This window comes from Pogoniulus pusillus, chromosome 11 (genome assembly GCF_015220805.1).
Source record: "Pogoniulus pusillus isolate bPogPus1 chromosome 11, bPogPus1.pri, whole genome shotgun sequence".
NCBI classification, from domain to species: Eukaryota; Metazoa; Chordata; class Aves; order Piciformes; family Lybiidae; genus Pogoniulus; species Pogoniulus pusillus.
Window position 1 is genome coordinate 26,540,103 of NC_087274.1, and position 71,494 is coordinate 26,611,596.

General features: G+C 47.8%; 1 protein-coding gene across 2 annotated transcripts; it reads right to left on the minus strand.

Moving 5' to 3' along the window:
- Window positions 1-8,837: 8,837 nt before the first annotated feature.
- On the minus strand, window positions 8,838-47,455 carry MXD4 (MAX dimerization protein 4). 2 transcript variants are annotated; one of them, XM_064151570.1, is made up of 6 exons: window positions 46,448-47,455; window positions 45,649-45,745; window positions 35,532-35,561; window positions 16,367-16,481; window positions 11,200-11,359; window positions 8,838-9,423 (listed from the first exon to the last, which is right to left on the minus strand). In XM_064151570.1, exons 1-6 carry the CDS (start codon window positions 46,509-46,511, stop codon window positions 9,275-9,277), a joined length of 615 nt encoding a protein of 204 aa, XP_064007640.1. In that variant the 5' UTR covers window positions 46,512-47,455; the 3' UTR covers window positions 8,838-9,274. The 2 variants fall into 2 exon arrangements, with proteins under 2 accessions (XP_064007640.1, XP_064007639.1); XM_064151569.1 differs by having other exon boundaries at window positions 45,649-45,748; window positions 46,448-47,453.
- Window positions 47,456-71,494: the final 24,039 nt, after the last annotated feature.

Here is a 71,494-nt window from a genome sequence, read left to right on the forward strand (position 1 = left end):
AACTTAAAGGTTGGCCCAGATGAATCTTTGGGGTCCCTCCCAACCTGGTATTCCATGACTGAACTAAACAGAGCTATTGAGGTGCTGTGTGGAGTTTTATGACAACAGAGTCAGGAGACAGACATTTGGCTTCCTCTCACCAGCACATCTATCTTGTCTCTAGAGGAACAGCAGATTTCATTCTGAGCTCTCATATTCCCAGAAAAGCAGGTGAAAGTGATCTGTTTTCTTCAGCTTTGTTGGATTCAATGCCGTAGATGTAACAGAGGCACCTAAACGTTTGGGTTAAGTACTCATGCATCAAGGCACATGGTGGAAAAAGCACTTTTTGTGCCAGGAAACTGTTTGCTTACTCTTCTGGCCCTGTTCTGGAACAGCTACACACAACAACAACAAAAAAAAAACCAAAACCCAAAACCCACCAAATGAAGAAGTTAAAAGAACTGAAAACCACAACAAAAAGGTATCAGAAGTTGTGTTTATATTATGAGGAGATGGTGCTGCAACACAGTACTGCTCCAGTACTGTGAGAAATACTCCCAGGAGGTCTCTTCTCAACATGAGGAGAAACGTCTTTGGTATGAGGCTGCCAGAGCCCTGGAGCAGGCTGACCAGAGAGGCTATGGAGTCATCACCTCTGGAGACTTTGAAAATCCACCTGGATGTGTCCCTGTGTGACCTGCAGTAGGTGATCCTGCTTTAGCAGGGGTGTTGGACTGGATGATCTCCAGAGGTTACTTCCAACTCCCCACGCTCTCTGTGTGCCACAGAATGCAGCAGGCACAGCGTGCACGTGTAGAAAGGAATCTGCACAGCATAATGCACCTCACAGGCTGTTCCTCTGGCCCTGACACCCAGTGGCTCTGACACAGAACCCCTTCACTGACACCTTCAGCTAACACTTTGCCCAGCAAGCAGCAGAAGGCTCCCTGTAAGTGCCTCATGTGCACACCCAAATTCCATCAAAGTCCATGTTGCACAGACCCTTTCAGTGACATCAGTCATCTGCAACTGCATTTTATGGCTGCGTTTCAGTTTGCCTTTCTGATTCATAGTCCAAGGTCATGGCAGGAGGAAAGCCAGATGTAACTGATGAGGATGAGCAGCACAACTCCTAACTAAGGGAACTGCTACCCAGAAATGACTTCAAAGTTACACAATTCCTTCTGTGCAAAGACTTCCTGCTGACTAATATCCATGAATGATTCCTAAGAGGAGCCTGATTTGCTCCAGGCGATCTTGCTCCAGCAGGAGTGCTTGGACTGGATGATCTTCAGAGGTCTCTTTCAACCCCTACCATTGCGACATTCTGTGAGCAAATGGAAGGTAGAAGCTCTGAGAGTACAGCATCTGGACTCTGCTATGCCAGCAGGCAAGTCTTTCTCTGCATGTGTTTCCCCAGGAAGCCTTTGCTGGGGTTAAATCACAGCTCTTTGGGTAAAGACAGCAGCCAAGGTGACCAAATGGTTTCTGCTCCACTCTAGTTCTTGCATCCCCTGCATTTTCATTCCAGGTGCCCATGTGACACACTTAGGGGTTTCTTTTGCAGCTACCAATGAACAGCAGTGCATTTACTCAGTCCCTGAAGGAACTTCAGGCTCATTTCATGGCTGGCAAAATTTAATTGCTGATGTGTTTGCCACATTGGTATTTGTAGGAAGCACAGCTCCCCCTTTTAGAGCATCTAAAGGGATTCACAGAGTCCTTGAATCACAGAATCCCTAAAGAGCATCTGGATAGATTCACAGAATCCTTGAATCACAGAATCCCTAAAGAGCATCTAGATAGATTCACAGAATCCTTGAATCACAGAATCCCTAAAGAGCATCTAGATAGATTCACAGAATCCTTGAATCACAGAATCTCTAAAGAGCATCTGGATAGATTCACAGAATCCTTGAATCACAGAATCCCTTAAGAGCATCTAGGTAGATTCACAGAATCCTTGAATCACAGAATTCCTAAAGAGCATCTGGATAGATTCACAGAATCCTTGAATCACAGAATCCCTTAAGAGCATCTAGGTAGATTCACAGAATCCTTGAATCACAGAATCCCTAAAGAGCATCTGGATAGATTCACAGAATCCTTGAATCACAGAATCCCTAAAGAGCATCTAGATAGATTCACAGAATCCTTGAATCACAGAATCTCTAAAGAGCATCTGGATAGATTCACAGAATCCTTGAATCACAGAATCCCTTAAGAGCATCTAGGTAGATTCACAGAATCCTTGAATCACAGAATTCCTAAAGAGCATCTGGATAGATTCACAGAATCCTTGAATCACAGAATCCCTTAAGAGCATCTAGGTAGATTCACAGAATCCTTGAATCACAGAATCCCTAAAGAGCATCTGGATAGATTCACAGAATCCTTGAATCACAGAATCTCTAAAGAGCATCTGGATAGATTCACAGAATCCTTGAATCACAGAATCTCTAAAGAACATCTAGATAGATTCACAGAATCCCTGAATCCCAGCTGGTGGACCTTTGGATATTAACCAGTCCAACCCCCTCTGCTTCAGCAGGGTCATCCACAGCAGACTGCCCAGGAGCAAAGTGTCCAGGTGGGTTTGGAATCTCCAGAGAAGGAGACTCCACAACCTCTCTGGGCAGCCTGCTCCAGGGCTCAATTGTCTTTCCATTCTGGGAAGTGAAAGTTAGTGGATTAAATATCAGCACTGTGACTGACTCTAACCACACACAACCAATGGCCTCTGCTAGTGAAGAAAGGAAGGAGAGAAAAAAGAAAGCGGGAAAGAAAGTGAGAGAAAGAAAGCAAGAAAGCGAGAAAGAAAGAGAGAGAGAAAGAAAGAGAGAAAGAGAGAGAGAGAAAGAAAGAGAAAGAAAGAGAAAGAGGAGAAAGAGGAGAAAGAGGAGGAAGGAAGGAAGGAAGGAAGGAAGGAAGGAAGGAAGGAAGGAAGGAAGGAAGGAAGGAAGGAAGGAAGGAAGGAAGGAAGGAAGGAAGGAAGGAAGGAAGGGAAGGAAGGAAGGAAGGAAGGAAGGAAGGAAGGAAGGAAGGAAGGAAGGAAGGAAGGAAGGAAGGAAGGAAGGAAGGAAGGAAGGAAGGGAGGGAAGGGAAGGGAAGGAAGGACGGGAGGGAAGGACGGCAGAAAGAGAGAAAGAGAAAGAGAGGAAGGAAGGAAGGAAGGAAGGAAGGAAGGAAGGAAGGAAGGAAGGAAGGAAGGAAGGAAGGAAGGAAGGAAGGAAGGAAGGAAGGAAGGAAGGAAGGGGAGGGAAGGGAAGGAAGGAAGGAAGGAAGGAAGGAAGGAAGGAAGGAAGGAAGGAAGGAAGGAAGGAAGGAAGGAAGGAAGGAAGGAAGGAAGGAAGGAAGGAAGGAAGGGAAGGAAGGAAGGAAGGGAAGGAAGGAAGGAAGGGAAGGAAGGAAGGTGGAAGGGAAGGGAAGGAAGGAAGGTTGTGCAGACATTCTTTTATCAACACCATCAGCAAATGAAGTCATGACATTAGTATGACTCGATTAAAAGCTGATGTGGTTCCTTTCCAAACCGTGTTTCTTTTCCAAAGGGCTCATTTGCAAGGATGAAAAATGTCACTGCTAATTACCAGTCTGTCAGAAAGTTGGTAACACGGTGAAATAATCACTTGTCCAAGAAAAGCAGAGGAACATCCTGCAGCTAAACACACCCCGGGGCTTGGAACGGGAGCAGGTCTGCAGGCGGAGCTCAGGCACACGCAGCTTCACCTCTTCCTGTTTCCCATTGCTGCTGGCATCGCCGTTGATCCTCTGGAAGGGGTTATGCAGAGTGCACAGCCAGGTGCTCAGAATGCTGCCGGTTCTCAGAGTCCTGTTTTTAATGCAGATCAACAGAATTCACTTTTTTGGGGGCACATAATCATTTCAGGCTGTGTGTGGTGCGCCTGAACCCACACCCAGCTGTGCCAGGGGCAGGATTCTGACCGTTTGAGGACAGAAAAAAGTCTGCAAGTTAGCTGCCTGCTGTATTTGATTTGAGGGGGTTATTTTCCACTGCAGGTCTTACACCAAGACTATAAACAGCAGATAAAAGCCTGTTTTCGTGGATTTGGGGAAGCCTTTTTATTTTTGCTTTAATCTAGTAGGACTCACTCTGAACTGAGTTTGCTTTTGCACAAGACCACGCAGGAACTAGGCTCTGGGTAGCAAAGTGTTGGAGAGTTTCTGCTGGCTCTTTTCAGAAGATAAATAAATCAGCTGCTGGGCCTGGAGGTGCTGGTCGGGCACAGAGAGGATGGGTGCGGGGAGGAGCCCAAATGCGGTGCAGAATGTGCAGGAACAGCTGGCAGCTTTAGGCTGTTTATTTCTGCTTCTCCCCGGTGGTGACAGTGCACTCATGGAGCTGAGGAAGAGCTCCCCCAGGAGCAGCGCAGACGCCTGTGTCCTCTCAGCACCTGTCTGCTGCAAGGGAAAGTCCTTCCTCTCTTCTCCCACCAGGAAACAGGCCAGACCTCTACATCTCCATAAAAAGAACTTCTCGATGACTTCATCTCTCCAGAGCCTTTTCCACAGAGGAAAGGACCTGGCAGCCCTGTCATTTTGTCCCTACTTCTTCTCTTTCTATGTGGTAATTGCAGAAAAAATAGCCTGAGAGCAGCAGCACCTCCTCAGCCGCTAAAAGCATGGGCATGACAAAGCTGGCACAGCTGCCAGGCACTGGCAGGATTTCATCTCACAGCAGGCAGGATGCTCTTTGCAGCCACCTGGTCATGATGGACAGATGTGCAGACAGATGCAGGGATGGAGCACACTCTCGTGGAGCATGCACACACAGGGCACACAGACGTGAAGCACACTTGCACACAGCACACACCCATAGAGAACACATGGTGGAACACACAGACGTGGGGCACAGCTGTGGAGCATGCACACACAGAGCACACAGATGTGGAGCACACTTGCACACAGAGCACACACCCATAGAGAACACATGGTGGAACACACAGATGTGGGGCACAGCCGTGGAGCATGCACACACAGGGCACACAGACGTGGAGCACACTTGCACAGAGAGCACACACCCATAGAGAACACATGGTGGAACACACAGATGTGGGGCACAGCCGTGGAGCATGCACACACAGGGCACACAGATGTGGAGCACACTTGCACACAGAGCACACACCCATAGAGAACACATGGTGGAACACACAGATGTGGGGCACAGCCGTGGAGCATGCACACACAGGGCACACAGATGTGGAGCACACTTGCACACAGAGCACACACCCATAGAGAACACATGGTGGAACACACAGATGTGGGGCACAGCTGTGGAGCATGCACACACAGGGCACACAGACGTGGAGCACACTTGCACAGAGAGCACACACCCATAGAGAACACATGGTGGAACACACAGACGTGGGGCACAGCCGTGGAGCATGCACACACAGGGCACACAGACGTGGAGCACACAGGCTTGGAGCACACTTGGACACAGAGCATGCACCCAGAGCGCGCACACAGTGAAACACAGACACAGAGCACAGCCATGGAGCATACCCAGTGGAACACAGAGACATGGAACACGAACACATGGAGCACACTCACCAGGATCTAGCTTTTAAAAACAGAGCACTGAGCCATAGATCAGAAAATCCTGGAATAGTTTGGGTTGGAAGGACCTTTAAGATTATCTAGTTCCAATCTCCTGCCATGGGCAGGGACACCTTCCACTAGACCAGCTTGCTCAAGGCCTCGTCCAACCTGGCCTTGAACACCTCCAGAGAAGGGACATCCACAGCTTTCCTGGGCAACCTGTTCCAGTGCTTGCATCCTGAGGTGTCATGGCCATAAGCTGTGGTTCATTGCCTGTCAAATCCCACAGAATCCTAGACTCACAGAATGGTTTTGGTTGGAAAAGCCCTTTCAGATCACCCAGTCCAACCATTCTCTAACTCTTGCAAGGCTAGGGCTAAACCATGTCCCTCAGCACATCTGTCTCCCTTTGAAACAGATCCAGGGATGGGGATTCAACCACCTCCCTGGGCAGCCTGCTCCAGTCTTTGAGAACCCTTTCAGGGAAGAACTACTAATGTCCCACTAAACCCCCCCTGGGGCAACTCAAGGCCGTTTCCTCTCATCGAGGTTACAAGGGAGTAGAAATCAACTCCTGCCTGGCTCCAACCTCACCCAACTCATCAAAACTGAGGCTTGGAACAGTTGTGCTGCCTTCAACTGGGCTGCTCCTGCCCCAGCTGTGCAACAGGGGCTGCGTCTAAAACCCCACCTCCAGGTGGAGCTGCAGTCGATGGAGGCCATAGAATAACAGAACAATTTTGGCTCAAGGTAATTTGTGACATAATACTCCCTCAGGCTGCAAGAACTGCAAAAGCAACAACAAATGAACCCTTCTGATTTCCACTCAAGATTATTCGAGTAATTTTTATTGAAAATATAAGATCTACAAAGCCATGGATACCCAGCGTGGAAGAACTCATTAAGTTAGCACATTCATCTTTCAAAGGAAAATTTCAGGTCGACCTAAGGTACAAGAATGTTCAACTTCAAATCTTGGTTTGGTTTTGGTTTTTCTTCCTGTAAATTTCAAATCTCTTTTCATTAGGAGGTTCTGTGCAAGAGCTGCTTGTCATGAAAGGAAACACTTTTGACAATTCACGAACGTGTTCATTAGAGAATAAATGAACAACAAGATACAAAGCCTGGGTTTGTGTGTCTGGTTTGTTGTTGTTGTTGTTTTCCTGTTAACAGTCATGTGTTAAAGTAAACTCTTCAGTTTTGTGTTCTCTTTTGTTTTCCATGATTTGGAAATTAGTTACATATGCACCAAAGGAGCGAGTAATTTCTGCTGCTTGTCAGCTACACACAAGGAGTATATTGCTGTGTGCTTTCCCCAACAATGAGGAGTTTAGTAAATGCAAGGTGTACAGAACGTAATACCAAAACCTGCATCACAGAAACAAAACAAACAGACAAAAAAAAAAAAGTTAATTCGATGGTTTCTTATTCAGCTGCCAGAGTTTATAACCTTGGGCCCCTCCCCAGAGCCAAAGCAGGGGTGGCCATCCGCTAGGTTATGTAAATTAAATGTCTACGTTCTCCTTGTTGGCAAATTCCAAGCGGTAAGCGAGAGTGCAAACAAGGATCTGTAAGCTGCCACAAAATGGATTCATGTTTCTACTCCGTCTTGTAAAAGCCAAAGGGAGGACACAAATGTCAGATGTTGAAAGAACAACTGAACCTTTGTTTTTGATCGTCATGGTCAGTCTGTCATGAGGTCTTGTAGCCGAATGCTAAAAATGGCACCGCACTTGGACATCCCTTAGCCTTACACAGCACGTTTGTGTTTCCCTAGCCACTGAGCGCTGGTCTCACAGAGACCCTGACTTGATAAGCTAACAAAATAGAGATTTGGGTGCTGAAGAATCCAAGAGAGGGTTTGTGCAGAGACAATTCACCCTCACACCGAAACCTAATCGTATGCTGTGGCTTAAAACCACATTGACTCAGCTGTGAGAGGGTGAAGGTACAGATGCACCTCTCTGCTTCATCCCTAAGGAGGTGGACAACTGACCATGCCAACAGAGGGTCTAGAAACAAAGCTTAGCTGTCCTTTAAACAATGGAAAGGAGAGGCATACATAAATGGTCACCAAGGCACAATATGACAAAGGTGAAGAGTCCCTGAGACTCTGGTCTGGGTCTGTACCATTCCCCTCCCTATACAAGTAAATGAGAACATTTAGGAAAATATAATACAAAATCTCTTACAGGAAATATAGACTACACTTGCTAAAATCACTTCCCTAAAAGTGTTTAGAGCTTTTTTTTTGCCTTTTTTTTTTTCAGTTTTCCTTTTTTTTTTCTCTTTTTTTTTTCTTTTTTTTTTTTTCATTTTTTTTTTGTTGCGTTTTTTTTTTTTGTTTTTTTTTTTTTTTTTTTGTTTTTTTTTTTTTTTTTTGTTTTTTTTTTTTTTCCTTTCTTTTTTTTTTTTTTCCTTTTTTAAGACCTTCTTTAAACAGAGAATGCAAAGAACTGGTCCAATTGTTTTTCTTACCCGGCAAGCCAAGCTCTAATGACTTCAACTAAGCAGAAGTTGTATTAAAATACATCTTCAGAGTATTGCTACAATTTGGGTAAATATGTTCTGAACAGCTTGATGAGTACTAAATAAACTTTGCTGTTTTACAGCTTACATTTCTCTTTTTTTTCTTTTTTTCCTCTTTTTTTTTTTTTTTGCACTTTAAGAATAGAAAAATGCAATTATAGTGTGCAAAAGAAAACAAAATTAATTCTCTCCTAGCTGAATACTGTACTTGTAAGCCATGCCCTCCACAAAAAAAATATGTATTGATGTGTGTGAATAGAAGAAAAGGGAAAAAAAAACCCCAAAATACAAGCAAACAGAGATTTCAGTTCCTTGCAAGGAAAGATTAGCTATCACCAAGTTGAGCACTTGAGTTTCTGTGTTCTTCAGCCAAAGAAATGAAAGAAACAACCCCCAAAAAAGCCACTGAAATGCTTCAGATGTCATCAGTTCCACGGTAACAGGTTAAACTTGCAGTGCTGCTCCCGTTAGCATGGAGAAGATGATTAGCTGCTGGTTGGATACTGAATACAAAAAAGCAAAAGACAGTTGAGATCATCCCACATGAAGTCATTACTAGAGCTGGCTTTTCCCCCGTGTTGAAGTACAGCAGTGACTTGTAAATATGACCTTTGCTGAAAGATCAGCTGAGATTTGAAGACTGATCTGCCTGCTTCACCCAAACAACAACTGCTGAAAGGATTTACTCTGTGGAGCCCTCGACACGGCGTTCTAAACGTTTGGGTTGTTTTGTTTTCATGAAAAAAAAAGAAAACAGAAAAAAAAAGTAGTTTTAGGGTTGGTTTTTTTTGTATCTCTGAATCACTAACACACTGTAGATTCCATTTATCCTTCCATGGCTGAAAATGGATTCTGCAAAAATCAAAATAACTGTCAAACTCCCCTTACACCACACTTCCAACAGGTTGAATTTAATACTTCTTGAATGGAATGACATCATTATTTTTTTTTCTTTTAATTTGCAGTATGGCTACATCAAGCTAGCTTTAAGTCACAACTGTACCTAACCACAGTTCTCTGCAGCAGACCCAGGATTTACAAGATCTAATATCGTGGTTACAGTGCAGGGAACCGTGGGTAAGAAACCTCCAGGTCAGAGGACTGTGGTTGGGGTTTCCCGGAAGAGTGGCAGTTGACACCTCTGGAATATTCATGTTTAAGTGCTTCAGTCAGATGGTCCTGAGCTGGGTGGGTACCTCAGGCACTAGGAGAGCCTGGCGTTCAGTCTGCGGGAATGTGTGTACCCTCCGTCGCTCGAGCCGCTTTGCAAACTGTAGTGGTCTTCAGCATCGCTGGCGCTCCCAACACTGTCCATTTCCCCTGGGGTGAACTCCATCCCTTCAATGTCTACTTCTACAGCAAAGACAAGAAGGCAGCTTTCAGAAAGGCAGCAATGCCAGCAAGGAGCGCTGGGCCATGCTCAAGCACTCCTCAGCTGACACCTGAATACTAGCTTCTTTTCAATCACAGAATGACTAAGGTTGGAAGGGACCTCCGAGTCCATCAACTCCATCCTCCCTGCCATGGGCAGGGATGCCTCTCAACTAGACTCAGCTGCTCAAGGCCTCATCCAATCTGAACCTGGACACCCTCAGGGAGGAGGAATCCACAGCCTCCCTCCGCAAACTATTCCGGAGTCTCAGCACACTCACACTGGAGAACTTCCTAAGCTCCAGTCTAACCCTGCTCTCCCTCAGCTTCAAACCATTTCCCCCTGTCCTATTATTAGACACCTTTATGAAAAGCACCTCTGCAGCCTTCCTGTAGGATCCCTTCAGGTACTGGAAGGCAGCTCTAAGGTCCCCCTGGACTCTTCTCTAGGCTGAACAAGCCCAGCACCCACAGCCTACCCTCATTTTATGTAATTAAAACCCAAGAACTGGCACAGTAGCTTCTGAGGAAAGGATCATCTTGTCCACCTGAGAATTCAAATCCCTTCTGTCCTCATCCACATAAATATACTGCATGACATCAGTACCAAATGTTGACCCAGAACTGTTCCAACCTGCTCACAGACACCAATTGTAAAAATCCTCCAGCCCTCCAAGGCTGCAGGACAGCTCCTGGTAATTCCAGCCCATATGGGTGTCGGCTGGTGGCCACCATGGCGTGACCATCTGTCCCCCAGAAACTGCTGACCACCAGGTCAGCTCCCCCAGGCTCTTACAGGGGCAGCCTGTGCCAGTAATTACACTAAAAATGCAGAACATGAAATGATGATAGTTTAAAACAGAGGCAAACCCACGGGCACTATAAATAGCTTTAAAAACACCTGCAGCATCAATGGCGTCCAAAGCTGATTAGGTAAAAGAACCTTTCTCCCATAGTGCCAAAGATGCAGTTGGGAGTTTTTGTCCTGCAAATCACAAAATAGAACAATTCTCACAGTCACAGAACACTGGAGGTTGGAAGGGACCTCTAGAGATCACTGAATCCAACTCCCTTGCCAAAGCAGGGTCACCTAGGTCAGGTCACACAGGAACGCATCCAGGTGGGGCTTGAAAGTCTCCAGGCAAGGAGACTCCAAAACCCAGGACAGCCTGCTCCTGGGCTCCTGCACCCTCACAGCAAAGCTTTTCCTGATGCTGAATCACAGAACTGTAGAATCATAGAATGGTTTAGATTGGAAGTGACCTCAAAGATCATCCATTTCCAACCCCCCTGCCATAGGCAGGGACACCTCGCACTAGAACAAATTGCTCAAGGCCTCATCTAAACTGCCCTTGAACACCTCCAGGGAGGGAGCAGCCACAACCTCCCTGGGCAACCTGTGCCAGTGTCTCACCACCCTCACTGCAAAGAACTTCTTCCTAACATCCAGTTTAAATCTCCTCTCTTCCAATTTAAACCCATTACCCCTCGTCCTGTCATTACAAGACCTTGATGTGGAACTTCCTGCATTCCATTTGTGTCCATTACCCCTGATCCTATCACAGGACACCACTGAAAAGAGCCTGGCCCTTTCTTCTTGTCCCCCAGTCTTCAGATACTGATCAGCATTGATAAGTTCCCTTTCAGGTTTCTTTTCCAAACTAGCCAGCCCCAGGTCTCTACATTCTGCAGAAAGCCTGATTTTAGCCCCCCATCACGGGTGTGCTGTTGCTCCCCTGCGGGTGCAGCTGCCGTTACCTTGCTCAGAGTCAGTGGATATTGTTGATCCCATGCTGTCGGTGCGGATCCGCTCCATGCCCTGCACGGAGAGCTGCTCCAGCCGCCGCTTGAGGTAGCGGTGCTCCCGCTGCAATTGTTCTTTAATGTTCAGAGCTTTCCGGTCCTGCTCTTCCAATTTCTTAAAGGAGACAGACAGAGAGTTAGCTGGCAGGCCCTCCTCACCTTAGAACATGTGATTTAGGAACCTGGCACAGAATCATACAAGTGTTTCTGCTGGAAAAGACCTCTAAGATCATCGAGTCCAACCATCAAGACACCACCATGTCCAGGTGCCATGTTCACATGATTCTTGAACACCTCCAGGGATGGTGACTCCATCACCTCTCTGGGCAGCCTTGTTCCAATGCCTTGTCATTGTAATGCACTTAAAATATTTTCATTTTGTAGAATTAAATCTGAAATAAATTGGATTTGTGGTTTGTTGGCTTACAAGCAAACTTTTACTGTCTTTCTCACCTCTTCAGTTGCGGAGGTCATAGAATCATAGAACAGTAGGGGCTGGAAGGGACTTCTGGAGGCCAGGTCAGCACAGTTTGAGCAGCCAAGGCCAGAGCTCTCACTGGTAGCCATTAAAAAGTATTGACTTGATAATTAGAGAAGACAGTGTTAGAAATATGGTGAGATAAGAGGCAGGAAGGACACACAAATCCAAAGACCTTACATCAGTTTATATACTACATTATTTTACGTATTATGAGCCAGAATGTGTCCAAGTAGCCAAGAAGGCCAACAGCATACTGGCCTGGATCAGCAATAGTGTGATCATCAGGACCAGGGCAATGATTGACTCTGTGTCCAGCACTAGTCAGGCCAGACCTTGAGTACTGGGTTCAGTCTTGGACCCCTTACTACAAGAAGGAGTGTGTCCAGAGAAAGGCAGTGAAGCTAGCTAAGGGTCTGGAGAACAGGGCTGCTGAGGAGCAGCTCAGGGAGCTGGGTTTGTTTAGTATGGAGAAAAGAAGGCTGAGGGGAGATCTTCTGTTTCTCTACAACTCCATGAAAGGAGAGGGTTGTCTCCTCTTCCTAGTATCAGATGATACAGCAAGAGGAAATTGCCTCAAGTTGCCCCAGCGCAGGCTTCGGTTGGACATTAGAAGAAACTTCTTCCCTGAAAGGGTTCTCAAAGACTGGAACAGGCTGCCCAGGGAGATGGTTGAATCCCCATGCCTGGAGGTGTTAAAAAGAGGCAGAGATGTGGTGTACCAGACTTGGCAGAGTTAGAGAATGGTTGGACTGAATGTCCTTAAAGGTCTTTTCCAACCAAAACAATTCTATGACTTACAAGCCCCTAAGTGATGCAGTAAATTACAGGCTGCAGCAGTAAAAGCTCTGATAAGCAAGGGCAGATTTCACTGTTTACACCACCACCAAGACTCAGGAGACGTGCAGGAGTCAGCACAGCTGCTGACCCTTCCCCTCTGCCATCTGAGAGAACCTAAGCTGGATTCTCTGAGGAGAGCTGCCTGGAGCAGCACAGAACAAACCAGGAGCCAAATCATTTGAGGGATTTTGCTGTTCAGTGCAAGCCTGAGAGCAGAAGTTTTCTCTCTCTTTGATACAGGAATGGACACTGTGAACAGAGCAGTTTTCCAGTTGGAGGAAAGTGAGCTTCTGCAGCTTCATGTCCAAGCAGCACACCACAGACATGCACTTCACAGGTGGATACCTGGTGGTGTAACTGGGCAAAGGATTTAGTACATCCATGTACACAACAGACCAAAATGTGCCCAATTGATCAGATTTCCTTTTCCTCTCTTTTCCTGGCTACAGTCTCTTAACTATTTTAGGAATGAACTCGGTGATTCATAACCAGGAGACTCAAAACCATCCAATCTTCCCAGGGCAAGCTTCAATATGTAGAATCTTAGAATCAAGGAATGGTTTGGATTGGAAGGGACCTTCAAGATCACTTTGTTCCAACCACAGGCCATTGGCAGGGACACCTCCTACTAGACCAGTTTCCTCAAAGCCCCATCCAGCCTAGCTTGGTTGAATTGGAGTAAAGGTGCTCAGACTAGCTGAGGATGCTTACAAATATCTGAGGGGTGGGTGCCAGGAATCACAGAACCTTAGAGGTTGGAAGGGACCTCCAGAGGTCATCAAGTCTACCCCCTCTGCCAAGCAGGATCCCCTAGGGTAGTTCACACAGGAATGCATCCAGGTGGGTTTTGAAAGTCTCCAGAGAAGGAGCCTCCACAGCCTCTCTGGGCAAAGATGGAAGAGGAGGCCAGACTCTTTCTGGTGGTCCCCAGTGACAGGACAAGAGGTAACAAGCAAAAACTTGAACATGGGAAGTTCCATCTAAACATTGGAAGGAACTTCTTTACTTTGATGGTGACAGAGCCCTGGAGCAGACAGCCCAGAGAGGTTGTGGAGTCTCCATTTCTAGAGACTTGCCAGAGCCATCTGGATGCATTCCTGTGACCTGCCCTAGGTGATCTTGCTCTGGCAGGGGGTTGAACCTGGCAATCTCTGAAGGCCCCTTCCAACCCCTAACATTCTGTGACCTTGTGAAAGTAGCTTGGTAAAGTTGTCCACAGAATACTTCTGCTTCAACTCTTCTCTAATTTTTGCTGTGAACTACAGCCATTTCTGCCAGCACAGTGAATCTGGGACCTGCACGACAGCAGGCTGCTTTCCAAAACATTCCAAGATTATTGGCAACATTCAGCCTATCCTGACACCTTTCTTGACCTGTTTCCTTACAACACTGAAAAAAATGCCAGAGGAGTGACTGCACTCCTGGACACAGCAGCAGAAACCTGCACACAGGAGTATCTGCTTGTCTGATTCTGTGTCTAATCCCGAAAATACAGCAGTGAAATGGGAGTGAAGGTCTCTTTGGAGAGAGGAGGCCTGAGGGAGTCATTACCTGAACAGGTAATTACCTGTGCAAATCACAGGATGTTAGGGGTTGGAAGGGACCCCTGGACATCATTCAGTCCAACTCCCCTGCCAGAGCAGGACCGTAATCTAGTGCAGGTCTCACAGGAATGCATCCAGGCAGGTTTTGAAAGTCTCCAGAGAAGGAGACTCCACAACCTCTCTGGGCAGCCTCCTCTAGAGCTCCAACACAGTAAAGTTTCTCCTCATGTTGAGGTGGACATTTCTGTGTGGCTGACACAGCAGAAGGCTGTGCTGCCAGTCAGCAAGACTTGGACAGGCTGAGGGTTGGGTAGGGTGGAATTTAATTAAATTCAAAAAGGGCAAGTGCAGAGTCTTGCACCTGGGAAAGAACAACCCCAGGGATCAAGGATAGGTTGGGGACTGACCTACTGAAAGGCAGCAAAGAGGAAAAGGAATTGGGGCTGCTAGCTGATGGGAGGTTGACCATGAGCCAGCAATGTGCTCTTGTGGCCAGGAGGGCCAATGCCATTACGGGGTGTATTAAAAGGGCTGTGGTTAGTAGGTCAACAGAGGTTCTCCTGCACCTCTACGCTGCCCTGGTGAGGCCACATCTGGGACAATGTGTCCAGTTCTGGGTCCCTGAGTTCAAGAGGGACACAGAACTGCTTGAGTCCAGCACAGAGCCACAAAGACGATTAAGTGATTGGAACATCTCTCCTACAAGGAGAGCCTGAGGGAGCTGGGGCTCTTTAGCTTGGAGAGGAGGCTGAGAGGTGACTTCATCAATGTTTATAAATATGTAAAGGGTGAGTGCCAGGAGGCTGGAGCCAGGCTCTGCTGGGTGATGCCCAATGACAGGACAAGGGACAATGGGTGGAAGCTGAGGCATAGGAAGTTTCATGTAAACATGAGGAGGAATTTTGTAAACTGTGAGGGTGACAGAGCCCTGGAACAGGCTGCCCAGGGGAGTTGTGGAGTCTCCCTCTCTGGGCACATTCAAAACCCATCTGGACGTGTTCCTATGTGATCTGGTATAGGTGATCCTGCTCTGGCAGGGGGGGTTGGACTGGATGAGCTTTCGAGGTCTCTTCCAGCCCCTGACGTTGTTCCTTGTTCTATCACTGGGCAGCACTGCAAAGAGCCTGGCAACTTTGTCCTGACACCCGCCCCGAAGGTATTTACAGACACTGATAACATCCCCTCTCAGCCTTCTCTTCTTGAGGCTAAACAGCCCCAGGTCTCTTAGTCTCTCTTCATAGCTGAGATGTTCAAGTCTTTCCATCAACTCTGTGCAAAGGTACAAGCTGCACTGCTGTCTGACTGCAGGTTAGCGTTTGGGCTGGTTTGTGCTTTCAGCTTGCTCCATCCATGACACACATGCAGCGAGCAGCAATTAACAGGAGGTGGCACTTTATCTGAGGTCAGTGCTTCGGGGTCTGCTCATTAAGATGTGGGATAGGCTTGCTGATAGCTGTAATCCCTTTGACTCCATCAGGGAGTAGGGAATCAGGAATAGATCTGATAAAGATCATGAATGGATCTCCTTTTTTCTGATCATAAATGGATCTGATTTTTTGCTTTGAAATCAAGGCAGATTACCAGGGAGACCTTAGAGTTGCATTTCAGTATCTGAAGAGGACCTACAGGAAGGCTAGGGAGGGATGACTTAGAAGGGTCTGTAGTGATAGGAAGAGGGCAGGTGGTTTTAAACTGGAGCAGGGTGGGTTTAGGTGGGGCATTAGAAAGAAGTTCTTTACTATGAGAGTGGGGAAACATTGGAACAGGTTGCCTGGGGAGGTGGTGGAGGCCCTCTTCCTGGAGACATTCAAGATCAGACTTGATGTAGCCTGCTCTAGTTGGAGATGTCCTTGTAGGGAGGTTGGACAAGATGACCTTTCAGAGTTCCTTGTAATCTGATGCAATCTGTGAATCAGTACAATGCTACTTTGCTCAGTCTTTATATATATATATACACACACATATATATATTAATCCAAGAATAGCTTTGATATATATATATATATGTATTTAAGTCCAATATAAACCATGAGTAACTAAGCAGAAATCACAAAATCACCATTTTATGTTTCTGACACTTCAGGATAAATTGGAAACCACAAAACCTTGACACTGTGACTGAAATCCTTGCAACTAATAAAGGTCAACAAATGCAGAAGGTTGGATATATGGACTTTGTGTGAGAACTTGTTTCCTCTCTCTGGACACACATTCTGGAAGATTCTGCTTTAAAAAGAAATAAAACCAGGGGTGTTTTTACCTTGATGTGCATCTTGGCTCTTTTCAACAGACTTAGAGTGGTGTGCCTGGTGCTGTCTGGCCCGAGAGGCACGAGCTGCTTGAGCTGTTCCAAATATAGCCGGAGTTTAGCCCGCCTGAAAGAGTCCAAACCAAAAGCCTTGTAGTAAAGTTGCACCCCAGCAGCACATCCTCTATGCAAATACCATCTGTCTGCAGGATCTCTCTGCAAAACTCCATTCAATGGTGGCTTCCTTTCCCCTCCCTTTGGCAAGGTTTCAGACCCAAAGGTCACTTGAAATGCAGTAAGGCTGCTTGGCACATCCAGGCAGTCGGCGCACACCGATATTCCACAGCAGCCTGTTCAGCCTGGTGACTGCCATCTTAACCAAGGGGGGGGAATCTGAGGAATCTAGGCAGGGCTGCACACAGGCTCCATGGCTGCCTAAGGAAGAAAAACTGGGACTTCAACCCACTGATTTCTGCAAGCAAAGAGGGAGCTGTGGGAGGGAGCAGGGCTACAGGCCCCAGCTCCCCTCTCCTGCCTTAGCCTTGCCTGATAGGGTAGGACATGCTCCTGCTATACAAGGCAAGGGCAGGCCTGCAGCCCTGCACTGCTCAGAGCAACTTCCAGCCAGGGTTTATCAATATATTCTAACAGGGAGGTCCTGATGCTCCCTCTCCTCTCATCTACTGTCTCACAGACCCCCAACCAAGAAGGATATACTCCTCCTTTCTACTGTACAGCCAGGACAACCTGTATAAACAAAGACAAGAGAAAATCCTTCCAGCCATACTGGGTCCTGCTTTCTCTGTTACTCCTTTGCAACTATCACTACTACAGCTCTCCACATTCTCTGCTGTACCAACACGATTAAATCTGCCAGTAAAAAGATACACAAAGTAGCATTTCTACAATGATTTGGTTTCCAAACTTTGTCTTTGAGAAAGAAGCTGGCAATACAATAGTCCAGGGAATGGTTGCTTCAGTTACTAGACACAAGGGCTGATACGGCAAGAAACAATGTTTGAGTGTGTTTCAGTAGCTAAACCAAAAAACCTCTCCTGGATTTAATGCAGAGTAACTGAGCAGGAATCCATCTAGTTAGCAGTAAGACAGAAATGGCTGTAGAAGCCCTCATGTGAGCAGCACCTCTAATACTTTCCTTTCTGTCAAGCTGTTACAGACTGAACAAAGCCACAACCTGGAGCATGCCAAGATCCCCCACGCAGCAGCAATATGAAGCAAAGCGGATCCCTAGTGCAAGATGAATAATCATCTTCTCCAGATCTGCTCCATACTGCATGAAGAAGACAAGCTTTGCAGGAAGCATAACACTTCTGGTCAACTGAACCATCAGTTAAGAAGCAGAATTCAGCATCAGCTTAAGAGAATTTGCTGTACACCAAAAGACAAATCACAACGTGTGCAATCAGAAGCATTAGTGTCATATGAAAACAGCCTGAGACATGGGGAAGAAAACCCACACTGAGGCAAAATAAAGACACAGTACAATGACTGCACACTCACACATTTAGCTCTGGCTGCCATCAGCAGTGTCAGGCAGCAAATCAAAGAGCATTCCTACGAAATGATTATTTTTTTTCTTCAAGCCACTCAGGGAAAAACAATTCTTGGCGACAGTGTGATCTGCAAGAGAAAACTGATGCCAGGTTGTTGCTGTTGTCTAGGCCAGGGGGTTGTTTTTAAACATAAGGTTGTAAACTTCATTACCTAAATTATGTCATTTAAACAACAGCAGCAAAGGCTGGGGTGAATATTCACAGAAAGAGCCAGATCAGACCATAGAGTGCCCCTACAGTGGGACACTGATCTCTGAAGGAGTGAAATCCTGGAACTAGGGACTGCTGGTATTTAGAGAGACAATCTTCATCAGGTGGATTTTTGTTTCTGTGTCTGTCTCCTCTAACAACTACCTGGCTGGGGGGGGGTGGTTAAATTTATAAACCCAAACTTGATTCAGGGCTTACATTCAAAACATTTTGTTTTTGGAATGGCCTCTAAACACACACACAACCATCTGCATCACCCAGCACAACTTGGAGACAACTCTATTTAGACAGCTGACAAGAAAGGCACTGAAGAGAAAGGGGGATGTGGCAGGGAAGAGGACAAGAATAGCATCCAAGTAGTAAACAGAGAGTTAATACATTGAAATGGAATGATCAATGCACTTGGAGTAATTAAAAGTATGATAAGGAACAGAGGAGTCCAGAGTCCGGAGGAGGGCCAGGAAGATGGTCAGAGGGCTGCAGCAGCTCTGCTATGAGGACAGGCCATGAGAGTTGGGGCTCTGCAGCCTGCAGAAGAGGAGGCTTCAAGAAGAACTTACAGTAGCCTTCCAGTATCTGAAGGGGACTACGGGAGGGCTAGGGAGGGACTACTGACAAAGTCTTGTAATGACAGGACAAGGGGTAATGGGTTTAAACTGGCAGAGGGGAGATTCAAACTGGATGTTAGGAAAGGGTTCTTTGCAGTGAGGGTGGTGAGACACTGGCACAGGTTGCCCAGGGAGGTTGTGGCTGCTCCCTCCCTGGAGGTGTTCAAGGCCAGGCTGGATGAGGCCTTGAGCAAGCTGGGCTAGTGGGAGGTGTCCCTGCCTAAGGCAGGGGGTTGGAACTGGATGATCTTTGAGGTCCCTTCCAACCTGAATCATTCCATGATTCCATGATTCTGTGAAACAGAACCACTGATCTGAAAGCTACTTAACACCAATCCTGCAAAGTGTTCATGAAACCCACCTGCACACTGGATGACTCCCCTTGGAATGGGCTGCCCAGGGAGGTGGTGGAGGCACCATCCCTGGAGGTGTTCAAGAAAAGACTGGGTGAGGCAATTAGTGCCATGGTCTGGTTGACTGAATAGGGCTGGGGGATAGGTTGGACTGGATGATCTTGGAGGTCTCTTCCAACCTGGTTGATTCTATGATTCTATGACTCTGCTGCTTGGCTACTTGAAGGAAGTCTGCTGACCATAGGGAGAGACTGAAGATTTAGTGCACTGCCTTACCATCAGCTGGGGAGCTCACAGAAACATAGCTCAGATCCAGAGGGTCTTTAAAAATCACTAATTCTTTTATGTCATCTGGCAGTCAGGTAAAGCAAGACTTTGCAGAGGCACTGAGAAGAGCACAGGGCTGAAGAACACAGGGCTTCACACAAGAGCTGTGAAGAGCACAGGGCTTTACACAAAAGCTGTGAAGAGGATGGGGCAGAAGCTAAGAAGAGTAATTCAGCTGAACAATCAGAAGAATTTCATAGTAAAAAAAATGCTTAAAGGCATTCTCAGCACTAACAATTGTAATAAAAACACTTATTAAAGAACTTGCTTTAAGTTTACCTTTTGGGATTTCTTCAAGGGAGGTTTTTTTCTTTCATTTAGTTATTCAGCAGTTAGAAATCTATTACAGATTTTAAAGCATAAGCTTTATGTAGATTGTTACAGAAATGCTGATGTGTTTATGTGGCTTATTCATATAACACAACTGCATAATCCATGGCATAGACTGTGAAGGTAAGAAATCCAGCCCAGCACAGTTCCTGTGCCACTGGAGTAAATATCCCCACGTCTTTCACTTTACACACCCGAGCAAAAGAAACTCTCTAAGAATGCAAGGAAACATCTCAGGCATGTTATGGTAACAGATCACACCAGCAGGAACAAGGGACTCCAACTTCTCAGCAGAGAAGCTGTCACGTACAGACTCTGCCAGCACTAATTTCTCTCATTTTCTGCAGGGACCTGACAGCTTTCGCTTCTCCTCGGCTGACTGTGACACTGGAGGAGGGAAAGGCACTCACAGAGGTGATCACAGCCAGAGCTGGTTTCTGTTTTGCAGTTCACACTGTAAATTCCACCTAGAAAATAAGCAAATAAAATAGAAAAGCAAACAGCCTGGTCTGAGAGTAAGTGGGTAAGGATCTCCAGAGAGTAAGTGGGTAAGGATCTCCATATATGAACTGTGGTGGAAGCTGGGTTTAAATCTGCTCTGCTCCAGCTTCCAAACTCAGCTGTGACACCCTCGCCCACATAAAGCTTGGTGTCAGGCCAGGACACTGCTGCCTACAGATAGGGACATTTCTCTCACCTCGTGTGGAAGCAAAGAAACAACCCTCTCATCTCTGATGCTGAATTTATCAGGGAAGGTAAGAGTCTAAAATAAAAACCATCCAAAATCTGAGTCCTCACACCTCCAGCTCTGCATTTGGGGTACAGCCCTATGCATGGAGAGAGGAGCATGGGTGACATATCTCTGATTACCACATTCTCCTTTGCGCCAGATGATAATAGGGCTCCAGATCTTACAAGACTCCAATGTTTCTCCACAAGCAAGCTCACAACAAATCTGCATTATGGGTCTTCTAAAAGGTCACAGACTTGGTCAGTGGCCCTCTCAGTAGCTGTATCTAGGAGCAGTCTGGTGGCTCATGATGTGCACACAAATAGGAGAAAGCACCTAGCTGACAGCTAACACAATGGCAGCCAGTTGGAATTGCCCTGAACTGGTCTGGAATCTATCCAAGCCACGATGGGCAACAGTGGCAGATCTTTCAGAGCCCACAGCAAAATGAACCCTGGAGGGACAAAGCAGCAAAATGGTGCTCTTAAGAACTTCCTTGTAACGTGAGGACATCCACCAGAAGCTCACTTGACGATTGCTCACTGAGTGCATTCCTCAGAAGCTCTGCTGCTCAGCTATGAAAAGGCAGGAGCAATGCTGGCCAGAGGAGCTAGAGTTCACTCGAGGGACCTCTCACACCACACTGCGTCACTGAACCATCTGTGGGCATGAACCAGTGCTTGCCTCACGAGAAGGTCCTAGCTCTGCTTCTGCAAGATGTTTTAATGCTATAAATGCTTGTGTGGCTGAACATGTGCCTCTATTGCAGAGGTCCCAAATTTAGTCTACTGAACCAGCTCTGTGGACAGGAGGCTGACATGCTCTCAACTCAGCTGCTAAATATACTTGCTTGTTGGTGTTCTGGAAAGAAAAGGACACTACAGATCAAACAGCACTGCAAATGGAATCACCAAATGCCACAGGAGTGAGAATAACAGAGAAATGGATGCAAAGCTTAAAGATTCCAGATTTCCTGTATGCTAACCCTTTCAGTCCAAACCCCAGACAGCCTCAGACTATCACAAGGCAAATTCAGTACAAATGGCACACAAACAGAACACCTACCTCAAGGGACATAAACCTCCAGAAGACATTACAAAATGGAACATTTCAGATTCCTTCTCTCAGATTTCACCTTTTTTTTTCCCACATTCAAACCTAGTCTGGTCCTGGTGCTGTGCAATCAATTTAATACACAAAGGTTTAAATATAGAGCAGTTGCTGAATTTTTCATTGTTGCATAATGACCATGTAATCTGGCTTCATAATGTACATAGAATGAAGTCAGAGAACATTTCCTGCAGCAGAAACTCACTTCTGGAGTCACATGTTCTCCAGGTAGATGGTGAACCAAAGTGCTGAGCCCACCACTCTGGGTCAGAGATCTAAAGGTTGTCTTTTCTCCCTGAAGAAAGGTGATTGATCTCCCCACCAGCCATGAAATTCAGCACACAGCACTGCAGAGAGCTCACTGCAGTTATCAAACACTGATGGTTTCACAGGAAGACTCTTCACAGTTTACTTATGAGATGCAAACACTTGCACACAGGGAGCACTCCAGTTTTAAACAGAATCAGCAGCCCAGGATCCCTGAGTGACATGCACTGCTCAGGACAAATCACAGAGTAATAGGATGGCCTGGTTGGAAGACACCTTCAAAGGTCATCTAGTCCAACCCTCCTGCAGTCAGCAGGAACACTCTCCACTAGACCAGCCTGCTCAGAGCCTTGTTGAGGGGCCTCAACTACTTCCCTGGGCAATCTACTGCAGTGTTCCACCAGTCTCATGGTGCAGAACTTGTTCCTCACATTCAATCTAATTCTGCTCTTCTCTCTTCAAGGGACAAACCATTGTCCCTTGTCCTATCACCGCAGGCTTTTGGAAACAGTCCCTCTGCAGCCTTTTTGTAACTCACTGCAGGCACTGGAAGGCTGCTCTAAGGTCTCCCTGGAGCCTTCTCTTCTCCAGGCTGAACAACCCCAGGTCTCTCAGTCTGTCCCCACAGGAGAGGAAGACAGACAGCAGTAAAATCTTCCTTGTTGCAGCTTCAGGATTCACCTGCCACTGAGGTGAAAGCAGAGAGAATTATCTCTGCCTGCCTGACTCCAGCATTCAACTCTTTCTTTGCAGAGCTTGCCACAGCAAGTCAAGATCTCTTAAGGACTCCAGCTCCTTTTGCTATGTGCACAGTCACACATGAGCATTGACACACTTTGCTGAAAATTACCTTAATGGTACTGAAAACTCGATGCCTTCAGATTGTTTTGTGTATTCCTGGCTATCAATGCCATACAGATAAAGTAGGTAAAGATGTAATTGTCCCAAACCAGGACACCCACTCTGCTCACTCGAAGTTGGTCCTCAAACATATCTGCCTCACTCCTCCTTAAGAGAACACCTTTTTGTGTCAGCAGTGATCTACCTACAGCTGCACAATACTTTTTGTAAGCTCTCAAAGAAGATTCTGTACTCCTTAAAACACACTTGCTTAAAAGGGCATTTTAAAAGACTGTGCATTATTCCATCTTCAAAAATCACAGAAATTCAGCCATGTACAAATGGTTCTAGAGAAACCTGTTTATGAATGGTCCAGACAGAATTGAGAGACCTTCAGCAGAATGCTAAATACAACAGAAGGTAACAACAACCCTCTGCTGAAGTATTAAATCCTGTCCTTTCCCTATTTCTTTCAGTGAGAAACACTTTCAATACTGGCTGCTCTATGAAGGACACCTCAAATAGATTTTCTTTCCCAAAGAGTAGCTCTAGCTCATCCATGAATGGCACAACCTATTTCAGCTACACCACAGATTCACTACAGTGAAAAGGCAAGAAAACCTTTTAGTATGAAAGCACTGTACCATAGCAAGGCACACAGTGTGCTGATTGCTATGAGATGTGTGAAATGCATGCTCACAGCTGAGTGCCTCAGAGCCAAAGCCACAACATTCAGGAGCACCCTTACAAGGAACCTCTTGGCTTTTCATTGGCAAACAATCATAGAATGGCTCAGGTTGGAAGGGACCTCAGAGATCACACACTCCAACCTCCCCACCATGGGCAGAGATGCCTCTCAACTAGACTTGGCCTTGAACACCCCCCCCCAGAGAAGAGGCATCCACAACCTCCCTGGGCAACCTGTTCCTTCAAAGGCAATGTCAGACATACACAAATTCTTACACCTAGAGAACAAGTCTCATGAGAAGCAGCTGAGGGAACTGGGGTTGTTTAGTCTGGAGAAGAGGAGGCTGAGGGGAAACCTCATTGCTCTCTACAGCTCCCTGAAAGGAGTTTGCATTGAGGTGGGGGTTGGTGTCTTCTCCCTAGTATCAGGCGATAGGATGACAGGAAATGGCCTGAAATTGTGCCAGAGGAGGTTTGAGCTGGAAATTTATTAACTGCAAGAGTGGTCAGGCATTGGAACAGGCTGCCCAGGGTGGTGGTGGAGTTACCATTGCTGGAGATGTTCAAGAAACCTGTGGACATGGCACTTGGGGACATGGGTTTATGGCCATGGTGGTGTTAGGTCAATGGTTGAACTCAATAATCTCAGAGGTCTTTTCCAACCAAAACAATCCCATGATTCTGTGAAGAAGGAATTTGTTTCAGATGTCTTCCAGTTTTAGTCCTCTTACCTACTGATTGTCTTTGAATGTTCACCTCTCAAATGTTTTTAAGCAACAGCAAGAGAGGTAGCTCAGGAGCACACAGTACCCACTAGCACAGGGAGATGAACAGTCCTTTCTGGGGAAGTACCTGAGTGATGGAACCACCCTTGGACACGTTTGAAACTTATTTGACCCTTCATTCATCCAGCCTACCACCCATTTGTTTCACACATTAAAATGTAGACACTGCAACTTAGTAGTCCTCCTAAATGATACCTCTCAAACCCATCTGTCTCACTGGTACTCAAGTTTCTTAGATTAGACTTAAGGCTTTAAGTTTGTCTGTTGGCTTAGAATGGTGTCAGACCCAGTTAGATAAGGAAAGTGCCACTGCAAGATGACACTGTCCCAACACCAAGCAGTCTTAATTCCCACTTGAGTTAGATGGGTGTAGACATGTGCTTGTACACTGCCCCCTGAAAGCCACGGAGCCCTGCCTGCTGAGATGGGTGCAGTAAAGCTCTGGCCCTTGCTGGTGGTGGAACACTGCAAAACAAATTGGCACAGCAAATCCAAAGCCACACCACCAGTCTGCAGTTCTGCAATCAGTGTTTTCCTTCACCACCTTTCCCGATACTTCTGCAAGTAGTTGGCTGAGGACTGCAGGGCAAAGAGAAGTGCATTTAGCCAAACAAAGAAAAGCTGCCTCATGACAACAGGTTTGTGCTGCAGAAGGGACCAGGGCTGGAGAACCTCTGCTGTGAGGACAGACTAATGGAGCCAGCTGTTTGTTTGGCCTAGAGAAGAGTCTGGGGGGACCTCAGAGCTGCCATCCAGTATCTGAAGGGAGCCTACAAGAAGGCTGTGGGGGGTATGTAAGGGTGTCTAGAGACAGGACAAGGGGGAATAGTTTGAAACCGAGGGACAGTAAGGTTAGACTGGATTTTAGGAAGTTCTTCAGTCCAGGGTGGTGAGATTCTGGAACAGGCTGCCCAGGGAGACTGTGGCTGCCTCCTCCCTTGAGGTGTTCAGGGTCAAGTCAGATGGGGCTGCGAGCAAACAAGTCTGGTTGAGAAGTGTCTCTGCCCACAGTAGAGGGGTTGAAGTGGACAATCTCTAAGGTCTTTTCCAGCCTCAACCATTCAGGATTCTATGATTTTCCACAATTTAACCATTCCCCCAAAGGTGGTTGAAAAGGATGTAGTCAGCCTGCCCCACAAGTAGCTCCAGGGAGCACAGATGTCCCTCTCACATGGTGCTTCAGGCACAAGGTGCAGCAGGGCTCTGCACACACACACACACACACACACTCTCCACATTTATTGGCTGACAACATCCCAGAGCAAGCCACTGCTCACAAACCAGCCCAGGGCTTGAAACTAGCTCTAATTATCAGACTGTTTCCCCACATCAAAATGCTAAGCAAGAACATCGTGTCTCAGGACAGCTGCCAACAGGAAGGATCTTTAAAAAAAAGGGGAGGGGGGAAGGAAGACTACAATGCTTAGAGAAGCCTAGAGAGGTGCTGTAGCACAGCACTGAGAGAAGAGAGCATGGCACAAGCCTAGTGAGTTTTTCCTGCCTAATTTGAAACCTCTCTCCAGCCCCAGCAACTTTATACATCTGTCAGATGAGGGGTGAAGTGGGTTCAAGATGTTTGTTGTTTGTTTGTTTGTTTTTCACACCAGTGTATGATATCAAATTAAAGGAGAGGCAAGTCAAGCTGAATTATTTTAGCTGAATTAAAGCCATGCATTGCTGTTCACATGGAGTGCGACGGCAGGCGGCTGGAATGCAGCAGCCTCTTCCTGCAGCAGGTTAAACGAGGAGTGTGAGCTATGAATAGCTGCAACACTGGGGAGCTGGCACTGAGGGTTTACTGCCTGCTGTACCCCTGCATCCAAATGACAAATAAATGCCAAGCATCAAGATGATCAGAGGGCTGGAGCACCTCTCTTATGAGGACAGGCTGAGAGAGTTGAGGCTGTTCAGCCTCTGAGGACACCTTAGAGCAGCCTTCCGGTACCTGAAGGGGCCTGCAAGAAAGCTGGGAAGGGGCTTTTGACAAGGGCTTGTAGTGACAGGACAAGAGGAAATGAATTGAAACTCGAGGAGGGGAGATTTAGATTGGAGATTAGGAAGAAGTTCTTCCCAGTAAGGGTGATGAGACATTTGAACAGGCTGCCCAAGGAGGTCATGGATGCCTCCTCCTTGGTGGTGTTCAAGGCCAGTCTGGACAAGGCCTTGAACAACCTGGCAGGAGGGGTGAAACTAGACGATCTTTAAGGTCCCTTCCAACCTCTATGAATGACATTTATCCAGCCTGACAAATGCTGAAGGGACTCCATGTTCCCAGGAGCATTTAGGTTTTAAAACCTAATCAGAGTTAAAACAACTCTGTCTCCAGTTCCGCACCTTACAATCCCTTTCTCATTCTCAGAGGCTGGAAGTTGCAAGCTCTGACTGGGCACTCAGGCATCAGAGAGGGATGTTTAGTGCTAAATATTACTTCTGGCTTTGCTTCTGCTAATACTTCCTCAGCACCTGCACCTATTGAGCCTTTGTGGTCATCTTAGAGGGAGTAGCTAATGGTAGCAGGTTGAGCATACAGCAATGAAGTTAGCTGGCTTTGAGGGCAAGGAGGTGATAAGTGCTGCTGGTTTTCACCACTGTAGATGCTTGGGATGTTCTCCATCAGGACAGCTGGGGTATCCTGGCATGAGAGCAGGGTGCCTGCTCCAGCTAACCAAAATCTGTTTTGAATCACAAGTGAGAACACGAAAGAGAAGAAGAAAAGAAATCACCCTGAAGCAATTAAGAACCCGTGTCCCCAAATGTCTTGTTCTATGTCTAACTCCAGCACTGAAACCTTGTAATTAGAGGTGCATAAAAAAGACTGAGTGAGGTGTATATATAAACAAATTTAGGGACAGGATTGAATGCACTGAATGTAATTATAGATGGTCTCTTCCAAGGCTAGAATGACTACTCTTACTTTCTCATAAATTCAAAGCTAAGCAACACTTGTGTGATATTCTGCCTCAAACAGTAACATAGCCTGGCATCAAAGCCTGGCATCAGGGGACAGTAGAGGGCTGCAGATACCTGCAGAGTCCTGCCTCCAAGTTTAGGTTTAGCTTGCCACAGCACAGATAGTGCCATGTTTATCATTTCATTTCATTTCTGTCCTGTTTCCCTTTCCACTGAGCAGTATGAAGCTGGGTGTCTCTGTGCCAGACAGGGAGCAGTTGAGCAGAATCTGCAAATGATCCATTTGGGGACCATAAGGTATGGAACAGCTTTTTAAAGCTCTCCTCCTCTTTTTCTTCTTTCTTCCCTACAACCCACATTTCTTAAGTGCAGTGTCCTGAGGTTATCTAGCAATGGAAGGAAGAGCTAGAAGTTTGGACCCACTTGCCATGTGAGTATGTAAAGTCAGGCAGTGGGAACCAAGACACCTGACAGCCTCTTTCAAATACCTGTTAGCACATAGCCCATATAACTGCTTCTAGCCAAACACATACAACAAGCTCCCAGATTTCCCTAGCAGAAATTATTTACTCCACCCATGCTGTTCATTTCAGCAGGCAGCACCACAGCACTTCCCAAAGGGGATTAAGTTAGCTTTCTTGGGGGAATTACAGGGTTTGCTACCTTTATGTTTTCTAAATGCCAGCTAATATGCTCTGTGAGGCACAGGGTGTCTGTGCAGCCCACATTTGCAAACTCTGAGGAGGCTCCCAACTTCAATAGGAGCTGCTGACTTGTGGCAGCAATTAGATGCCAAGTAGACCCCTTATTTAGCACCTCATAGCTTCATTTAGTTACCTAAATTGAAACATCAATGAAAGAAAGGCAGATAAATTTGTTAGGCATTAATCCCAAGGTGGCAGTTGGGAGAAGAAGACTCCTGAGTACTTCTCCACCTTTTTAGAGATGTTTTACCACATTCAGATGGGAACTTTGTTCCCCAATTTTCTACTGCCTTGCTATAAGGTGGAAACTAAAACAGGCTTTCTTAATGTAGGGTGTGTAGCCTGCAACTAGTTACTAGTTTTCAAGTTAGAAGCATTGCAACAGATGACCCCATGCACAAGCAGCCTAGCCCACACCTCTCTGTGCTGGCTCTGCCAACCTCCAAGCACTACACAATTAGTTACACTAAATGGTAGAGAAAAAAAAATCATCATCATCATAAACTAGAGTCAAACACCTGTATTAGCTACTTGACATCCTCTGATCCTCTGACAAGCCTAGAGAGAGAAGGCTTCAGGGAGACCTTAGGGCAGCCCTCCAGTACCTGAAAGGGGCTACAAGAAGGCTGCAGAGGGACTGTTTGCAAAGGCCTGCAGTGACAGGATAAGAGGCAATGGTTTGAAATGGGAGAAGAGCAGATTTAGATTGGATGTGAGGAACAAGTTCTGCACCATGAGGCTGGTGGAACACTGCAACAGGTTACCTAGGGAGGTAGTTGAGGCCCCATCCCCTGAAGATATCCTAGGTCATCTTCAACAGGGCTCTGAGCAACCTGATCTAGCAGAGGATGTCCCTGCTCACTGCAGAGGGGTTGGACTAAATAACCTTTGGAGGTCCCTTCCAACCCAAACTCTTCTGCGATTCTATTCTAAGTCCTGTCACTCTGGTCTGTCCTAGCAGGATGTGTACATAGCTCGGCAGAGGTATTTCAATTTCCATCTCACATCTCATCACTATCCAGCCTCATAACAACCTACTACTTCCCAAAATAGGGAAAGGATTATCTTATCCATTCTAGTTCTTTAGGACACCTCCATTTTGCACAAAACTAGCTCAATATTCTGTCATGGTGGATAAGAATTGGCCATTTCAGTTAGCAGATCCTGAGAACATAAACCACCTTTCACAGAGTCCATTAGAGACCAACATACAATGGACTTATGTTTGGAGAGAGGGATGAACACATCCAAGTGGAAAAAAATGCAGGCAGTTGGGCTTGTGCCCATCCGCTCTCTGCTGGCTGCTCAGCTGGCCAGCAAGCACATGGCTTTCTGCAGCCCAGACCCAAGACTGCACTTAGGTCCTGCACTTCAAAGCAGATCTCAGCAGGAAAAAGGACAGCACAACTTAGTCAAGGCTGTACTTTAGTCTATTTTTCATTGCTGAATAAGAGCTCTGTCCAAAGCATGGGGATGTGTACAGCTCTAACACCTGCAATTTAACCTCCTGAGCAGATCAGTTTCCCAGCTTTATCTGCTGAGTACAGCCCTGCTCTCCATGCTAGCAATCTAGGTGGGAACGAGTGTGTGGCCAGGTGAGATGCTGTGAGCACTCAGAAGACAGTAAATCAGTGCAGGGACACTTAGAGTAGCTACTGCAGCAGGCAGAAGATGACAAGCCACAAGTCCAGACCCCTGCTGACTGCCTGGAGGTGGGAAAAAGATAAGTGAATGATCCAAGGGCTAAAGCACCTCTGCTGTGAGGACAAGCTGAGGGAGCTGGGGTTGTTCAGCCTAGAGAAGGACTCTGGGGGGCAACTCTTAGAGCTGCCTTCAAGTATCTAAAGGGATCCTACAGGAAGGCTGCAGAGGGACTTTGCATGAGGGAGTCTAGAGAAAAGACAAGGAGGAACTGTTGAAGCTGAGGGAGAGCAGGGTTAGACTGGATCTTAGGGAGAAATGCTTTGTCACAAAGGTAGTAAGCCTCTGGAACAGGTTGTCCAAGGAGGTTGTGGCTGCCTTCTCCCTGCGGGTGCTCAAGGCCAGGCTGCACGAGGCCTTGAGCAGCTGAGTCTGGTTGAGAGGTGTCTCTGCCCATGGATGGGAGTTTGGAGTAGGTGATCTCTCAGGTCCCTTCCAACCTGAGTCATTCTAGGATTCACAGATTGCATTGGGTTGGAAGGGACCCTCAAAGACCATCTTCTCCAACCCCACCACTCTCAGCAGGGAAACCTCCAACCAAAGAAGCCTGCCCAGGGCCACATAGAGTCTGATTTGAATGTCTTGAGGGAGGGAGCCTCAACCATAGCCCTGGGCAGCCTGTTCAGTGTTCCATCACTCTCACTGCGAGGAACTCACTGCTGATGTCCAACCTAAATATACCCTGCTCCAGTTTCAAACCATTGCTCCCTGTCCTATCACTACAGGCCCTTCCAAACAGTCCCTCCCCAGCCTTCCTGTAGGGCCCCTTCCAATACTGAATTGCAGCTCTAAGGTCTCCTTGCAGCCTTCTCCTCTCCAGGATGAACAGCCCAAACTCTTTCAGCCTGTCTTCACAGCAGAGGTGCCCCAGTCCCCTGATCATCTTTGTGGCTCTCCTCTGGACCTGCTCCAACAGGTCCATATCTTTCTTGTGCCAGGGGACCCAGCGCTGGACACAGCACTCCAGGTGAAGTCTCACCTGAGCAGAGCAGAATCACCTCCCTGTGCAGCTGCTGCCCACCTCCCACAGGGGCTGTCCACCTCCTATGGTAGCTGTCAGCTCACAAAACCAGGTCAGCTTCTTAAGACATTCCATTGCTTAAGCAGTGCAAAGGTGTGTTTATTGCAAGTCACTTGGATGCAATAAACCACTTCACACCAAGCAGCTGGTGTAAAAGGTTCCTTACTTGATGAGAGAACCAGAAGCAGCAGATGTAACACGAAGTTTAGGTTCTGCTAGCAGGATGAGGTGGTTCCCATGTTCCCAGCCACCTTATCTTGGTGTTTTCTGTCTTATCTGGACACATGCTGGAAATGGCAGCAGTTCTTAAAGACTCATCATAACAACGAGATCTGTACTAGGTCAGTAAGGTCTATCCTCTGGCAGCAGCAGCCAGAACTGGATGCTTAGGAGGAAAATTAAACTGACAGAAGAATGAACTGTACTGCTCTATATGGGAAATTAATACTGACACAGAAGTGATCCCATCCTCTCCCTGTACCTGGGACAGTGAGCTAGGTCAGGAAAAGAAAGTGGCTGGAGATACAAGCTTTTCCCCTCCCTCCTGTGCCAGCAGGAAGCAGGACCCAGCAGCATGCAGGCAGGCTGAGGTACACTCCTGACAGAAGCACAGCAGCGAGACACACATTGGGTCATCCTTCCCTGGGAGTATTCCACCTCCAGCACCAGTCATGGGGTTTCCTCAGCTCCTGGTGGCACTGTAGCCATTCAGATCACTGCATTTAGGTCCTTCTGCTGCACCACAGTGCTAACTGCAATGGAAATATGTCACTGTGAAAAGGCAGCCCGGAATCAAAACAAACATCCTGCATTGTTTTGGTACCTTGTTATTTCCATGACCTTTCAGTTCTCTTTCAAAATTCCCAAGTTTATCAGCAGCTGGCAGTTACCTGCTCTCCATGAACCCTGCAATTTACCAACATCAAGAATCAGAGTGAGGATTTCAAGGCATCCACCAGGGCACTGTCTCAGCTTGCATAAACTTTAAACTCCACTTAAGTCTGATAGGGGAAATTAATGTACCAATGAATGGGAATATGCTGCTGGCACCTGCCCTTCCCTTGGGAGAAAACTATCTGTGAGTAGTTAACCTGCTCAATTTACTTCATCAGTTAATCTTGTACATCATAATGCTTCCATCAGAAGATCTATTTTTCATCAGAATCTACATTTCTCTGCAGATACCCACTTCATACACATGATGATGCAATTTAGCAGCCTTTTCCTGGCAAGATTATAGGTTTTGGGACTACCCAAAGCACTACCCAAACCTCAGGGCAGCACTACAGAACCACAGAAAGGTGGGAGTTGGAAGTGACCTCTGGAGATCATCAAGTCCAATCCCCGTGCCAAAGCAGGGTCATCTAGAGAGGGTCAGGCAGGAACACGTGCAGGTGAGTTTCTCCAGAGGTGGAGACTTCACCACCTCCCTGGGCAGCCTGCATTTCTTCTCATGTTTAGATGGAACTTCTTATATTCACATTTGTACCCATTGGCCCTTGTGCAGTCACTGGGCATCAGTGAAAAAAGACTGGTCCCATCCTCCTGACACCCACTCTTTAAGTACTGATCAACGTTGATGAGATCCTCCCTCAGTCTAGAGGGAGAACTGGTCACTCCTCCAGACTAGAAAGTCCCAATTCTCTCAACCTTTCCTCCTAAGAGAGATGTTCCAGCCTCCTTAGCATAGAATCACAAAACTGCTGAAGTTGGAAGAGAGCTTTGAGATCAAGTCCAACCACTCACCTAGAGCTCACAATCCCACCACTGCTGCCAAGCCACTACCACTATACCAGATCCCTCAGCACAACATCCACGCATCTTTTAAATGTGACTCCACCACCTCCCTGAGCAGCCTGTTTCAATGCCTGAGAACCCTTCCTATGAAGTAATTTTTCCTAATATCCAACCTCAACCTTCATTCCATGAAGATCTATGTCTGTATTTGCCACTAGAAACTATTTACATCTTAGTGCTGTTCTGCTTAACCTGGCTGTAATTATTCAAGTATCTTCTAGCAGCTCATCTGTCCTTAGGACAGAAAATTCCCTGCTTTCCTGCTTTTTGTTTCTTTAGGGGCTTTACTGTTTCATGGCTCTGAGATGAGAACCTTAATCAGACAGGCCCATAGCAGGGCTGCCATTAGAGGCACGAGTCCTTACAGAGTTTGACTGTAATGAACAGGCACTGCAATTCTGAGCATGGTATTCTGGGGAGACTTAAAAAAGCAGAGAAAAAAAGGAATTTTCTATATGAATTGCTGACAAACACTTCATCACAACTGTAGGCTAGATTCTCTCATGTAACAGAAGGGTTTGCTGGAACTACGTCTCTGCTTCTGTTTGTGTCCCTCTGAGCATCCCCTCAAGAGCACACAGAAGAGAGCCCCCAGCAGAACATGCCAATTAAAGTGGTGGTGCCAAAGAGCTGAGTCTGCACACCCAGAGAGACCAAGCACTGCTATTCCAACTCATGTCAAAGCCACGGAGAAAAACTCTGCTATGCAGCACCAATGCTGCACCTGAAACAGTCTCAAGTATGTAACTCCCCTGACTTTCTGCTTAGTAGCAGCTCTGGCCACCCTCATCCAGAACACAGAGGTCCTGCAAATGAGGAAGCAACTTCCCTGCCCTCCAGTGCTCAGATCAGCCTACAGACACCACGTGAGGGACCGGGCAAGGAGAAGGATGTGAGCAGCCATCTCCTCTCTTCCTCCTTAAGGAGCTCCTGTGAGATAACCAAGTGTGCCTCAGCCAGAAGCATCACGGCAGTGGTGAGTCAAAGGGACTAGTCCTGGAAAGGATACACCTCCAAAATCAACATCCAGTGCTTCACAGCTGGCAGGGCAGGGCTGCCGCGGGGACAGGCTCTGCTGCAAGGACCAGCTGCCAAAGGGACACTACCGTCTATCTCCCATGAAACTCTGCAAGGTGCTCGATGGATTCTACTGCAATTTTAGTATCACAGAATGAAAATCAGAAGCATGGGTTTTACCAGCTCACCCACCCACACTGCTGGAGAAGGGGGTTGCTGAAAGCAAATTAAAATGACAAGAGTCCTTTGCACCAATGCATCAGCTAAGCAGAACTGTAAACACCTCACCTAGCTTCTGTGAGCACCCATGTGCACATGCAAGGATTCTGCACCAATCTGCAGGTTCTTGCCAGGATTAATAAAACCCTCGGCAGGGTTAATAAAAAAACTGTAGGAGGTAGAGCGAGAAGCAGCAGCTACAAGCACTAGTTGCATAACAAGATATACCTTGCAGTTTACCTATGTTGACCTTGAGATGACAGAGAGAAAAGGTAGCAAGGCAAATACTGTGTGGTCCAGCCACTACAGAGATACAATACAGAACTGAAAGTGCAAACGGAGATTGAACACTTCACAGACCCTTCTTCTGCCCCCGCATCTGCTGCAAGCACTGCTGTGCCTCCTCTACTGTAATGCTTAAACATGTGAAGGCAGAGCAGAGGGAGGAAGGGGCAACTCCATGCTTAGGCTGTAAAAATGACTGTAAGGAAATAATTAAAAAGGAATATACAGTTTGGGTGTCAACAAATCAACAGTGATGGAGTAGGGGAAAATGAAGAAATGGAATAGAGTATCTAGAAAGAGGATTGGAAAAAATGAGAGTGAGAAAGAAACACAACTGGGGCCAAATATTCTTTTTTTTTTCCTTTGAAAGAAGTGTGACTGAAGGACAGAATGTTCATGAATTTATTTTCCTGAACACTCTGCCTTAGCCAGTGCACCATGTTCTGCCCAGTTTGTGAGCTTGAGCCCTCCTCAGTTCCTCTCTTCTCTAGGATGACCACGTGGCTATTGAGGCAGGGCTCTAATTTACTCATATTACAATTAAGCTGCAGGGAAGCATGTAGGCATGCAAGGGAAGTGATGGTCTAGCTGCTACACAACTGCAGCCACAAAACAACACACAAGATAACACCCCAGAGAGTTCAATCATCTGCCATCAACCACGTTTCATGTATTGAGGAGCACGCAAATACATTTAACCCACGTTCACACACAACCCCGTTGCTCTCTTTGGGTGCATGAAACCCCAAAGACCACAAGCTACACAAAAAGAACAAAAAAAACTACCCAAAAGAGAGTTTGTCTTGCTGCCTAAATGGTGAGGGGAAGGTGGTGGTCTTGCAGTGAGAGTGTCATGGCTCTGTTCAGCTAAACAAAAGCCAGAGTGAGGACAGGCACCTTCTGCCCTCGGAGCAGGGTACCCCAGGAGACTGCCTACACAGAAAAACCCATCTGCAAACAAACTCTGATAAGGTAGAACAGAGGCTAAACACTGCCTCCAAAACTGTCCAAGCAGGGATTCTTCCAAAACTCAAGTCTTCAGCCTCCCATCAATGTCCCTGCTAAGAAAGCAGAGCTTTTTCACAGCACTGGACACACAGAACCTGCAGCTCATGAGGTGCTGATTTCTAGCCCACACACAGCTCATTGGACAGGACAAGTACCAGCAAGGAAGCACATGGAGGGGAAAAATGGATCCGTAGGTACTTACATGCAAGATGAAAATTAACTGCACTTTAGGCATACTTTAAAAACAAACAAACATAGAATAACCCTGTGTGACACATTGCTCCCCAAAAATCATCCACCTTAACCCCAAAATGCCCATGCAAAGACATGCCTGCTGAGTGCAGGGGTTTGGACTAGCTGACCTTTCAAGTTGCCCTCCAACCCAAAGCATCCTATGCATTCCATATGCTTCCAGCAAACTGCAGTCAGTCTTAGTGACACTATGGCTACAAGATTAATCAACCCAAAGCTCATTACCAGAGGTGTTTCAAAAACAGCATACCAAACAACAGGGGGAAAAAAAAAGGCCAAATAATGTTATACCTGTTAGATCTGAGTTGATAAATCCCCCCCTCTACTTAATCAACCAATCAGTGCAGAAGCAAATTAACTGGGACAAAATACTGTTCAATAAGCATGGGTAATTCTAATGGCAGGCACACATCTTCTCACTTGCTTGTCTCTCAAGACTTACCTATGCTTTTCTAGTTCGTTGTGTGATGACCTATTAAAAAAAAAGAGAGGGAGAAAATAAATATTAAAGGAAAAATAAACCAAGATTTTAGAATATTTAAAAGCCATTTTTGCCTAAGTTGCAAAAGAGCTCTCTGAAACATGTATTTATAAGGATTATGAAACAGCTTCACTGTTAAATTAGTTCACTTTTACATCCCTTAGATACTTCAAGGTATCAACTTAATTTCCATGAGTAAACTGTGGGTTTGGGGGAGAATTATAATAAATTTGCATTTATTAGCATTCAATAGATTCAGAGACAGAATTGGACATTAAAAGACTGAGCAGGTTAGTAATAAAAACAGCCCACAGGATTTTTATCTGTGAAGAAAAATTATGAGGGGGCAGACAGTGTTAGAAGATCCAAACGGTAACAGGTAAAAGTAAGAAGCACCCCAAAAAACAGCTTTTGAGCCCACGGAGAAGCAGAAAGAAAACCCAGCAGCCAACCACTGCTGGCACTGTTGACATCTTAATGGCAAAAAAAGAGAGGAATCCTCTTAATTCTTGAGTCTACATGCAGCAAAAACATAAATCACAGCCCCTGAGCTGACCACATCAGTATATGACTGTCTTCCAACCTTTTTTTTTCCTCTCCCCAAGTGATGCCTCAGGGTTTTTTTTGCCATTCGAAGGCAGCCCCAACTTCTTGGTGGATATTTTTTTGGTTTTAATGATTCAGCTGGAAATATTAATTTTATTTATTTATACAGCTGAGATTAAAAACATTCCTAAAATGGGAGTTATTGTCACCACTTCAAAACCAGCAATTTCCCGGACTTTTAGTTTTATCCCCCTGAAAACATGCCCAGTACATAAGGATCAAAAGACACAAAGGCGGAGGCAGCTTTTACAACCGGCAGATTACGTCAAAGCAGCTCTGCTCCGACGTGCTGTAACCCCTGCCTGCATCTGGGCATGACGTGCTGGCCCAGGTGGCCTTCTGGAGCTGTCAGTGCACAGAGAGAGCAGAGACATCACAGGGTGAGAAAGTCTCCTGCACAAACGCAGGCCCTGCCTGGTGGCAAAGCCTCCTGCCTCTCCCCGCACACATGGCTGGATGCTGCAGCATACCTAGGTGTTGCTGCTGCTGAAAAGTATCCCTCCAGCCACAGAGAGGGCAGAAGGGAAACAAAGCTCATGCAGAGAAAGATGATGTGGATCTGTAAGGAGATGCAACCTGAGAATCCAATCAACGAACCCACAAACAACTGATTTCAGGCTGGTGCAGCTCCTGATCCTGCATGGTTCAGTGACAGGACAAAAGGCGATGGCTTCGAACTGGAAGAAGCTCAATTGAGATGAAACATGAGGAAGAAATTCTTCCCTGAGGGTAGTGAGGTGCTGGGAGAGGTTGCCCAGAGAAGTTATGGAGGGTCCAAGCCTGGCAGTGTTCAAAGGCAGGCTGGATGGGGTCTCGAGCAAGCTGGTCTAGTAGGAGGTGGCCTATGGCAGGGGGGTTGGAACTAGATGACCTTGAAGGCCCCTTCCAACTCTAGGATCCTGTAATTCTATGAATTAAGCAAAGCACCCATCTGCAAGTAGAGGAAAACTCAAATGCTGACAAGGTTCAGCACTGATGCTTTAGCCACTTGCACCAGAAAGCATCACAGTGTTGTGACCAAAACATCAACTGTGTCAACCATCACCTCACATTTGTTTCTGCAGAGCCTAAGAATTCTTCCTTTATCTGTTTGCTAAACTTCTTGTAACAACTGAACTCAAATCTGTACTCCTACAGTGCCACATCAGTGCTCCTGACCAGTGCAGCAGGTGGGCTGAGTTTGCTGTCATTTACTGCCTTTTGCACCATTTGACCTTAATCAGAGGATATTTGTTTTCTACTCCTACACATGGAGAAAGAGACCAAACATTTTCTCCACAAACACTTCTCCACACCAATATTCACACAAAATGACAAACACTATGCCAAGTCCACCGATATTTATAAAAGCAAACAGAAAGCAAGTTCAGGAGGGAACCATTCTCCCCAGACTCTCCCTGTGGGCCTCTCCAAGGCATAAAGCCACTCTGTAAGAAAGGAAACAATGGCTGCTCTGGATTCAGCCCTACCTGAACACCTCCTGGAATTTTTTGGCAATTAGGTGATTGCTGTAAGTAGTCAATTCTGAGCTGCCTGCTGCAGTAGAGCTCACAGCAGCTCTAGTAAGCATACATGGTGACTATGGTGCTGTGATCATGGCATGAGCAGCAGAAGCACTGGCCAAGCAACTCAGCCTGCACACAGCATTTCGCTGGGTTAAAAGAGGATGCAGTGAGCAGCTGGAAGTCCTTCTCCACCCAGCACACCTACAAGCAGCTCTGGTTCATGGAGGTAATTGTGAGGTATGTTCTGCCAGACCATGTCTGGAGGGGCAGAGCTGCCTGCTTTGCCTAAGCCAGCTACCAAATGGAGCAGCAGCAAACCTGTGCCGCTTTACAGAGTCCCTCATGCCACAAAAGCCTGATTGACACCTGCAGTGTGCAAACACGGGCATCAGCCACGCATTTCGAGAGCTGCAAGGAGGCTGAGCAATGCCCCAACCCTCAGGCCTTAACCAGGAACCAAAATGGGAAGTTTTGCTGTTGTCCTGAGCATTACTTCAGCTACAGAGCAAACTAAATGCACTACTACTAGCACAACAGCTTTTTTGCTGGGTTTGCTTTCAGAAGAGATGGACCTCTTTCTAAATATTGTTTAGTCTCTCCTTCACCACCTACAGCACAGGATATTGTAAGAATGTTCATCTCCTTCTGCTCTTCACACAACGTGAACATAAAAATCACCAGCACTGGTCTGCACACACAGCCCAGTATGCTTCAAAATGGAGTCTTTTATTACTTCAAGGACAGATATAACTAAGAGGACAGAATCCTACATCATACTTCAGAGGTCATCTACTCCAACCTTCCTGCTATGGGCAGAGACACTTCTTAATTAGACTCAGCTGCTCAAGGCCTCTTCCAACCTGGACTTCAACACTCCCAAGGAGCAGACATACACAACCCCCTCCAGGCAACCTGTTCTAGAGTCTCACCACCCTCATACTGAAGAACTTCTTCCTAAGATCCTGTCTAACCATTCAAATCATTCCCCCTTGCCCTCTTGCTAGACACTCTCTCCAGCCTTCCTGTAGGATCCCTTCAGGTACTGGAAAGCAGCTGGGAGGTCCCCCCCAGAGTCTTCTCTTCTCCAGGCTGAACAGCCTCAGCTCCTTCAGCCTATTCTCATAGCAGAGGTGCTCCAGCCATTCGATCATCCTTGTGGCCCTCCTCCAGACTCATTCCAGCAGCTTTGTGTCCTTCTTAGTGGTGGAGACACCAGAATTGGACACAGTATTCGAGGTGGGGTCTTGTAAGAGCAGAGTAAAGGGGAAGAATTACCTCTCCTGACCTGCTGGGTGCAGCTATGTATTGATATAAAAAAGAGAGATGTACAACTGTGATTTGCAGACCAATGGCCAGTGGAACCCTTCTAAGGCAGCCTGCAAGAGAAGCAAGACTTAAGTGTTTAGCTTCACTTCACTATATTTGGTTCTGTATCTCCAGTAAAATTTAGCAAACTCGGGGGTAGCAGTCATGAAAGAAAGGTATCATTAAAAAGGTTCAGATAAAAATAAAGGGGGGAAAGCCAACAATACAGAAATTATTAGCAAAATCATAGATTCAGGAGATCAGGAATGTTTCTGCTTAGACTACACTGTTGACCTGAGACAGCCCTAATATCCCTTTAGCAAATGTTGAGCAGTTCACCAGCTACCAAGGAACAGTTGGGTTTCCTTTGTGAATATATTGTCAGAAGACAACTTGAAAAAAGGGGTAGAAGGCAAGCAAATGTCTGTGCTGGTTTGCAACATGCTGTACTGCTTCCAACAGCACGTCCCCATAGCTGTCCCCTTCCACCACCCTCCCTGCCCTAAGCAAGAATTCTAGCTATTGGATTGAGAGAGCATTTGGCAGATGTGACATTCAGCAGACACAACAAAGCAATCAGGATGGGTGCTAATTGAGATGGTAAGGCTAGCAGAGAAGACATGTCCCTTCTAAGCCAGTTTTCTACCAGTTTATATGAGGGAGTCAGCAGGAAGTGCCCACAATCATTTCCTAACCTCCAGCAGATCAGTGCTCCCTCCCTGCCTGCTGTCATCTGCAAACTCACTGAGGGTGCCCCAATCCCTTAGTCCAGATCACTGATAATGATTAAAAAGTTCCCAGCACTGAGCCCTGGGGAACACCACTTGAGACTGGCTGCCAGCTGGATTTAACTCCAACCCCCACCACTTCTGGGCCCAGTCATCAGCCATTTTTTTACCCACTGGAGTGTTCACCCATCCAAGCCATGAGCAGCCAGTTTCTCATGTGGGACACAGTGTCAAATGCTTGATTAAAACCCAGGTAAACACACTCACAGTCTTCCCCTCATTTACTAACCAAGGTCAGCTTGCTATAAGCAACTTGCCCTTGCAAGGCTTGCTGGCGCAGGCAAGGCTGGCAAGGTGCTGTACAACCCACATGCAGAGGACAAAACTCCACCTAAGGCTGCACAGCACTTGGAGGGCCACCTGCAAACTACACTGCCTGCACTTCACCTTTTGGCCAGACTGAAAGAACGAACAGAGCAAGACGTTTTACAGGGTGCTAAAGGTTGAGTGTCTGCATCCAGTTGCCATTCTCCAGTGTGTCAGCGTGCAAGAGAGGCAGCTCACACCCCCACAGCCTGGCCTGGATGTGGCTGCTGCACAGCTTTCACCTGGAAGGATGCTGATTTGCTTCCAGGGAATTCCCTCTCCAGATCTATAATCTGTTGTGGGATGCATGTGAAAATATTATGGCCCACTACCTGAATCACCAGAATGGTGCAACATGAAACCTGAAGGTAAACACATGTCCTGCCCAGTATTCCCTGCTCCTGGGTGGAAAAATGGCAAGAAAAGGCTTGGATGGAATTAATCCACTAGAAATTACTTTTGCATTTTCCTTATAGCAGAACTGAAGCAGCCCTGCAGATTCAGCTGGGATCTGGGAATCAGGCATCCTGGCACAGCCTCGATGGCAGAGCTCTGGCTTCCAGTTACCTCGTTCAAGTTTGAGCTGCCACATGTTTGCGGTAGTGAGGTCCAGACATGCTTCTAACACGGTGGCAAGTTGTTTTCCTGAATTGCATGAGCACTGCAGCTCCCAGGCAGTGCAGACCTACTGCAGTTCCTCAGGAGTGACAGACTCAGCTGGCAAGATCTGTTATACCGGGACTAAAATGCATCAGTTTTAAAAACAAGGGTGGTGGCATCGGTTGCTTTAGGAAAGCAAGCCCAGAGGAATCAGAAAGTCAGGCAGAAAAGCAGAGGAGCCACGTCTGTCTGCACACTCTGGTGTGCAATGTTTTAGTCTCGGCCTCCCCCAAGCAAAACAAAACAAAAGAAGGCAAAAATAAAACAAAAATTAGGTCCCGATCCCTAAGATGCTTTGTGAGGGCACAAAACAACATCTGCAGAGAGCAAGGGGCTCTTTCTGCAGGCCACAGGGTGACCCTCACCATGAGCCAACATTAACAGAGCAACTCGGACATTAAGCTCTGTTTTCATTTGAAACACCAGACGCAGCTTTCATCTTTTTCTAGCTAGAACCTTTTGTCAGAGCATGGCACAAAGTACAAGTCTATTTATGTAACATATGAGCAAAAATAAAAATATCCATTAATAGATAAAGAAGCCATGTTTTCAAACTGGCATTTATTTTGCTCCCCCTCCTTCCACAAACAGCTCCTAAATGATCAAACCGAACGCACGGCACCACTACCATCCAGTTCCCTTCTCCGCAAGGAAATTTAAACATGACCTCAGGAGACTGGCATCTAACAACAACATTTTGCTTTTTGGTTTACCTTATTTCTGACCCTTTCGTGGCAAAGCAGCTGCCTGAGCTCCCCCGTGGACGAGCACAAAATGCACCTCGCTCTCCAAGCACAGCTCGAGCTACCCCACACCCGGGGAAGGCCAGAAGCAAGCCCAGCTCTCTGCAGGCTAGCTGTGTTCCTGCCAAGGCACCCTGCCTCATGAGCAAACGTCACCCAGCTCCAGGTCTGGGTCGTATTGCTCCTCAGCACATCACACATGGTGTCGCCTGTCCATTGCCTCGCATCAAACAGCAAGCTCGGGGGGCACTTTTCACTGTTTGTTAGTAACGTGTCCAAGGCACAACTGCACTAAATCCGGCTGGTTTATGTCTTTAATTCCAGCTGTGTAGTAGCATGTATTATCTAGACTACAACCACTAGTCTGTCAGAAGAGACATTTATAATACTGTGGTCAAGTGCCCAATCATAACAAGAAGATATGACCTAGGTTTACCTCCCCCTCAAAAGATAATCTTGTGCCTTTCTCTCGTCTCCTGTTGTCTTCACAAAGTAAGAATCCAGTTTCATCGAAGGATTTTGGTCAAAACTACCAGAGGGGAACAAGTCTGAATCTCAGCTGAGGAACTGGCACAAGTGGCAAGACAGAAAGAGAGAAAACAAAGCAGTTTGGTTTGTGTGACACAGGAAAGGGCACGTCATAGGACGCTGAGTGAAAACTCCTCAAATCAAGCCATTCTGAAGTAGAAGTGAAAAAGAAATACCTAAAAATCTTGTCAGACTGCTACTAATAACCTCAAGAATACTGTTTAGCAGCAAACTGCTAATGACCACTTCTAATTCTGATCCATAGCTATCAGTGGACAAAGCAAAAGCACAAAAATTCTTGTGGCAGATTGAAGATTTCTAGATTTCAGTTAATTAAATTAAATTCTGCTGGTGTTTTTCCCTGAATGAGCCCAAATCTGTCAAAATTACTTCTCACTTAACCGCAGTCAAGAAACCAGCAAGCTTTTAGCCCAGGCCTGAGTATCCTGGCCAAAGTGTGGGCAGCCTTCCACTGCCGCCTTCTCCTGTGGGTCTGGGCCTCTTCAATGAGAAAAGATGGAGGTCCCGAGATGCCATCTCTTACACAAACATCATCACAGCAGAGCAAGGAGGTGTTCATCAGTGCCCACGCTGAACAGTCGGGCAGCTGTAATCCACCCCTGCCCGGTCCTCCAGCCTGCAGTGGCCAGTCAGCACACCTGTGCTGGGTATACTGGGACATACTCATCCCCTTCACCAGGCAGGCTACACTGGGGAGAGAATACAGAACAAAGAAGAAGGGTACAGCACACCAGGCTTCCTCACATATGACAGGTTTTCTCCTCCCCTCTTTCCTGATTTTCCAAGAAAGAGAAAGATGATTTTTCATGCTTTTCTGTATCTATAGCTCATAAAGCATGAATAAACACCACCCAACATACATATATGTATCACTTTTTAACCTGATCAGATGCTGCAAGCAGCAGGATACCAAAATAGATAACGAAAACAACAACAAAGCCACTGCAGTTCTGAAACGTGCAGTTATCTGCTCCTTTCCTACTCCTCCATCCTTAAGTACCTATTTTTATATATAAGAAAAAAGAAGCCAATAATAAGGTGCACAATTCAGACACGGATGCAATCACCCCTGCCTGCATCCAGTGCTCCAATCCCAGCATGTCTGGAAAATGGTTGGAGTGGAACAATATGGACAAACACTCTGCCCGGTGGTTCACATTACCCACGACCACTCCAGATCCTCTGAACTTTGGCCAGTCGTCTCCCTCTGTTAATCTTTGAGTTGCTCAGGGAGATTTAACTGTGTTATCAAAAATTCAGAGTCTGGTCTGGGGCTCGGACTGTAGAGCCTATAAGCGCTGAATAACAACAAAAGAGCACTGCCAATGCACCTCCTGCACTTCAGACTGGGTTTTCAAACGTAAGGAGAATTTCTTCTCCTCAAATCTAAGCTCACAGGCAGACCTGAGCAGCAATGGGTACACGCAGGTTGTAGTTGGTAGGTACCACGCAGAGGTGCCCACAGGGCCCTGCTGCACCTCTGTCCCCATGAAAGAGCAGGGTGCTGCATTAGAGCAGTGTGCCTGTTTCCCACCCCAGCCAGCAAACCCAGGGTCCCCGCTGAAGCAGGCAAACCATTGTCCTGGTGGTGGTCACGGCCACCTAAGAAACCATTTCTTTGCAAGCATTATCCTGTCCCAAAACACAAAGGACTCATCTCTAACCTAATCACTGCAGCTAGAGGAAAAGAAAGTGTGAGTAAAGGTATAAACTGCCTGCTGCAGGATGGCAGTTTGGGAGGTTTCTGCTGCTACAGAGTAGGAATCAGAGGACACAACTGAGCAGGTAAACATAAATTCAGGCGGAAGCAGAGCAGCACAGTAACTGCAGAGCAGACCTGTATGTCTCAGCTTTAATAATGCCAGCAAATCTGTAACCAGAAATCTTTTAATTCTGCTATATTTGATAGATTACAAATCCTCTCCTCAAAAGTCCCAAAAGCAGCTTACAGTTCAGACAAATAACTATTTTGCAGTGGATGACAAGAGACCTAAGAATGGAAATGATGGAATAATAGCTCTGTAACTAACACGGATTTCTTGAATGAAAGAGACAGGAAAGAAGAAATCCGTAGGATTCCATGAGCAGTTTACAGCTGGAAATCCTCTGAGTCCTGCTTAGGTTCACTGTGGATCTTTTTAAAAGGCCACAAGCATACTTCATAAAAAAGCCACTAAAAAGCTTCAGGACCAAAGTGTCTCAGGAAACAAAACATACCCCCTGCTTTTGATGACTTGCCTTTTAAAAACAAACTGATGTCTTCTCTATGCTCTGAGTTGAGACAAAGCATTCAACTGAAGCCCCCAAAGCGTAGCACTACTGCAATTAACACACACGCACCCCTCCCAAAATGGTTGCTCTGCCTGGAGCAGGGCCACAGGGGAACAATTCATTCCCCCTCGGTTACCTCCAAGACGCACCACTCGGCCATGTAGGCATGAGCAGGGTGCTCACGTTTTTCTCAAGGAGCTCAGCAGCTTTCGATTTCAGTTTGCACCTGTACTGCCCCACGAGCAGCACACTGTCCCACACCTCCGCAGTTCCAGCAGCCCCAGCTGCCAGCTGAAGAAGCGAGAGCAGAGACTCCCTGCTCCCTTGCAAAACAAGTCACGTGCAAGCCGAGTTCATTTTAGGCTATTCTACAGAAGCCACCATCCAGCACCACCATGCAGAGCATCGCTGCTCCGGGCAGACGCAGGCCCAGCCGGGCACGATCCCTGCCTCCTCTCTCAAGCAGCCCTGGAAGAGCAAAGCAGAGCAGAGGACTGGAGGAGTTCCCAGGCAGGGGCCGGCACTGTCCCTGTAAGACAGCCTCCTGCACGTACACAGCCGCTGCCCCAGCAGCAAACAAAGCTGCAGAGAGTCTGCGCACAGCAGCTCCGCTCATGCCATCGCTGCACAGGTAGCGGCTGCGGGAAAAACAACCAAACCACCGCCAGAAACAGGCGAGTGATGATCGCGATAAATAACAACCGAGTCATGCACTTGGATGGAGCTGCATGCGGCGTGCGGGCGAACGGACGGGCTGGCTAGCAACACAGCGGCGCAGCAGAAGCCCCAGAGAGGTCAAGTTCACTCCGACACCTTCTCACTTAATACCTTCAGGAGAAGTTCAAGTGCTCGGGTGGGTCTCCCCCCACCACCCCACATGCTTCCCCTCACAGAGCCCAGCGCCTGGCTGCAACCGGAGGCTGCATCTGCTGGGGCTGCGATGGGGGAGGCGGGCAGATCGCTGCCTGCGGTTTATAAATAAATGCTGGGGTGAGGGGGGGGGGAGTGGAAATTAGTGCCATGCAAAGAGAAGTCTGAGTGGCGATGATGGTGTTGAGATCTGCGGGAGAAGCCGCCGTCGGTGAGCGCCGAGCAGAGGGAGCGATGAGGGCGGATGGTTTAGAAGTGCAGTGAGTACTAAGGAGATGGTGTACGCGTGGCAGTGTTTATGTGAGAGATCAAAACAGAGCCAAGCCCATCCAGGGGAAAAAAATGGCGACTACCGGGATGGAGGAAACTAAGAGACTGGATTAGTTATTATTTTTAATAAATGTATGCACTGCACATAAGCTAGACAGGCTGGAAAAGCTGCCGATTCATTCTGAAAAAGCGGTGCGTCTATTACCTGTTATTCTGGGATTTTCTGGCCATGGTGCCTGCCTTTGTTTTCTTTCTGGAATAGTCACTATCGAAGGGTAACACTGATGCATAGCCATGTTCTGCTTCTAGGGACAAAGTCAGCATTAGTGGCAATATATTTTTTTTTCCATGCATTTTTTTTTCCTCCTTTGCAGGAACGCTAGGGTAAAGAACAGAATTCTTTTTTTTCCGGTTGATTTGTTTGGATTTCATTCTGGCATCTCTTTAAAAGAAGCGAGACCAAACCCGAAATAGCACAACTTGATAAACCGAAAGAAAAAAAAAATAATTAAAAAAAAAAAAAGGGAAAAAAGTGCCGAAATTAGGAGGATTATTTTAGTGCACATTAAAAAAACGAGGCGGATCATGCAAACCCTTGTCACGCTGCACTGGGGGGAGGGAGGGGAAGAGAAGGGGAGGCACTGCCATACAATTAGCGACAGCCACACACAGAGAAGTGTGAGGTACCCTGAGCGCTGCCACATACACACACCATCCCCAGACACAGCTTGACAGAAAAAACAACCCATTACGGGGCATTTCTTATCAAAAACAGGCCAAGAGATGAGCACTGTTCCTCCCCCAGCGCGGTGCCTCTGGAGAAGGCCGGGTGAATCCCGCACTGCCCGGGCAGGTAGGCGAGGGGCTCAGGGCTGGTCCCCTCCGGCCCAGCCTGGGCCGCCCACCGCTGCCGCCGCCGCCGCCGCCGCCTCCACACAACAAAGGCCGAGAGCGGCTGGGAGCGCCTGCGGGTGACTGAGTGACTGCCCGCCTGCGCCCAGTACCTCGGTCTCTTCTCTCCAAGTACTCGGCCGCTTCCAGGAGGATTAACAGAGAGTTCAATTCCATGGCTGCCTGTGCAGAGCCGAGCCCTCAGCCCCCCGTCGCCCTACGTCGCGCACCGCGCCGAGTTCACGCGCGGGGGACTTCCAAGCCCCTGGTTATAAGGCACCTCGCTCTCAACCTACATTTGACACACAGGAGACGGGCAGCCGGCCCCACCAATAGGGAATCGCCATTCGGCGCGGGGGCGGGACGCAGAGAGGCAGTCGGGCCAATCGCCAGTCAGAGCACACCCCGCACACCCCCCTTTTCCTCTGGCTGGGGCAGGGAATGTTGACAGATCCGCATCGCCGCCTCCGATTGGCTGGCCACTATAGTAACAATTTAGAAGCCGAAGCTTAGCAACAGCACGTGGTGGCCCGTCCCCCGCGCTCGCTGACTGGTCGGATTCTTGCATGTTAAACAGGGACCGGCTGGCGATTGGTTCAGCTGGCGGTATGCAAATGAGGGCGGGGAAGGGACCAATGTGCTAGGAGGCGCGTGCCGGGCGGCAGGGGGCGGGACAGCAGGGAGGTGGGGGCCAATGGGCGGGCGCAGACGAGGCGTTGCCGTGAGGGAGAGGCAGGCGGAGGGGCGGGGCGGGCCGGAGCTCCGCCCCTACATGCTGCCGTGCGGGACACGCTGCAGGGTCCAGCGCCACGGCGGCTGGGGCCGCCGGTACCGAACTTAACAGCAAACCGCGGGCTAACGAACTGTGAAATAAAGAGGAAAAGCAACCCAACGACAAAAGGAAAAAGGCGGCGGGGGGTGGTGTGGTGGGGGAGCCGCATAGCCAGGCCTGGGGAGCAAGGACTCCCGGGGAGAAAAGCAGCTTCCGCCATAACGGCGCCTTCTCAGCGCAGCTGCAGGCTCCAGCCCAAACACTGCTGCATCCCTGCCCGGCCTGCGGCGTCTCCGGGCGCAGGACGCTGCTCTCCAGACCACCCTTCGCCGGGCACGTGTGCTTGCAGCGGTTCCCTCCCGGGGCACAACCCCCTGGACCGGCCAGATATCCCGCCTCTACCGGGCGGGCCGCACATGCGCGGTGCCGCGGGGGCGGTGTGAGCCGCCCGGACTGGCGCACGGCTGGGTAGGGAGCGCGGCTAGGGCTCACCGGAAGACACGCTTTCGGCGGGCTGCTGGCTATGAGGTGGTTGTGGCACGGCCGCGCCGCCCCTCGCTCCGTCTATCCGGGAGCTGCCTTGAGCCGCGTCTGCTGCGCCCTCATCGCCGGGCAGTTGGCTCCTGACTGGGAGCATGCTGCGCAGTGCAGACCACAGGGAGGGAGGCGGTGCTCGGGGTCCCGGGTAGCCCCAGCAGGCATCAGGGCAGCAAAGGTTTCTCATACATCATAAAGTAGTTTTTGTTGGAAAACATATTTAAGATCATCCAGTCCAACCTTTCTCTCTACAAAGTCCGGTGCTAAACCATGTCCCTGAGACCTCTTCTCTGCTTGCTGAACACCTCCAGGAAGAGTGACCATCACCTCCCTGGGAAAGCAGCCACCACCTCCCCGGATAGCCTGTTGCAATGACTGACCACTCTTGAAGCAACAAAGCTTTTCCTGATACGCAGCCTGCACCTCCCTTACTGCAGCTTGGCAGCTGTTCTTGTCCTGTCACTTGTCCCTTCAGAGGACAGACCAACCCCCACCTGCTTCCAGCCTGCTTTCGAGAAGTTGTACAGTGTGAGAAGGTCTCCCCTCAGCCTCCTCCACACTAAACACCCCCAGTTCACCAGCTTGTCACCGGACTTGTTCTCCAGGCCCTTCACCACCTCCATTGCCCTTCTGGACCCACTTAAGCACCTCAGAGTCTCTCTTGTAGTGAAGGTCCCAAAACTGAACCTGATTCTCAAAGTGTGACTTTGACAGCATCCAGAGTGCTTGGCATGCATCAAGGGGGAAAAAAAAAGGCCAACCTCCTTCCCAGACATCAGCAAATAGAAGGCCCATAAGACTGGATGAGGCACTTAGTGCCATGGTCTAGTTGATTGGAGAGGGCTGGGTGATAGGCTGCACTGTATGATCTTGGAGGTCTCTTCCAACCTGGTCAGTTCTATGATTCTATCACCAGACCAGGGTTGGGCCCTTGTGCATCTTACAGCAAAAAAAATGAGGTCTTGGTATGCCCATTGTGGCATTTCTCACCACTAGCAGAATGTGAGGAGTTTCCTAAAGCTAGCTGACATTTCCAGCAGATTTCAATTCTGTTTCTTCATGCCATCGAGGCTATAATCAGAAGAATGTTGGCGTATGGCTACAACCAAAGGAAAATCCTTCTGCTCTCATCTTGGAAAGTATAGCAAAAAAATTGAATGGATTGAGGGAAGCAATACAAATGGGACGCCAGAGATGCTGTTAAAATGTGTCTGGCACAGACCTCCCTGCCCTCTCACAGCACACAGGCAAGAGAGTGAGGCAGCAGTGTTGTAAAGACAGGCACAGAGGTTTAGAAGAATTACTGAACTCTACACTATAGTCCAACCTGCTGAAAAAAAGGGGGGGGGGAAAGGAGCAGCAGAAAGCCCTCAGAAATGCAGTCAGTTACTGCCAGATTTCCAACCCTTGCCAGCAAATTCAGCTGCCTTTCTTCATCTGGATACACAGCAGCCATCTACCAGAATAGCCTGGCTCCTGGCACTCAGGCTGAACAGGAAGGAGCTCAGCACCTTTCCTGTCCACACCATCCTATTTGCTCTGCTAACTTTGCATCCTTATCTCAGATAGCTGCTGCACAGCTGTTGCCTGAAACTGGTTGGTTTTAACACCAGCAAACCATTTTAAAATAGGCACATTCGAAGCTGTGCTGTGATCACACATTGGCATATCTTCAGGCCAAAAGTGCTGAAGCCTGTAATCAGTCCCTGCAGAGCAGCACTTGGGCACACAAGTGGGCCCATTGATTTTAATTGAACTGCTTGAGTAAGAGCTGTTCAGCATACAGGAAGGCAGCAGAATGTTGTCCTGTGGTAGATGATTATAGACTCATAGAATCGTTTTGGTTGGAAAAGACCTTAAGATCATCCTGTCCAGCCGTTCTCTAACTCTACCAAGTCTGGCACTAAACCATCTGCCACATCTGCCTCTTGAAACACCTCCAGGCATGGGGATTCAACCACCTCCCTGGGCAGCCTGTTCCAGTCTTTGAGAACCCTTTCACTGGACAAGCTTCTTCTAACATTCAACCTAAACCTCCCCTGGTGCAACTTGAGGCCATTTCGTTTTGTCCTATCACTTGTTACTAGGGAGAAGAAACCAACACCTACCTTTGTCCAGTCTTCTTTCAAGTAGTTGTAGAATGAGAAGGTCTCCCCTCTGCCTCCTTGTCTCCAGATTTATATCAGCTACAGTTTCCTTTAACAAGGATGATAGCAATTTAGATTAAAATAAGGATTATGCTTTACTCTTTTTACAAGATTGTGGTAAAACTACACATACATTACACCTGATAGTTTATTAGTATGTATCTCGTGGCCTCAGGCACACAAGTGTATGGTGGCTCTGGAACATTGCTGACACACAGGTCACATTTGGTCCAGAGGTAAGACAAAAGTACAATGCCTTGAAGAAATTGTGGAATGCCAGGTTGGAAGTGATGTCAGGGAATCAAGAAGGCAGCACTGTGAATGTAATTGAAGAGAATTTTCTATCTGCTTGGGAAAAGGCTGACTCCAGGAATCATGAGGCAGAGGGATGTGCTGGAGCGTGTCCAGAGAAGGGATGCTCAGAGGGCTGGAGCACCTCTTCTATGAGGACAGACTGAAAGAGTTGGGGCTGTTCAGTCTGGAGAAGAGGAGGCTCCCAGGTGACCTTATTGTGGCATTTCAGTATCTGAAGGGGGCCTACAAGAAAGCTGGAGAAGGACTTTTTCGCCTATCAGGGAGTGACAGGACTAGGGGGAATGGAGCAGACCTGGAGATGAGTAGGTTCAAGCTGGATGTGAGGAGGAAGTTCTCCACTATGAGAGTAGTGAGAGCCTGGAATGGCTTGCCCAGGGAGGTGCTTGAGGCCCCTGGAGGTGTTTAAGGCCAGGCTGGATGGGGCTCTGGCCAGCCTGATCTAGGGTAGGGTGTCCCTGGGCATGGCAGGGGAGTTGGAACTGGCTGATCCTTGTGGTCTCTACCAACCCTGACTGATTCTGTGATTCTGTGTTGCTGCATGGATTGCAAGGGTGAAAACATTGCTGTTAACATTTCCCACTTGCTGCTTGAACTGTTGGAAGTTCTGCTGCAAGTGGGTGAGGCAGTGCAGTTCTCACTGCAAACCTGTGGACATTTGTGGCAGTTGTGCTGTGGACTTAACTGGAAGCCAGTTTAGACACTTCTTTGACGTTGCTTTCTGTTACGAAATAACCTGAAACCAGCTTTGCATGTGTCTGTGCTGGCTGCACAGAATTAAAGTTCCCTTTGCCTGACTGTGTGTAAAGAAATGCACAGATCAGGCAGCACTGTTCTCTGCCCTGGCCACAGTGATCTAGCAGCACCTGTATTGCTTTGGAGATGTGCCTGAATGTGCCTCAGCTGCTTTGTACACACGCTGTGGAATCCATCCTTCTCAGCAGGCTATTAAAATACCTACAGTGAATCGTTCTGGCTCTGGTTTGATTTGTGCCAGTGAACCACAGCTGGCTTTGGTGGTGGCAGTGTGAGTGCAGAGGTGTAAAATAGGTGTGAGAGAAGATGATCCAAATTACTTTTCAGAGCTGAAGGCCAAGCTCTAAGATGCACATGCTCAGAGGCTTCGCAGATCTGCATCTCTAAATAGCTCCCCCCACCCCCCACCTCCATTTCTACCAGCGAGCAGCAGGAGCAGCTGAGTGCTAAAGAAACAGCTGGCCTTCAGTGATAAGAGGGTCACTGTCACTTCATGGTGAAGTTTGAAAAACTTTATATTTAGAAGCAGAAGGGAGAGCCATCAGCAGCCACACCCCAAACCCTGAACTGTTTATGGTTTCTTCACTGCCTGCACGTTTGCGATCGGAGGGGTAGTATTTATGTTCTCCGATGCTGCAACGCCTTTCTGTTCCAAAATCAGTCCCCTGGCCTGGCATGTGAGATCAGTGACATGGGAGTGCTGGCTGCCCTGAGCTGTGAGGGAGGCAGAGGGCTGCAGCTGGGGATCAGACAGCTTCATGCACTGTTCCCCCATGTACAGCCCTAAAGAAATAATCAGACCTTCCGTGCTTTTCACTTGTGGCAGCTACTGCATGTTTCTTTCTTCCATCTTTTTTAATCCCTTGCTGGGTCTTATCCCTATGTCCAGAAATAGCCTCTTTCACTGTGCCTTGGAGCCCCTCCTCCTGTTTCCTTGGGTGTTGCAAGGCTTAGGTAATTAGCAAAGGGTTAATTGTCTTCCCACACAGAAGGGGGATCTGCTCTCAGAGCTGGCACTGACAAGTTTCAGCATCTCAAATCCCTTTTAATTTCTCATCTCACCTCTCATTCAGGTCACTAACTCTGTTTCCTAGATGCAGAGACCCAAACACCTGAAAGTTGAATAAAAAGACGTTTCAGGAGTACCAATTTTGGCAGTGCCCAAGCCCAGGTGAGACACTTTACCTCTACCCAGTCATAAAAAGTAGAGCCAAAGACCATTCTCCATCCCTGATCTCGAATGGCAGAGGACACTGCAGCCACCTGGTTCTGTATCTCCTCTGGGCTGCTACCAGTGCACATGTGGCTTTTAGTCATGCTTTTATGTGTGGCTTACAGGTTGGGGTGGGAGTGTTTGAAGGTGTGTGACAGCACACCAGAGAGCTGCTGTCAGAGCTTACAGCTGAGGTTATGTGACATGAAGGTACGTGGGGTTGCTGCCTCAGTGTTCGAAGGACTGTGTGGTGTGGGGGAATAGTGCCTATGAAATCTCCAGGCAACCAGCAATAGAACAAGGGGACACAGTGTCAAGGTGTGCCGGGGCAGGTATAGGCTGGATGTTAGGAGGAAGTTCTTGACAGGGAGAGTGTTTGGCATTGGAATGGGCTGCCCAGGGAGGTGGTGGAGTCACCATCCCTGGAAGTGTTCAAGCAAAGCCTGGATGAGGCACTTAGTGCCATGGTCTAGTTAATTGGATAGGGCTGGGTGCTAGGTTGGACTGGATGATCTTGGAGGTCTCTTCCAACCTGGTTGATTCTATGATTCGGGATTGCTCCTCCACTTCTCATACTTCTACAGCTCTACTCAGTCTCATCCTGTGTGCCTTCTGGATTGCTCCTCAATTTCTCATACTTCTACAGCTCTACTCATGCATAGGCTTGGGGAGTGACTTGGTCCCAACACCATAACAATGTTTAAACAGCACAGACACTGTAGGGTGCCATGGACCTGAGTGATTCCCACACATCTGGCTTGGTGGGCTCTCTACTTGATGCTTGCTAGCCCAGCTTGCTGTCTGCTCTTGAACAGGTGTCTGCTGCACTGTTTGCATCACTGGCCTTCCCAAAATAGCTGAATTTCTTTTGGTGGTGTTTGGGATTTAGGGAGGGTTTATGAAATGCTACGGAACAGACACGTTTGGAAACCAGCTGTGAAATAAGCAGTGCTTCAAACGGAACCTCAGTCCTTTGCGACGTTAATTTCTTGTTAATTGCTGTATTATGAAAGGCCACACTTGTATCTCAGTGTCCTTGAGAGTTTGGCTGCAGAGACCTCGAATGCTCCTCTCTGCCAGCACTCCCCAGCCAGCCAGACATGCAGTACCCTGCCGCCAGGCCCTGCAGCCATCGTTGTGATCAGGCATGAAATTATTCTTAACTGACTGAAGCGAGGCAGAGACTGAAAAGCTTGAGGGACACTGATTTACTCCATCATCCTGCTCTGCCTCAGCTCTATTTCACCTAAACCACAGCTGACAGTTTGTACTGAATCAGAGGATGGTTTGAGTTGGCAGGGACCCTCAGGATCATTTAGGTTCAACACGCCTGCAATGGGCAGGGACACCTCCCACTAGAGCAGGTTGCTCAAAGCCTCATCCTGCCTGGTCTTTAGACACTTCCAGGGATGAGGTGTCCACAACTCAATCCCTTTCAGTGCCTCACCACCGTCATAGTAAAGAACTTAATGTATAAGACAGCTGAAATCTTGGAATTGTAGAAGAGAATCATAGAATCAAGATCATCAAGTCCTACTATCAACCCAGCACCACCATGCCTACTAAACCATGTCCCAGGGTGCCATGTCTACACTTCTTTTGAATACCTCCAGGGATGATGACTCCACCACCTCCCTGGACAGCCTGTTCCAATGTTTGTCTGCCTTTGGCAAACAGAATGTCCACTTGAAGGGCACAGGGAGGCAACTATGGGCCTTATGAATAAAACCAGTCAGTGGTAACACAGTCTCAATGGCATCTGTCCCATGCACAAGAAAGAAGAACATTTCCTTACCAAGGTGCATGCTTCCTGTGTACCTGTCAGTCACATCTGCTGAGTCTGTAAAAAGCAGTTCCAACGAATTTGCATTGATCTTTAGTCTGAACATCCATCTGGATATGGAAGAATGAGTTGATGTGTCCTATGGAGACCAGCAAAGTAGTTAGTGGCCATTAGGGTATAGAGTATTTATCACAGATGAGGCACCAAGAGAGAAAAAGCTCTGTTTGCAAACTTAAGCATGGAGATTGCTCACCTGGGTTCTTGGACATCCAAAGTCAACTGATTTTGAAGTGAGAGGGAAATGAGAGGTGGACTCTTGGTACCTTTTCGTGCAGCCCCTCTTCAGGAGTGGAGAGCAGATTTTTGTTTACCAAGGAGTGGATGTCTGTAATGTATTTCTAGGCCTGCAGCATGTAAGCAAATGAGTTCTGTTCCCAGCAGGGAAAAATTAATGCCTTATGTGGCTGATGGAAATCTACTGCCAGCCACAGGGATCCTGTGTCACTTACTTGTATTAGCCATGATGGATCCAAGTGGATCTGTGGTGGGGAGATCATACATGCACCCCATATTGAGCAGAGGCAGTGATGCTTTGCACTTCATGGAACTTCCAACTCACCCCTTTTAGACTGCTTAGTCAATGTTAGCCAGCTCAGCCCCTTCATAACTACTGGTAATTAGGTAAGTAGATTGCTGTTCAGCTGAATGAGGGAGGAACTGCTATTGATCCTGAACCTGGGATAGGTTGTATGTTGGGCCATGTTGCTAGTAGAGTTGGCCACTACTGCTGGTTGAATTGGGCCAGTATTAGCCTGAGAGAGATAAGAGAACTCGTACATTGATACACACATCCAAGAGAAGATCAGGGGAGCCCAGGTGGCAAATAACCTGGACAATTGCCTGCAGGACCTAAAATTAGAGATCAGCACAAAGACTTGGCAAGTGAATAGTCAGCAGATGCTGGCTTATCTCTCTATTTGCTTTGGAAGATTGGGTCTGACCCAAAACATGTTGAAATCAATTTGTATCTTCTCCTTTATTTCGACAGGCTATGCACCAGGCTCTAATCAGTTGTGGGCCTAATTAAATGATTTTCCTCATTGCAAGCTAATTACTCCTATGGAGATATGAAACTGAATGTTAAATGAGCACTCTATAGGAACTGTATCTGCAGCGTATGGCTCAGAATAAAGAATTATGGGCTTGATTTCACACTGTCTTACACAGTTTGTTATTCCACATCAGGCAACTACAGTTTCCCACTCTCTTTTGTTGGAATGAGCATGGAAACTGAGTGAAGAGTCAAGCAGAAGGGCCATAAGAAGCTCCCTGTCTTATGCAAAAACCTGAGTGCACCCCAGTGCAAGCAGGAAATCATCAGCTTTCAGCATCCTAGAGAGGAAGCAGCAATGCATTTGAATTGCAGAGAGGAGGTCAGATATCAGGAAAATGTTCTGACAGTGAAGAGACTGAGGCACTGAGCAGGGTTATCTGAGCAGCCTTTGGCACCTCCAGCACGACAGTCATAGAAACACAGAATGTTAGGGGTTGGAATGGACCTCTGGAGACCATCGAGCCCAACTTGCTTGCTAAAGCAGAGTTGCCTAGGGCAGGTCACACAGGCAGGTCTTGAAGGTCTTTAGAGAAGCCTGCAAGAGATCTGGCTCCAGCTTTGTGCAGGGAACGAAGCACCCAGAGACCTCTTGGTGCTGGTTGGAGTTCTCCCCCAAACTGGTAGGAAAATGCAAGCTGCAAAATAAAGACAAATTTAGTGGCATCAGCTTGTGGTGACAGTGGTGACAGGCCACTGCTGCTCTTGAACAAATGGCAAAGCAGGTAACGTGAACATGTGAAATCTGCAGTCATTATTTAGATAATGGGAAATCAATCATGCTAATGAGGATGTAAGTGTTGGCAGACTCCAGCTATCACTGTGTGGAGGGAACTGAGTGAGCGAATCCTTCTTGTCAGGGATGGTGGGTGGAAGGCTGCGTAGGTCTGGCCAACAATGATCATATGTGGGACTTCCCTCTGTTACCTCCCAGCTAAGTGTAGAGTTTCATGCTTTGTGTGAGGCACTGGATTCCAGCAAAGGGAAGAGCTTTGCTCAACAACCCCAAAACACTTCTGCAATGAGAGGGCGGGGGCATGGGGGGGTGGTGTGTGTGTGTAAAGGAATGGCCACCAAAAGGCACAACTGGCTCAAAGCAACTTGGCAGGCAATAAAAGTATTGTTTAGACTGCCCTGTCTGTTTAGGGGCCAGAATCCAAAATGTTGTAGCACAGAGGGGTTAGGACCCAGCCTCACTGAACCCACAGGGCACTGTTTGCTAAATGTGGTGCCCACAAAAATTGCAAGGGACAATCTTCATCCTCAGGCAGATGTTTACCATGCAAGTGTCACTTGGGGTGCCACATCCTTTGCATCAATACACTCCTTTTAGCACTGGAGGAGATTCCAGTAACAAGGTACAAGTGAGGTGGAAGGAACTGGGGGCCAGAGTGGAGAATTTCACTTTCTTGGTTTTCTTGTTTTCCATCCAGCTTTTTGGGTGGGTTTTTTCTGCCTTGTACTTGGCTCAGTGTCTCTGGTCCCGTCTGTCCTGGTTTTGTTTGCCTTCCTTTGTTGCTGAAGGTTTCATGCTGTTTCCATTCCTCTCCTTTCGTGCAACACAGATTCTCCTCCTGAGCCATGTCCAAGGTGTTGGACTCCCTGTGGTCACAGTGCAGAGACTTCATGGCGAGGAGAGGAGTTCCTGCTTCACTGACAGTGTCTGCATTGTGTAAGCAAGCACGTCTCACCAGCCCACAGAAAACAAGTTTCAGGGCATTACTTCATGGGTTCTCCATTTTCTAAGTTGTCAGGGCACTCGTAGCTCTCCACTTCTTCACTGTTGTTGGTCTCTTGGTATCTACAGGAGGTGAAGTCCCACTTGTCCAGATGATCTACACAGTCAAGGCTTTTTTTAATGTGAAGATCCCAGTTAACATGGACAGAACAGACAGAGGTATGAGAAAGTCGTTGTGAATAAATCTTCCCTAGCCAGAGGGAAGTAGAAACAGAGAAATCTCTGGATCTCCTTAGCAGGTGTAATGACATACCTGTAGTAACTTGGATACTGTGAGTCCAGTTCAGGGCTTCCACCACAAAATGTCCTTCTCTTCACTGGCACCAGTGTAACAAAAGGATGGATTTTCACTTGCTGCTTTCCATTTGGATGTGCTGTGGATGGTGGACCTATGTCAGGTGACTGTTATGGCAGCACTAGGACAGGACATTTCATCACATACTCACAGGGCAAAGTCTGAGTCATTACAGAATGGCCTCAGCTGGAAGAGACCTTCAAGATCATCTAATTCAGACCCCTCTGCCATGGGCAGGGACAACTCCTACTAGTCCAAGTGTCATCCCTGGCCAGTCATGCCACATCACTGTGTCATCTTTTTGGTTTTGAAAGAGACGCTGAGGGTTGCTTGGAGGTGGTGTGTATATTGGCAGTCATCTCAGGAGTTGAGGTAGCTCTAACATCCAGAGGTGCACTGCTGAGAGTTAAAGCTTCAGCTTCTGGAGTTTGAAGGCACTCCTGATCTAGAGCAGTAAGGGACTGTGATTAACATCCGCTCTCCTGTGAACTCAGCAAGCCTCTGGAGGCAGGGAAACTCAGACTGCTGATCAGTAAGACTGCTGGCTTCTGAAATGCTATCATAACCTACCTTATAAATATGAATGATTGAAGACTGACACAGCCACACAAAAGGCAGCTTTTGTCCAGACTTAGGCAGCCAGGACTGCTGCCAAAGGAGGCTGGGGCAGGACATTCAGAGTGCCATGGAATGGTGGGACTGAAAGGACCTCTGGAGATAACTAGTCCAAGTCCTCTGTTAAAGCAGCTTCTCCTAGATCAGGTTGCACAGAAATATGTCTGGATGAGTTCTGAAGGTCCCCAGGAGGGAGACGCCACAACCTCTCTGGGCAGCCTGTTCCATGGCTATGCCATCCTCATGGGAAGTATGTTTTTGCCTATGTTTAGGTGGAGCCTCCTGGGGTCCAGTTTGTGCCCATTGCCCTTCATCCAGCCATGGGGCACTGCTGAAAAGAGACTGGCTCCATCCTCTTAACACCTGCCCTTTAGGTATTGATCAGCCTTGAGCAGATTCCCTCTCAGGCTGCTCTTCTTCAGGCTGGACAGTCTCTCACTTCTCACAGAGATGCTCCAATCTCCTCAGCCTCTTCATAGACTCTGCTGGACTCTCTCCAGTAGTTTCCTTTCTCTTTTAAACTGAGGAGCCCAGAACTGGACACAGTACTCCAGATGAGACCTCACTAGGTCAGAGTAGAAGGAGAAGAGAACCTCCCTTGACCTGTTAGCCACACTCTTCTTAATGCACCCCAGAAGACCATTTGCCTTCTGATCCACAAGAGCACATTGCTGGCTTGTGGTGAACTTTCATGGCCCTGTGCAAAGCACTGCAGATCTTTCACACAAGGGGGAAGAGCTGGTGCTGGGGCACTTTTGCCCTACTGCATGGGTCAATGATGGGGGAATAGGTGTACCTGGCAGAGGACAAACCCCCTGGGAGATGGCAAATTCTTGACCCACCCCAATTCATTCCATTGAGACTGCCCAAGGACCATGCTGTAAACCTGCCTTGACTTTAGGTAGCAGCCCCTATCTTTTGACTCATTCCTCTGCAGGCTTGCCTTGGCTTCCCAGATGAAGACACCTGCTTAACACTGGACAGCAGTACCATGGCTTAATGAAGAAGGGCTTGGAAGTAGTAACTCAGCATGACCTCTGCTTTCATTGCCTGTGCCTTTGACAACTAATCAGAACCATTAAATGGCCTAAAGTGCACACATCTGGGCTCTTCATGGGGGATGTTTGCTTCGTTTCATTCAAGCTTTGTTTACCTGTGCAGCCTCCTCTTTATTGTGTGGTGCTTTTTGCCACTCAGGCACTAGGCTTAATCAGATTTGTAAATTAATTCTCTCCTGGGGTTTCTCTTTGTGTGCTCGGAAAGCATAAAGAAGCGTTCATGACACGCTTCAGAGCACACACTGGTTACATTAGTCATCCTCTCAGCAGAAGAGTTTTGTGGAGAACACTTCTGGTTAAAAACAAAACACATTTCCTTTAATCCAGGCTCTTCCCCCCACGTCGGATCCCTAAAGCGATGGCACCTTAGTAAGTGGCTATGTGACTTGCAAAGGCTGACTGTGATGGTTTGGGTTTTGCTGAAGGGACAAAAGCTGCTGTTTATGCCTTGAGATAGCTAATGTGACTTTTATATGTGTGTATATATCCATAGCCACTTTGATGCAGAACTTTGCATTCCTCTGGCACATGGAAAGCTGTTTACAAAAAAACATTTTTCCTCCTGCTTGTCATTGTCCCAGCTCGGGGGTCCTGGCAGGGCACAGGTTGGAGAGGAAAGGGAACCTTTGCCAGGGACCAGCAACCTCTCCATCAGTGCTGCCTGCATTTTCACAGACAGACCACCCTTCATACCCTCCATGCCCCTTGTCACAACTGGTGAAAATGCTTCCTAGTCAACAAACCAAGGGCAGGGAGACTCTGGAGTAGGTTGCCCAGGGAGGTTGTGGATACAGCCACCCTGGAGGTGTTCAAGGCCAGGTTGGATGGGGCCTTGAACAGGCTGGTCTAGTAGGAGATGTCCCTGCCTGTGACAGGGGGTTGGAACTAAATGATCTTTGAGGTCACTTCCAACCCAAACCATTCTGTCAATCTACCAAAACACTTCTGGAGCAAAACAAACCAATTCTATGATTCTGATTGCAATACAGGAGAAGGTTTTAAGAGCAGATGATGTTGCTGATGTTGATGGAGAAGAGACAGACCTTGGCACTTGCTCTGCAGTGCCCATTGCCAAGAGAGGAGGGTGACCATGCCTTTGAACCACAGTCTGAGTGCTCCAGAGATGATAAGCTGCAGGACACCACCTTGGGGTGAGGGGTACTTTCCAGAAGTCACAGACAAATGTGGCTGCAGCCTTCTCTTCACACCAGTGGGACCCAGGGAAGATGTCTGATGGTTTTGCACACCCACTTTCTAGGCAGCCTGGTCTCCTCACCCCACCTTGCACGCACACCACACACATCCACCACCTACCCCCATCTCCCAGCCCCTTTGTGTTACACAGGAAACAAGATGATAAACCACAGCTCTCCATTTCCTAATTGTGCAACGAAGTAGAAACTCCTAAACCTTCAAAAGCCCAAAAATGCTGAAGTGGTTGGGGGAAAAGGCAAAGAGAAGACCTGAAACCAAATGGGGATTTCACATGGTGGCTGTGGGGATCTCACAGACATTACACAGCCACGTTGGGGCTTTTACAGCACACTTACTCTTGGGTCTGTTGGCTAGAAGAGGCCAGCAGCGTGTGGTGGAGAGAGCTCCATCTTCAAAGGAGGACACAGTAGCAGCAGAATACTTTGGTTTGCCAGAGCAATCTGTGATGCTGAAAACAGAAAAGCTGGTGCTAACTTCTGCAGAGCAGAACTTGCTTGGCTCAGTGGGGAAGAACCTGGCCCTAGCACTGCTCTGCAGCAGGAGCCTGGGAATTTCTAGACACGTTGCTGCCCAAATAATTTCTCTCTCAGCCTCCCCCATTCCATTGGACCTGTGCCTGTGTCAGACTTATGGCATAACTACCTTCCAAGACTTCACCCAGTCAGCACCAGTGTAGGCACATACAATAAACCCATACACTGGAGCCCCAGCAAAAGCTGAAGGGCAGCTCCTCCTGGGCTGTTGCTGCCCCACTTCTGACTGCCCATCCCACCACCTTTACTATGCCATGAGTGTGTCCCTGGGACACCTGGAGGGGCTGAGCTCATCCCATCAGAGTAGCTGCTCATTCTGTTTCTCTGATCACCTTCATGGTCTCCTCTGAATCTGCTCTAACAGCTCCATGTCTCTAACTTATCTCTCGCTTTTCCCTTGCTCAGATGTGTGTATTTTTACCTTTTCCTCGAGGAACAGCAGAGTGAAGTGGAGGAAGGAGGACTCCCTGATTCTGTGGAGTTCTGGGAATGCGTGGCACACATATGGGCCAGATGCCAAGCAGCCCATGGCACTCACAGGCACAACTCACATTTGTTTCTGTAGCAGCTCCTGTGCTTACCGGTGCATTGTCAAGGTCGCAGGGAGCAAGGAGGTCCATCAGGCACTGTTGGCCAGGCTTGCAGGCAGCTTGGAGCTCTAGGACCAAACCATGAACGTGGCAGATTGACTCTGCAGCAGAGCACAAGTAGGACTTTCTTTTTGCAGCCTGTGCTGCTACCTTCACGTCACTCACACCCTGCGGGTTAATGTTTTGTCCTGTTTCATACATGGAAAATCAGTGCTAGAACTCCAGGTTGAAAGGCAGGACCATTGTAAGGACCTAAGCACCTTCCTCCTGAGAAGCATCCTTGACCTGTGAAAGCCCAGTAGGCTGGAACAGCTGCAGGCCTGGCAGAGCCACACTGTCTGTGGGGCAGCTGCCCCAGTTTGTTCTGGATGAGGACTTGCCTCCGGTCCTGCCGCAGCTCTGCCCCAGCCTCCCTGTCTGTTCCCACGCAGGGAGCGGGTGGTGCCGCAGTGCCTTTCCAGGCCCTGCTTTATCCAAGAGGATGTTTGTTTCCTGCAAAGGAAAGCACAGTCGGATGTCACGCTAGAGGAACATAAACCAGACCTACCAGGGGCCAAATGGGTATCCTTTACGAGTCTGCGTCAAGATTTCATCAGAGCTCATCTTGGCTTATCCAACCAAAGTCTAATTTTGTCCCTCACTAGTGGCCAAGCTCAGGGGACTAATGTGGGGACAGGAAGATGCTCAGTTTGTTCATGGCATCGTGTCTCACAGGTTTACCTTCCACGTGGCAGTCTGATCCAGGCATACCTACTTTAGCAGGGTGTTGGGCTAGATGGTCTCCAGAAGTCCCTTCCGACCCCTGCCATACTGTCATTCTCAGTGTTCATTGTCTGTGTGGGAAATAGAGCACTGACACTGGCCACAGAGAGCTCTGGGGGTGGGAAATGTGAGTGCTGGAGATGCTGCACAGTGCTGATCATCTGCTCTGAACAGTCCTGCATGATGTGACTGCCTGATATTCACCCAGCACCTTTGGCACTCCAAGAAACTTGGTTCCTTCAACACACCACATACACTGAAGTGGTACAGATTGTCCTGTGTGATTTTCAGAGGCAGAAACTGATGGTTGCATGGGCTGCAGCAGGAACCTTACCATCCCCTTCTAATAGTGGCCTTGTGGTGATTTGGAGAGTCACAGACCAAGGCATCTCCACAGAGCTCCTGAATCTCCCTGCTGTCACTTGGAATTGCTTTCATACACTGACAGAATCATTTCGGTGTTCATCTGCTTGGCAGTTTCCAGCCACTCTGCCCCATGCCTGTGGCATCACATGAGGTTGTTGTGACTCAAGCACAGGTCCCAGCACTGGGCTTTGTTGAACCTCAGACAATTGGCATCTGCCCATCAATCCAGCCTGGTCAGGTTCCTCTGCAGAGGCTTCCTACCCTCAAGGAGATCAACACTGTCACTCAATGTGGTGGCATCTGCAAACTCCCTGAGGCTGCCTCAATCCCCTCATCCAGATCACTGATCAAGTTACTAAGGAAAACTGGTCCCAGTCCTGGGCCCAGGTGGAACACCACTGGTGAGCTGTTGCAGATACTTTTTCTAGTGGGGCATGGCTCACAATGCCCATTTCAGCCTGAGAGTGTCCTGTTTCCTCTTGATTTCCTCTCATGGTGTCACAGAATCACAGAACATTAGGGGTTGTAAGGGCCCTTGAAAGATCATCCAGCCCAATACTCCTGCTAGAGAAGGATCATCTATGGTAGGTCACACAGGAACACATCCAGGTGGGTTTTGAATCTCTCCATATCACACCCAGCAAACATTTTTGGTCGTGTAGGTACGTTGGTCTTTTTAAAGTGAGTTATTTCTCATAACACACAAAATAAAAGCTTTCAAATCCTGGTTCCTCTTTTCCCTTCCTGGGAATATTCCCTCAGCAGTCCCCTTTGCCAGGGATGATGTAGTGCAAGCAGGTGTTACAGCCTGATGGAAAATGCATTTGGTTCCTGCCAGCCTTCCTGCTGCTTCAGGAGAAGGCTGCCCCATGCAGAGAGAGGCTGCTTAGATCAAACTGTACTAATCGCTGGGTGATTTGGAAATCTGTTCCACTTGCAAACAGAATCAATCCAACACTTTGCAGCACTGAATTAACAAAGGTCACATTTCATAAATATTACAGAGCAATTTTCATAGCTAATGCAGGAGGCTGGTTAATGATTAGGGCAGTAAACTCCTGACGTCAAGGCATGGTGAATGAAGGACATATTTTTACAGCTTCCATTATTATTGCCTCAGGAATCTCAACCAAAGCTAGCAGAAATGATTAGGATCCAACAACTGTCTTGAAAGCCAACAAGCATCTTTACAGCCTAGCCCATCAAACTGTATTTGGCCTGCCCAATGGCTTTTGGGTTAATAAACTAGAAAATGGAAGATATTTTCATTGAAAAAAAAAAATGATCAAATCAGTCAGATTCTGGATAGGAAAGCAAATGTAGTGGTTTTAATCCAGCTCTGATGGATTCTGCTGTTAGAAATCCAGCCTCAGTGACTGGTGGGAACTGGCAGAGGCCAGACCAAAGAGGGGTGCAATGTTGAGCTGGAGCAAGAGGAAAGATCTCAGTAGAGGTCTAGTTCAGCTCCAAGGCTGGGTCCAGTACCATTTTTGAGATGGAAAGGTACTGGAGCTACCTGAGTAGTCATCTTGGAACGACAGAATTATGGAACTGTTGAGTTTGGAAGAGACATTTGAGATGGTGAAGTCCAAATGCTCACCTGAAGCTCACAGTCCCACCACTGCTGCTAAGCCGCTGCCACTGGTCACATCCCTCAGCAGCACATCCATGTGTCTTTTAAACACCTCCAGGCATGGTGGCTCCACCACCTCCCTCAGCAGCCTGCACCAGTGCCTGAGAACCCTTCCTGTGAAGAAATCTTTCCTAATGCTCAACCTGAAGCTCCCCTGACACAAGCTGAGGCCATTTCCTCTTGCCTTATCACTTGTTGCATGCGAGAAGAGGCTGACCCCCACCTCACTCCAACCTTAATGGCTCTGCAGGGAGCCAGCACTGTACATACTCTACGTAAGAGAGGTGGGGGAACAAATCCTGTGATTCCTCCAAGGTGTAAAACCAGAATCCTTGGGTCCATGTACAAACAGAGGACTTAAAAGCAAGGAATGTAGTTTCCCAGGATTTAATTAGGCATGTTTTATATCCAGTAGCTGCACACACAGAGACAATTGGCATTTCTCAGTAGGGTTTTATCTACTGTGAACCACTTATATCTGAATTCAATGGGCTAGAAAACCTTGGTGTAAAACTGTGAGTCACCTGTCACTCAGCAGCATTTGAGAGGACAAGGAGCAATGGGTGTAAGTTGCAGCACAGGAGGCTCCACCTCAACACAAGGGGGAACTTCTTTACTGTAAGGAACCCAGAGTACTGGCACAGGCTCCCCAGAGAAGCTGTGGGGTCTCCTTCCCTGGAGACTTTCAATGCCTGTCTGGATGTGCTCCTCTGTGATCTGTGTTAGATAGGATTGTCCTGCTCTGGCAGAGGATCATAGAATCATAGAATCAAACAGGTTGGAAAGACCTCCAAGATCATCCAGTCCAACCTAGCACCCAGCCCTAACCAATCAACTAGACCATGGCACTAAGTGCCTCAGCCAGTATTTTCCTGAAGAGGGACTCGATGATCTCTTCGTGTCCCTTCCAACCCCTAGCATCCTGTGTTGCTGTGAGAGTTGAGGGCTTGGGAATCCTGCAGGCATTTTGTAGTTCCTTCATCCAGAAGAACCTCCCCCCCCTGGAACGGAGAGTGGCTGCTGTCACTCTGAAATGCTTCACTGAGAGAAACGAAATGCAGAGCCCGGCGTGGAACGTGCAGTGGTGCTCAGGCACTTGGGTGAAGAGGTGGAAGCAGTTATGTCTCAGTTTGGGAAAGCTGTTTGGCAGGGTGAAGCATGAATTGTCCATGCACTGATGATCACTGCATGGACATTTTAGGCTTTCATTTTCAGTTTTCAGATGCTCATGCTTGGAGGCCATTCAGAACCTGAACAGTAGAAGTGCCCTTCCTGGAAAACGTAGTGCAATACAAGTGAAAAGAGCCCAAACAACTAAAACCCCAACCTTCATAGACTTGCTTTGGTTGGAAAAAGCCTTAAAGATCCAAATATTCTCTAACTCCACCAAACCTGCTGCTAAACCATGGCCCTAAGCAACACATCTCTGCCTCTTTGAAACACCCCCAGGGATGGGGGTTCCACCACCTCCCTGGGCAGCCTGTTCCAGTCTCTGAGAACCCTTTCAGTGAAAGAGTTTCTTCTAATGTCCAACCTAAACCTCCTCTGGTTCAACTTGAGGCCATTTCCTCTACTCCCATCACTTGTTGCTAGGGAGAAGAAACAACACCCCCCCAGCAGGCTCCAATCTCCTTTCAGGGAGCTGCAGAGAGTGAGAAAGTCCCTCCAGGTCTTTCTCTGATGGGCAGCTTCCAGCCTCTCTGCCCCAAGCCTGAAGCATTCTCTGGGTTGTTGTGACCCAAGTGCAGCACCCAGCACTTGGTCTTGTTGAATCTCATATGCTTGACCTCTGCCTCTAATGCAGCCTGTCCAGGCCCCTCTGTAGAGCCTCCCTCCCCTCAAGGAGATCAACCCTCCCTCCAAAGTTGCTGCCATCTGCAAACTTACTGTGGGTAAGAATTCATGCAAGTAGCAGCTCAGGTAAACATAACCCAAGCACTGAAAAGCAGCCCAAAGCAGCCTCAACACCATAGTCAGAAGAAACCCAGAAGGCTTTTCCTACAAGTGGACACAGAGAGACCTCGATAGGCAGAGGTTCACAGGGTCACTGCTGCCTGGAGACCCTGCCCACAGCCACCACTTTTTCCAACCCTGCTTCCATCCCAGCTGGAATGGGCTGAAAAATAACTGGAAGTTTCTTGTCAGAGCAGCCACATGGCACAGCCAGTTCTTCACTGACAAACAAGCAGAAGAAAACAAAATATCCCTCTGTCAGCTAAAAATAGCTCCAGAAAGAGTACAGCAGGGAGGGCTTTCAGCCAGCAGAGATTGGCCACTGATTAGGGAGGGTTATCAGAGCACCCAGGGCTGGGTAAAACACGATCCCACTGCCAGCATTCCTACCCAATCCAGCAGCTTGTGGCCTTGCTATGAATGCCTGAGAAACTCTAGAAGCTTTCAAACAAGTGTTAGTGCACCTCACCTGCAATGCAGCTTGGCAGTTAGAGAATGGCTGAGCTTGATGATCTTAAAGGTCTTTTCCAACCCAAATGATTCCATGAGTCTCTGATTCTAAAAGCTCCATGAGGTCTGATGCTGCAAAGTGGCCTCCTTGGAGTTCAGTGAGATCAGGCAGTTAGGAGGCAGCAGAGCAGGGTGTAGAGGTTATTCCTCTTCTGTACCCGTTCCCCCTTCATGGCAGGTGCAAGCTGGCTTGGTCCATTGCCAAAATGGGGTGAGCTATAGTTGGTGCAAGTGGGATCCCATCCTGTAAAAGAGGTGTGAAAGCATTTGTAAGGGCTGGGCACCAGTGTAAAGTTGAGCCTAGCTTTAGAGACTTTCCCATGTGATGGCTGTACCTTGCAGCCGTGCTCTGAAGAGATAGATTTTGATCAGATTTACCCCTGCCATGTTAGGAATTTGGTCCATTGAGTGTTTTTGCAGGGTCATCAGTGTAATTTCTGAAGTGCAACATAAACATGCAACAGTTTTCCAATGGCAGAACTCAAATTGCATGACCCAAGATTTAGGGCGATTCCCTCCTCTGGTCTTCAGCCTCTTGATTCTGCTTTCACAGTTAAATTCAGGTGTTAAAATGAATGTCTTTTTTCTTTCTCTATTATAAATGACTTAGAGGATCATTTAATTTGCAGCTGTTTTGGGGATCTCTGTGCATTATTCCAATTATTTCTCCCAATAAGGGAATTAATATTCACTGGCTGAAGAAAACTGAGCACTGAACCAAACCCCACTGGTTTGTTTAAGGGATTCATAAACACAGTTCAAGACAAAAGAAGAAATTCATGGAAAGAGAGCAAGATCAAGTGCTGGGCCCTTCTAGGATGGTATCATCTGTTAGTTCACTGCAGTCCCTTCAAGATTTGTCTAGACCCATTGCTCACCTAGAGCTTCACAGCAGGACACACTGCTGAAACCCAGAGCCTCAAAGAGAAAACAGCTTCATTAGAAGCAAAGCAACTGGACAAGTGGCATTGCTATGTCAAATGTCATTGTCGTGACCCTAAGATTAAAGATCTTTCCTGTTTTTATGTGGTGTATCCTGGCTGCTTTTCCACGTGTGACTGCATTAGCAACACACATCAGGATGGAAATAAGTGTTAAACCCATAAAAAAGCATTTGAAGTGTTTTAAAAGCACAAATCAGGTAGTGCAGTGACCTGCTCCAAAGCAGGGAAACCCTAAGCTGGGGATACCCTCACAGCCAGCACCTACCCACAACTTAATGTGTCCTCTGACAGTGGGGTGACATCACATGCAGCATGCTGGGGAGGGCAGAGTCCTGGCCTCTGCTCTCAGGATTCTGGATGCTGGGTACCAAGATTCACGAAGTGCCCACCTGATTGGGTAACACCCCAACAGCACAGTGGTGCCCAGGGTCAGTGTGGTCCTCCCGAGCTCCAGCGATGTACAGTCACATCACACAAGTATGGTGGTGCAGGATAGCTGGTTTGTGTCTCCTTTGCCAAATCACAGAACAGTCAGGGTTGGTAGGGACCTCTGGAGATCACAGAATCAACCAGGTTGGAAAAGACCTCTAGGACCATCAAGTCCAATCTGTCATCTAACCCTTCTAAATTAACTAAACCCTGGCACTAAGCGTCTCATCCAGCCTCCTCTTAAACACCTCCAGGAATGGGGACTCCACCACCTCCCCAGGCAGCACATTCCAATGCCAATCACTCTTTCTGTGAAGAATTTTTTCCTAATGTCCAGCCTAAACCTGCCAGTTTGAGACTGTGTCCTCTTGTGCTGTCACTGGGTGCCTGGCAGAAGAGACCAACCCCTGCCTAGCCAATCACTATGCTAATGCAGGTTCTCCTAGATCAGGTAGCCCAGGATCACAATGTCCAGGTGAGTTTAGAATCTTTCCAGAGGAGACTCCACAGCCTCTCTGGACAGCCTGCTCCAGGGTTCCAGTACCCTCAAAGCAAAGAATTTTCTCTTTAAGTTAAAAAGAAACCTCCTGTGTTCTAGTTTGTGCTCATTGCCTGCCACGGAGAAGAGTCCAGTCCCATACTCATGACCTCCACCCTGTAGGTAGTAATCAGCATTAAGATCTTCTCTCAGGCTGCTCTTTTCCAGGCAGAAGAGATCTCTTAGTCTGCATTTCCACACAGGATCATCTGGCACCTTCCCCCTCCCTTTTCCCTATCCCCAGGATCTGATCCATGCAGATTCTCAACTGCTCTACTCTCTTAGGCTTTCTTTAAAACACTCCTTTGGGTGATTCTCAGATCCCATGAGGGTGTAGCAGTTCAGAGATTTCCCTTCCTGTACAATGTTCATTCTCTGGTGGGATCCACACGGGTCATTTCTGAGTGCAGTGACAGACCCATCACCCCCCTGGGTTTCCTGCTGTCCCATCTTGAGGCTGATTTAATGATAGGCAGTTACTTGGGGCTGTTTCTTTTTCTCTAAGCAATGAGTTACTGTTCTTCAAGCTGAGGGGACAGCAAGTGGCACCTAGGAGCTCTGAAGCCTAGAATCGTTGCTGCTTCCAGACACTTTGTGGAAGGAAGACCAGCTGCCTCCAGCTCACCCAGTAAAGCATGAACAGCAAAGGTGGGGAACTGAAACTCCAACAGCACAGCCTGTAGCCACATCTACTCAGCCTGGACCGACTGACTCACTGACTCACTGCCCTGCAGGGAGGACAATACTGAATGTATGTCGTCAAAATGCCTTCTAGGAAGAGCAGGATGCTCTGCTCCGAGTGGAGGAGGATACAAACCAAGCCTCGAGCTCTTCCAGGCTTCACAGAACAGCAGACAGCAAAATACAAAGTGGCTGCAGTGGGATACGTTGTTTGCAAATCCCTGGGTGACAGCATCAGGTGTCACCGATCCGAATGACCTGTCACACATCCTGCTCCTCTGCAGCCACGTCTCCATCCAGGCTGAGCAGCAGCTCAGGCTCCCAGAGGTGGTGGCTGCACCAGGAAGAAGGCAAAGAGGTAGCAGCGCAGGAGATGGGGAGGATGATGAAAATTATTGATGCTTCAAAAAGCTGTTGCTATGCATCCCAGTAGAAAGTCGTGCTGAGGCTGTGTCAGAGTGGGAACATGAGAGGTTTTCCTGCTTCCTGAGAGTCCAGACCTGGCTTCACCAGCTGCTTTCTTCAGCCTTGCTGTCAGAGTCAACATCTTGTCTTTTCTGCCTAAGTGGAGGGCTGTGCTCTGATGTGCATCTTCTGCAGTTCCAGCGTGTCTTCTCCTCCTCCAAACCAATCTGCAAAGCTTGCAGCAGCTTTCAGTTAAAGCTCAGCCTGTCCCCAGGGAATCTGTGGAGCAAATCCAGCAGCACATCCTCCTGGAAGCAGGCAACGTCGCTGCTGCTAAATGCTTCACATTCCTCTCGAACACCAACCCCGGGCTCTGAGATGTGCTGCAGACCTGACTTAGAGGTTACTCGGTGTTTGGGGAACTATTCTGACTAGCCAAACTAGTCAAGGCCAAACTCCAGCCCAGACCTCACCTCCAGATCTAAGTCATATTCTGAGCAGCCTCAACAGCCTAAATGTGAGGAGTCATGGCCCAGGAGCTCAGCCTGCTTTGGAGATTTGCCTTTAGCTCCAGATTCCAAGTGTTGAGCCATTGCCCCCTGTGGTATTCAAAGAGCTTTTACTAATTTATCCCCACACCTCAGGCTTCTGTTGTGGAGACTGAAGCCATTCCATGATGCTAGCATTTCTTTCATTGGAACAATGGAGTGAACTCTGTAAGAGCTCTCCCTTTTCACAGCAGCTCCACTTTTCTACTTCCCCAGTGAATGCAAAAGAAGCCCCTCCTAAAGCTGCCCTATGAAACCAGCCCACTTTCAGGCTCATTTCTGCTCCCAGCTTAATTTTCAGTGGTTCCAGATGTATTCCAGCCTCCCCACCTGCTTGGAAATAGCCATCTTTCATCAGGCCGATCTCAGCTGAGCAATGTTAGCTGTTATGCAAACCCTGCAGAGGATGAGCTTCTCTCCCAGGACTGAAGGGCAGCCACCTCCCAGATGAAATAAGGCAGCTGTTTAAACAGTGCAGGGCTGCCCTGCCCCAGGCTGCCAGAGGAGGGGGAGAGCCCAGTGGTGTGAGTGGAGCTGGAGCTGTGCCATGCCACCATGGTTAGCACCTCTGCTTTTTGTGGAGAAAACCTCCACAGCACAGTGCAAGAGCTCTGCACTGACTCGGCAGGGCCAGGAAAAGATGCTGTGTGCCAGTGAAAGCCAGACAGAAACATTGTTCCCTTGAGCTCAGGCAGTAGGATGCTCTCCCCTGCAGCTGGGGAGTGTGAATTCTGGTCTTTGGGGCAGGATGGGGGCAGCAGAGCAACAGACTGCAACAGTCTGCCAGCTCAGAGGATTTGACAGAGACCAAAGACATTGAAAATGCTTTGCAAGCTTTGGTCTTACCTGGAGGCAGGTCAGTGCTGGGATCAGGTGGTGCTGCTGGGCTGTGAATCTTGCTGGAGTCCCCCAGCTGGAACCATGTCCCCTTGCTTGGGAACAGCATTCCTGCACAGTGGCCACTGCTTATGACTCCTCTGTAGGCAGCACCTGAAGGGAAAAGTGAAGATGCTATCAGCTCATTTTCCCCTCCAGTCCTGTAGTCACTTCTCCTTCCCTTCCCAGCAGCTCTCAGTCCAGGGCTGCTCTGATGTCATCAAAAGCTACAATTATCAAAATCAGGACCACAGCTCTGTCCAGTGTAGGGCCTTTGGGATCACTACAAAGCATGGGAGTCACTTCAGAAAGGCAGGAGGATTTATCAGGGCTGCTTGTAAAAACCATCTTGATGCAGCTGGTGGGAATGTGGAGGAGTAGCAAAGTTTGCACTGTCCAGCCCTTGAAGAGCACAACCTTCATGTTCATCAAGCAAGCTCCACTTAACTGCTCTTATCTTGAGTTAGGCCATGCTGCCTGCAGAGAACATTTACATTTCAAGCCCTGTATGAGACATGCATAGAGCCCACCAGTGAGTCTCACCAAAGTCTACTTGAGTCACCACATCCTTGCTCTTCCGAGGTGAAATGTGTGCACACAGCACTTCAGGTCATGGTTTAGTGGCCATGGTGGTCTTAGGTTAATGGATGGACTTGGTGATCTTAGACATCTTTCCCAACCAAAATGATTCTGATTCCATTTTCAAAACCACCTTTCTGGCCCTCACAGAGTGCAGAAGATCATGTCTTGCCTGGAGGTTGCTTAGGAGAGGTTAAAGAGTGATTGCCCATTGGAATGGGCTGCCTGGGGAGGTGATGGAGTCACCATCCCTGGAGGCAT

Excerpts from the sequence above, each read along its gene's own strand:
- MXD4 (XM_064151569.1), bottom strand. The coding sequence starts at position 46,511 with ATGGAATTGAACTCTCTGTTAATCCTCCTGGAAGCGGCCGAGTACTTG. Across the intron at positions 45,749-46,447 it reads CTTGGAGAGAAGAGACCGAG|AAGCAGAACATGGCTATGCA; the intron begins GTACTGGGCGCA and ends CTTTGTCCCTAG. Across the intron at positions 35,562-45,648 it reads AGAAAATCCCAGAATAACAG|GTCATCACACAACGAACTAG; the intron begins GTAATAGACGCA and ends TTTTTTTAATAG.